This window comes from Accipiter gentilis, chromosome 25 (assembly GCF_929443795.1).
Source record: "Accipiter gentilis chromosome 25, bAccGen1.1, whole genome shotgun sequence".
Taxonomy (NCBI): domain Eukaryota; kingdom Metazoa; phylum Chordata; class Aves; order Accipitriformes; family Accipitridae; genus Astur; species Astur gentilis.
In genome coordinates, this window is record NC_064904.1 from 18,536,121 (window position 1) to 18,608,053 (window position 71,933).

At 45.9% G+C, this 71,933-nt stretch overlaps 1 protein-coding gene across 5 annotated transcripts; it reads right to left on the reverse strand.

Annotated features, from left to right (window-relative positions):
* Positions 1-22,494: 22,494 nt before the first annotated feature.
* TMEM260 (transmembrane protein 260) lies at positions 22,495-57,148 on the reverse strand. 5 transcript variants are annotated; one of them, XM_049828551.1, is made up of 16 exons: positions 57,009-57,148; positions 51,317-51,348; positions 50,407-50,558; positions 37,513-37,690; positions 35,025-35,138; positions 32,525-32,704; positions 30,052-30,092; positions 29,596-29,679; positions 29,115-29,232; positions 28,771-28,934; positions 27,431-27,602; positions 26,290-26,427; positions 25,236-25,389; positions 24,591-24,675; positions 24,096-24,186; positions 22,495-23,018 (listed from the first exon to the last, which is right to left on the reverse strand). In XM_049828551.1, exons 1-16 carry the CDS (start codon positions 57,127-57,129, stop codon positions 22,749-22,751), a joined length of 2,094 nt encoding a protein of 697 aa, XP_049684508.1. In that variant the 5' UTR covers positions 57,130-57,148; the 3' UTR covers positions 22,495-22,748. The 5 variants fall into 5 exon arrangements, 4 of the variants coding, with proteins under 4 accessions (XP_049684508.1, XP_049684506.1, XP_049684510.1 ...); XM_049828549.1 differs by having other exon boundaries at positions 24,622-24,675; positions 25,236-25,412; positions 26,279-26,427; XR_007509584.1 differs by having other exon boundaries at positions 22,985-23,018; positions 24,622-24,675.
* Positions 57,149-71,933: the final 14,785 nt, after the last annotated feature.

Genomic DNA, 71,933 nt, shown 5'->3' on the forward strand with positions numbered 1-71,933 from the left:
AAATGAGGGAGTCCCATATACTGAACAACTGCAAAACACAGTACAAATCTGAGCAGTAAGGGGTTTCTCCTGGGTGCTCAGAGAGCCCACCCAGCTTTAGCTATTCTCTTACCAAGGACTACTCAGAGAGCTTGCTACAGGATCCAAGGCGGAACCCCGAATTTTTCACCGCATTTAGCATTTCACCCTCTTTTCTAGAAGCACGTCCAGAAGCTGACCTAAGACACCCGCACGGGGGTTATTATATAACAATGGAGATTGTGTGTGTAGTTTATGTAAAAACATTTAATCTCACAGCTGCTTCCCTCCCCTACACCCTCGGCAAAATTTTCCTTCCATCTCCCATTTAAATACCTGGTATTTGATCATTTCACAGGGTTGGCAAAACAAGCACAATGGAGGCAATGTTTGCTCAGATCTATTTTTGTGTGTATGTGTGCGTGTGAATTTTTGGCAGAATCAGTGTTTGCAAGAAGCAGATAAAACTTTTCTGTTCAAGAACCACTGACAGCCAGGAATTGCTGCCTGCCAGCAAATCTCTACTTACCCAGGGAGATCATGTCATTGTTAGCCAGGTAGAGGGGCTGGAGACAGAAATCTAGAGAGCTTCCTTGTTAGGCTGTAAATGAAATAGTTGTTTAGCAATTACTCTAAGACAGTAAATCTCTGTGCGTGAACCCTCTTCAAGATAAAATCCAAACTTGGTTTGCCCTGCTTATACAGCACAGATGCATATGCACCCTGGAAGCTACATAACCCAGTAATATTTTATTCACATCACACTCCAAGGAGCTCACTGACTGGAATTCAATAGAAACTGTTCTCTGTGTGAAAGTAATTTCAGAAAGTAATCTAGTTTATGGAAATGAAAGGCATCAAAACACAAAAAACACTGTTTCTGTACAAGTGCTTTGCTTCAAATATTTGACATGGAAATTTATATAATCCCTCTGGGGCACACGGGTTTCACGAGTGTTAACATCTTTTGAAATGAATTTCACAAATGTTTATTTGGAATACCAGGCATACAAATAATTTAGAATATCAAGGCATCTTGTTGAATCAGTCTTAATGATACAGATCTCAGATGGCTGCGAAGGTTAAAAGGTATGAATTTTAATTGGGTATACGGAAGACGTCATTTTCAATCATTGCACTGCATCGCCAAAGCTATCACTTTCCAATTCTAAGCTTCCTGCTACCTCCTCCTTGACTCCCTCTGTTACTTAAAGACCAAAATGAAACATTTTTCACATTTTATTTGTGTGCTGGGCATGTATTAAATACAGAGTTTTGCTGCCTATCTTGGTTTATACAGGACCCCATCACCATTGTATTGCAACACTTCTCAAGCAATAAAGAGGTTGACTTTTTCCAGACAGATAGTGGTATATTGTCATTCCAGTTTTATAAAAAGTTAAATGATTAAAGGCAAACAGTGTCGAGGCCATCTACAGCAGAAATGGTTGCTAAGACTGGTCAAAGTCAGATTTTACAGCTGCCTTCTCTCTTCCCTGCTCCCATGGTGGGCCCTCCTTACAATATGGTATAAATCAGAAGTGAAATTGTTTCACCATTTAAATCTATCTTTTAATTAGTAGATGCATATTTATTTCTGCCTTTGGATAATGCGGTGGATAAGCATGAAAAGAAAAACTAACTGGGTACCTGTTAAGAGATCTTTGTCCATCCTGTGTGGCAAAGAAACAAGGATCCTCTGGGAAAAGATATCGCGTGATTGGGTAATTAAAAATTATCATAAGCCATAGGCAGTAGGAAGGCAAATTAAGCCTGCAAAGGCAGCATGCGTTCTGAGGGCTCCTCAGCTACCAAGTGCTCAATATTGCAACTTTAACACTCATTTTAAGTTTGTTCGTAACCTAGATTTGTAATCAGCCAGATTTTATCCAAGATACTGTTTTTCTGTATATTACTAAAAAAAGAAACCTGGGAGGGAAAGCTGAAGAGCAGTTTGTTCATATGGAATAAAGTGGTTGGGTCCTTTGGTGGCTCACCCACTGGCTAACCTTAGATGTGCTCAGTCAATGCGAGGGAGTTAAGTCAGGCATGTTCTGGGGCAAAAAGTCCCTCTCCCATTCAACAACGTTGAGCCAGAGCAGGCACTTTGCAGACCATGCCTTCAGAGAAATGAAGCAGCCAAATTTCAACAAACCTCTTAAGAACATGCACACTACTGATAATTTGGCCAAACATGGGTGGATTTCAAGAAGGGCGTGAAAAGCACTTTGTTCACAGGCAGCATACGGCCAATTTCCTTTCTACTCCCAAGTGTGATGATAAAAGCTCAGCAAATGGCTCTGAGATTTTTTTCATTTTACAAGCAAATTTTATTCCAAGAAATCATCATTGTTTTCTTTGAAATGTCCATTGTCAGCAGCAGGAGCAAAATGAATGTGACGCAACCATCCAACCCACACAAGTCTGAAGAGCTGGCAGAAAAAAAACGATTGGTCTTCTAGAAGGACATATTAAAGATGCCCTGCTATAGACTGAACTGGCAGGTCTACCTACACCCAGAGTGATTCTGATTACAAACACATTTTTATTTGCTAGGATTGATGGCCTTAACTAATAACAGCCATTCTGGGCCAGGCAACTAATGGTCAGATCAGCGACTTTGGCCACTATTTAGAGCAAGAAGAGAATAAGTAATTGTGCTTCCTGAGAATAAGCCTCCAGCCTCTGGCAATCTGCGCTTTTGGGATTTATGGGCATACTGGCCATAAACAAGTAGGATTGAAGAGACTGACACCCTGTGAGGCACAAATGTGTCTAGAACATCCCTGGGAGATGCCGCACAAAACCTCCGATGAAAGGGGAATCCACGAGCCTTTGGTGCTGGCTCAGAGTTTCAACACCTTCACAAGCTGAAAGTATTTCCCCAAATCATCTTTAAGAAAATCCCATTTTAGAGGATGCAGATTGGTCACAAAATTCCCTTTTTGTTTTTGCCCTCAGTTTCCCAGCTGTCCCCACCCCGCTAGGTAGCTGGGCCCTGATGCTGCACATCTCGTCTCCACGGTGTGTGAGCACACACTCCCCACTGCCAGCCCTGAAACTCCCCCCTCGTTAAGGCAGTCCGGGAGGAACACAAAGCCCTCTGTTTTGCTTGAGTCTCTCCTGTGAATAGGCGGAACAAATGATAAGCAAGGAAAGCAAGAAGAAAAGTTGTCCAAACGGGGCATCCATTTCCCTCATGGGAAAGGCTTTCCAAGCCCTCCCCTTCCTCTCTGCTCTGCTTGGATGGGACTGAGCCTTCTGCTGAACAATGTGGACATCGGCTCCCTCCATCTCTCCACTCGTGTCAACTTTCTTTCCCTCTTCCATTACACATCTGTCCTCCCTTGCAGCCTCGCAACTCACGCAAGCTGTGTCAGGCCATGAGCAATGACAAGGTGGTCGGGCTGGCTTCCAAAACTCCTCCATTAGCAGAGCAGTGGCAGAATCATCCCTTGGAAGAAAAGCACTGGCAGGAGATCCTCAGATTCTTTTCTGAGACATGCTTGTGAGCCGTGATGTCTTCTGTGCTACAAACAACCCTTTCAAAACAGCAGGCCAGGGAAGAAAAGGAGGGCGGTATCTGCCACAAAGCTGCTGGCCATGCTGGCAAACAAGTTCCAATTGCAGGTTGGAGGGAGTAAAAGCCTTCCTTTGCTGGAAATGAGGTGGCAAAATGGATCCCCTGCAATGAAATGACTTTGCCGTGCTCCCTTAGGGAAGTGAATCACCTGGTGCTGCTGCTGGTTTTCAGTGATGGTTAGCTGCGTTGGCTGTCAGTAACACATGGAAGATTGCTACTGAGGACACTCAAAGCTTTGGGGTGTAAAGTCGTCCCTGACACAGAGCGGAGCTGATGCTAGATGCAAAGCGGGGCAGAGGCTGTCTGATCCTGCAGTGGCTGGCAACAGCGCATCCCTTGGCTGAGCTGTGTGCTTGGGGTGCGGAGCATCCTTCTTGTTCCCAAGAACATACTTATTTGTTAATATGCAGGGCAAAAATACCTTTGTATGGGTGCTTGGAGAGGGTTTCACCATTTCAGAGATGCATTCAACCCCAAGTTTTCACTGCATACAGACAGCGGTGCCATTTCGAAGGGCAGTTCCACTTTGTTGAACTCTTCAGTGCACTGCAACTGCATTTACTTGAGCATCTTCTGGTTTTACAGGGATGCTGAGAACTGCTCAAACCGAGCCTATGGGTACAGAGGAGTTCCTCCTGAGTCTTCCTCTTTGACAAACCTGTTAATAACCAAGCAGCATCTGGAAACTGAATGCTTACACAGTGCTCACTGGTCCAGAAGGTCTGCTCAGGTAGTAGTAGTATAATGTGTGATTTAAGTGCCCAGCATTGATTGAGGTATTATTTCTTCTACTCATGGCTGTGAGTGCAACACACTGATTTTACAGATATCTAAAGAACAAGGAAACCAGTTCAGAAAGAATTTTTTCAGGATCGGGGTATATGTGTGTCTGTATATAGTACACTGTAGGATATAATCCTCTGGAAAAACCCAGTCTTTTGGATGCAAAAGATCTGCAAGATCCCACAAGTGATTGGCTTATGAGGAGCTGAGAACCTCACAGGTATAAGAAAAAAGCATGAGTATCTTCCTACAAGCCTGCAGCAGAAAATGAGCATCAGGCAGAGGGGGGATCTTTTGAGTTATCAAATCCAGTGCGGTCATGTCATACGGTCCCTTATTCAAACCAAGTGCCAAGATGCTAGTTTGTAGTACAGAAAGTAGAATAGGTAGCCATTGGACTGACCACTTCAAATACAAAATTTGAAATGCTGAAAGTGCTAAAAACGGTCTTTTGTAATGTATCTGATGTTATGTTAGAGACCACAGTTCAAGGAAGGGGCTTAAAGGAACAGTTGCCAGTTTTGTGTCTGTCAAGTCAAGGATAGGAAAGCAGTGCAGACCACCGAGAGGTCAAGACAGAATATTTGATTATACCAAAACCACAGCCTTTCATCTCACTTCCAGGGCATGCACTTCAACCAGGGCACACACGCTTCATCAGTGTTCGCCAGAATATACCAAAAGCCTGAAAAGCGGTGTAAATTGCCATGGTCCTCAAAATATGACAGCAGCTCCAGGACTTTCTGGGAAGCACCTCCAGCACCAAACAGGAAACTAAAACATCCTAAAACCCATTTGAGGACAAGAAGGGCCCCCTTTAATCACCAAGTCCTTCCCGTCACATCCCCGGCAACCAAGTCATACAATCCCATTTCACAGGCTGAACAAGCATCAGCTTCAAATGAGCTGGAGCATTTGCCCAAAGGCCATTCCCAAATCTCTGTTGTCTGAGAGTCTCAAACTCTCTTCTGATATCCAGCCTGAATATATTCTTCATCAGTTCATGTCTCTCTGTATTTGCAGCAGCACGGTCCATTAAAGCTAAGCAGCCTCACCCCTCTCACAACCAGTCTACGCACAACCAGCAGCCACATCCCCTTCAGCACGCATCAAGCCAGCATAAATCATCCTGACTGTGCCCATCTCCTCTCTTCATTCCTGCCCTAAGTTCAAAACAGTCCCCTGTTTCTGTTCCCATCGTCTGATGTTGCCAGTCTCACACCTAGACAGTGCAGCAAAGGAGCTCATGCAAAGGTCTATCTCAAAAAAGCAAAGAGCGCTGCAAAAAGGAGATTGTGTCTTTCACTGCAGAGATGAAGTTGGGGTGGACAGATGCCAGCAAAACTTCTAGACATTGAGACAGTTATACCAGCCAAATGCAACCTTGAATATGTTCATCCTTTGCAGAATGTTTCTGCTTCACACAGTGCTGGTAATTTCGGGAAACTCTCTTAAGCTGGGCCAGGTGATCGCTGCTCTCATTGCAAATGTTTTGAAAATGAGTTTCACAAGCAGTCGGGATCTGGGTTGCTTGCCTGGTAATTGGGGCACACATTTTTCTTCCGCTTGGTACGAAGGCCCAAATAAGCCAGCTGTGCAGGTCAGCAGGAATTCGTGGTTTGTTTTTTTTTTTTTTCCTTCCCTCCTCTTTTGTTGTAGTATTGGAGGCACTGGTTAAAAATAACTATGTAAACCCACTGCAGGAAGCGAATGTCCCTCACTCAGCAATTCCAGGCAAGCCTCTAGCGTGCTCTATCCAGAAGTGTTCACCAGGGCTGCATGCACTTCGGGGTCAGCCTGCTGGCCTGGGCCACCCGGTAGCACCATTCAGCCCTGGGTGTAGCTAAGGCAGCACACAGGCAGGCAGAGCGGTGCTGTGCACCCCTCAGTGGCTTAGGAGCAAGGCACCCCGGGGACTAGGGGACTAGAGGTGGGAACCTGCCATCAGGACCCATGTCTCTCCCACCCAACTATCCCATTCCTCACCATCCTTTGACTAACAGCAGTCATAGGATAATTAGTCTCTGAAGGTAGATGCTACCCCTGGTGAACACCCTGAGCCCCCCAGATGAGTTCCCAAGGTTGGAGAGGAATTTGGGATAGAGTATAGAAATCAAGATGGGCTTTACAAGACCTAGAAGGCTACCCTAAGCACCTTCCTCCTCTGTGACAGACGTGCCAATGGTCAATGAACCAAAGTACCCAGTAGGAGGGAGCTGGTCCTCAGGACTTCATCCTTGGGACAATTCACACAGGAGAAAAACAAGACCCCTAGAAATGCAGGGCTTCAAATTAAGAAGGTGGCCAAGAATCACCAAATTCCTTCCTAGCCATTGCCTTTATTTCACTGCTACTTGAAGTACCTTTTGGTGGAATTTCAAACCCATTTCAGTATTCATGTCAGTTTGATCACATCCGTTGTGATCAGTACTTATTTGAATTTGAACAAGGATTGTTGTGAATAGTGGTAAGGAAAGATCACATCTACAGGTTGTCATCTTGCACACAGAAAAGTAAGTTTAAAAAAACTACACTCAGCATCAAGTGGATTGCTTGGGAAATAATTTTCGTTCAAAAATGTAATCATCTATATTGGACAGGTTGTTTATTTGTTAGAAAGAAAATAAAAATGGAGTTTGGGAGCTCTCATATCTATAAAAAGACTACTTTGCCTGGCATTTATAAATATTAATATGGAACGCTAGTGAAGAACAATACATAACAATAATGAGAATCACCAAATCCCATCATTTTTGACATTGTCATATCAACAGCTTAAGGATTAGCAGGTGAACTTTAAACATATTGCTTCCAAATAATAATAATAATAACAGTAATGATAATAACATCAGAATGGAAAAAAACCCTCACTGCATTATGTATTCTTGATAGCTTTCTTCTTCTAATAGCGTTTACAGGATCACTGCTTTGAACGTTTGGATGACATGCTTAAAAAATTAACCTGAAGAAGGGGGAGGTCTTCTTATCTCTTTCCATTCTTGCAAAGCTTTGCTTAGCCTTGTCTTTGTTTCCCACTAACCCCTGACATTGACAGAGTCAAAGGCCTATCAACTAATACCCTAATTTCAGGAGGATTTTATATATACATATATCTATGCGCGTCTGCAAATGTTTTGTGCATGTGTGTACGTATATGCATAAAATGAAGCAGTGTTTTAAAAGATAAAGTTGCACCAGGTGTCAGTTTTCACACCTCTTACTAAATACGCATGGTAAAAAACGATGCCACAATTTCATTGAAAATCCAAGCTATTGAGATCTAATCGCTGCTTAAGCTGTGGCTTTATTCAAATCTGGATCACCAATAGGGCTCAGGATGTAAATGAATTGCAAAGAGAAATAAAGCAAAGGAAAAAAAAAATCTATGATAGCCCTTTCCTTCAGCCATTTGATTCCCAAGTCCTTATCAGTCAATTAATGCATACTAAAACTTTAGTGGCAGCCTCAGTTTAACAGACCTAATAGCTACAGCAAGTCCCAAGCATTAGCCAAACAAAACACACTTTCAGCAGCCTTAATATGAGACTGAAAAAAGGTCAAAATAGACAGGCTTTACAGAATAAATCCTGAAGATCCATTCTAATTTCCACTCAAGGATCTTTTAAGCAGTTCTTGGATGCTCTTTATGGTACTTTGATCCAAGCATAGTTTCATTAAAACTTTGTGGCTTGGTATTTTTAAACCTGATAGCTTCACTAAACTAGTTCTCAAAATGTTAGCTAAGCTGCTATGCATAAAACTACTTTACTGTCATGGTGTCTTCTAATATCACCTAAGTACAGGCTGTTGCAATTTTGAAAATGAACCTTTTCTACATTCACTAGATCTCAGCTTGGGAATTTTTGCTTTCGCACTTGAAGGCTGTCTCGCAGTATAAAGGGAAGGTGCTGCCTTACCCCCTTCCTCTCCCCCTCCTTGAAACCTAAAACTAAAATTAGCTGCTGTACCTTATTTGTTCTGGAAGCAAGTTACACAGTACTTTTATCCACTGTGGTTTCCAATTGCAGGATTAACGCTGGATGCTAAAAAAACACCCTAGAAAAATAACAAAACATTAAATGGTGGTTTAAAATCCAGTTTAATGATGGCAGGATAAATTCCCTAAAGACCCAGGAAAACAAATGTTACTTCCCACCTTCATAATGTGGCATGTTAATAAATCTGATTTAACTGCCACAGATAAAAAACGCTGTGTCTCCAGAGATTGTCCTTTGCTCCCCTGAAAATGAGGATGGCTGAAAGGTTAGGCGACAATTTTCTTCCTTTTGCCTGGTGTTCACAAAAGCATTGATTTCTCAAGGAGCTTTTGTGGTGAGTTTGCATTGCAGTAGTTAAGAGAATTACAGAAAGGTGGCTTCAGAAGATGCTGGGCTAAGTTTTCGAGAGAAAATATAAACAAAGGAGTATTTTAAATAATAATAGTAAAACCAAGGAGATGGGATTCGCACAGGCACCCTGTCCAGCCCTGCTCCAATCTGAGCCAAGGGCCAAACTCCCACTAACTGTCACGGGAGCAATTTGGCTGGTGCTGGAAAAAAAAAACCAGCAAAACTTGCGAGGGAGCCCCAAAAACTCCTCTGGCCTGTCGGGTGGGAGACTGCTTGCACATGTGGTGGACTTTTAAAGGCAAGGGGGACATTTAAGGTCAAAACAGGAGCTTACTTGTATAATCATACATGGAAGTGCAGCTTCTGTTATTTGCGTAGTCACTCCCTGTCCCACATGGGTACAAAACATCACGCTGAAACGGGCCTGATGCTGGGTTTAACACAACTTGGTAGGTCTCTAGGGCTGCCCCATCCAGGGTCTGAGCCCAGAATCCCATCCTCCAACCTCACCTCTGGCCCTGACACTACCAACAAAGGAGCCAGAAGTGAGCATCCAAAACCCTCTGGCATCCAAAAACTCATGAGATGTTCATGGGTTTGGGGAAAAAACCTGTCCCATTGACCACTTCTTGGGCAAGGGTTGGTTTTGACTATGTTATGGGAAAGGCTGCCAAATCTTTGCTCTTTAATTCTCTCAGATGCTCACTCAAAACCACCTGTGAATTACCAATTTTGTGAGCATCTGCTGCCCGGTGGGCTGGGATGAGACTGTCCCATTTGTCCCTGGGTCCCCATCACCTGGTAGAAACGGTTTGGTTGTTTTCACTGCTTCACACACCTCCGATGGGTCAGCAGAAAATCCTGTCAACTGAACGTCTGACAAAAGTGTCCCGATATCAGGTATAAAGAATGCCACCTACAGCTTAATGTCTGCAAAAAAACCCTCCGACTTCGGGCAAACAATGAACGTTTTTGTCTTCTTAATGCCCAGTATGCAATCGAGTGGAAATGCTACTTCCATCCTTAATCTACAAATGAAATTAAAGTTGTTGAAAGACACATGATAAACCAGGATCCTTTGTTTCTTACAGAAGAGGGGAAAAAATTGAAACCACTAAATATTTTAGCAGATTTACTAAATTTCCAATTAAATCTGGAATTATGGCAGAGCCTGTATCTCCCTCTCACTCCACCACACACATTTTCTATTTGAATAAAGTAGGTTAGACGCGGCGCTCCCTCCACCCACCCACCAGAGCAGGAATATTAATGAAGCAGATCCGTGTCGGCGTGCTGGGCGAGTGGGGATGCTCGGGCATCCCTGGGCCGGAGCATGTGGGAAGGGCTGGTTTATAGGGGAACAGCCTTGGCTATCCGGAGGGAGCGGGATATGCTAGGCAAGAGCACCCTCTGCCCGCTGGCAGGAGGGTCTGGCTCTATTAACATGCCCCCCATCCCTCCCCCTTCTTTGCTTTGCCGAGGAAAGGTCACGGGAAGCAGCTTACACAAGCCAGATGAGGTGGAGACCAAATCAGGACCAAGATTATATGTCAGGGACTTAAAGGCAGGAGCGGAAGAAGAGCGTGCAGCGCTGGTGCGTGCTTTCTGCCCGTTTCCAGCCCTTCCTCTCATCCTGCAGAGCGCTGGTCATGTCAAAGTAAGGATAAGGGGCATCCCCTCGCTCTAGGGTTTCCAGTTGCATGTGGCCAAGTTGGCTCGGACTTGGCCAAAAAGATTCGAGACACATGGATGTGTTTTCGGCTCTTCCAATCTGGTCCAGTCCCATTTGAAATTGAAGAGAAAAGGGATGTGGTGGTTGGCCCCCTTGCAAGACACAACCTCACTGGCCCCTCGTCTGCTTGTGGGAAAAATGGGGATTTCTCCCCTGCCACAGGTCAAACAACAAGGGACAGTCAGACCAGCAGGGAACTGCTGACCTTGAGCCTAGACCAAAAAAAGGTAATACCAGCTGCAAGGACAGGGTCAGGTTTGTACTGGGTCAGGACTTGGGTCCAACTAGTGTGTTGTCCCACCTCCAACACCAGCCACGCTTTGGAAGTGAGGTGAGGGAAGAAGCACAGAGCAATCTTCCCCAGCCACGTCCCTTAGCTTCCAGTAATTAGTACTTTAGAGATGCCTTGAGCCAGGCTTTTGCATTTAAGACCATCCCCTCTATATTTTGGCTCCATGTCATATCTGATGTCTGTGGAGATGCCAATTCAGACACTACAAACACTGAAGAGGCCGACCAGCCACAGGAGCGTGCAGTACAGGTGGCTGTGTGAGCAACGCACGGGCAAGGATGCCCACCTGCACAAAGGCAAAGACAGACCTCCCAGCGTGGCTCTTGGTGCGGTTTATCCTTGCACACCGTTCATCACCCATGGGTACCACTCACAGGCGCAAAGCTCTGCTTCACCTCTGCATCCTTGGACAGCCCTTTGCATCTGCAGGGATAGCTGATGAATTTCCTCCAGGCTAGTGCTACAGCAACGTGTCTCAACGGAAAGCAACATGCAATTTTGGAAAATATTTCCTGTCACCTGGTGAAACCTGAGCTCCAGAGGAGACCAGAGGAGCATTTATGCACGCACTCCTGAGTTTCTCCTCTGTTTCTCGGCCACCAGGATGAATCAGGACGTGCCACTCACTTCTCCCAGGTATTCTGAGCTGGGCTGTTCTGCTGCCTGCTCAGCGCACACCTTCACCGTAGTCCTAGGCAGCTCTCAGCACAGCAAGCCTTCCTCGGAGAGACCGGGAGGCGGTCACGTGTGACAGGAGGGACTCACAAAAATTGCCTTTGCCTCATTGCTGACCACAGATCACTTACTCTTCTTACGCATTAGCTAAGACTTTCCCTCCCTGGACTCTCGGTACATCACTCCCTCCCGCTCAGTCTCTGCTCTGGCCACTTATCGCAGTACTCAGGGCAGGCACCCTCCTCTTTCTTCTACCCTTGGGCACCACCTTGCACAGGAGAAGGTAGTTTCTTGGTGCCACTAAATAAAATAACAGAGGGGAAGATTCTTTTTTTGCCATGCGTAGCAGCTAAGCCCATGCAAAGTTAGTACAAGGCTTTGCCATGGCACAGAGCAGTTGAGAATAAGGCCAAAGAAATCAGCTTATTTTGTCCACTTAAAAAACCAGCTCAATTGGTCCATTGCAACTTATTCCTGCTGTTTCTATTCATATCTTTTCTTCTAGACAGCTGCCAACTGATGCTGCATGTTTGCTGTGAGTGGAATATACCAGCAGGCTTGAGCTCTAAAATGTTGTTTTAGTCATATTTCAATATTTAGCTTATACACATGTCTATATAAGGCGTGGTTTTTCACAACCTTGTACACCAAGAGAGCTAAACAGTGTTATCTGCTTGTGGTCAGAAAATGCAAATTGCTGCTGCAGAAGGGTTTGCCACCTTGTGTGGGATTTCCTACACTGCAGATGCCCGCGCCTGAGCTGGCAACCTGGGCTCCCTCCAGCGCTGACCAAGAGAAGGAGATCCCCGACCATGGGATCCCCCCGATCTCCCTGGGATCGCTGCCTTGGGATGGGATGAATCATTCTGTGCTGTGCTGGCTGGGATGCAGCCTGGTCCCCTCCCAGGAGAGGCTTCCCTGGGCTGCTGGGGAGAAAGAAGGCTGAGCTGCAAAGGGGATCCTGCAAGGGGGGATTTGGAGAGGTGCCTTCATGCTCCCGCCCTGGAGACCCAGGCAGGAGGCAGGTCAGGATATGTCCCATTTTCCATGAGACATCAGTAAAGCAGAGGAAACAGATGCAACCACATGAAATTCAAGGGAAACCTGCACAGATGTGAAGTTACTATTGCAGGGATGTGCTGACCTTCCAGAGTCACCTTCCAACCCGAGCTGGACATGACTGGAAACCATGGAAGGGTTTCCATCTTGTACCTCAGGGTCAGGGCAGGAGTGGGAGAGCAGCTACATGGGGGGGGGTCCTAGCAGACAGGAGTGGTAAGGTAGTTTGGGGGAGTGTGGGCCAGCAATGGCAACTTGGAGACAAGCCATGTTAGCAAAATCCTCATCCTCTCCGCCATCTCCCAGCATGATGCTCGTGATCCTGGAGAAGACCATGAGGCAAGTAAACTTATTTTTATTCTTCCTATATTTTTGTATTTTTCTGCTCTAGTAATAGAGGACTGGGAAATATATCTACCTGCCCCCATAAGGACCTCAAATCTTGTTTGCAGTGGTAGGTAAAGGTACATAAGACATTTTGAATAGCCACTAGCTAAATCAAAAATAGTCCTGAGACACCAAAACCATTCCTATATTTAGGCTGATTTCAGGACATTTCAGCCACAAGAAATGCATTAGAAATGTACCATAAAAAAAAAAAAAAAAAAAAAAAAAAGGCAAGCAAATTTATAATTATTGTGATTTTGTATTTTCAGAATTTAGGTCTGAAAATTCAGGCGTGGGTTTTTTTTAAACAAAATGCATGACTTCCCATTTTGAACAGACAGTTTCCATTTTAAAATGGATCTATAAGGAAGAAGACTGTGAAACCAAAAGGCTCAAATAATCCTCCACATGAGGCAAACCATTTCACTGCTGGCTGAATGGAGCAACACAAGGAAATGTTTCAACGACAGAAAAAATGACCTAGTCTAATCTAAACTGACTGCCCTCCAAACCCAATAATTTCCAGAATTCCCCCTTGCCATTGCCATGTGAGTGGTAGAAATACCCACCACCATCAACCAGACCTGGATAACTCGGTGGGAGCTGGACAGCCTTAGACACCGGGACATCCACCTTGGCTAATGCTGGAGGAAGAGGTGCAGAGGGAAGGTCTCCGATGAAGGATGTGGACAGGCTGATGAGAACGCTTTGCCGGAGCACGGGCCCTGGTGTCGTGAGCTTGTGGAGAGAAACCAGCCTCTTCTGACCAAGGGAAGTGGACACAAAACCTCCCTGTAATGGGTTCAGTCAGTCTCCATGGCTTTTACTCCCTCTAAGAGGAAAAGGAACTACCTGCCAGCAGGCTTACAGGGAAGGCACTGCTGAAAATTTCCAACATATTGGATGAAACTCCACCACATGGAAGGGCAAGAGCAGCCTTTCCTCCTCCTCTGCCCCTGCACCTCCAGTTTTGGGGGTCTCGCGTCAGTCACAACAGAATAGCAGCACCCATTGCTTTCCTGCCTCATGAGAGCTGTGGGTTTCCACTTCTCACCAGTCTCAATCTTGGTAGAAGGTGTGGGAGGCATTTGGGGTCTGAGGGGACAACCTCGCCAACCCAACAACAATTGCACAATGGCTTGGGATTGCAAGAATTCTTGGCTGCTTTCTTCTTGTAGAGATCTACAAGTAGATCTCAGACCCTACCAGCCTGGATTGGGGGACTCGGTGATCTCTGTCCCTAAAAACAGAGTCAACAGAGGTCCAGGACAACTTGCTCTTGCAGGTCTTGTAGGCACTACTACGGGTTATGTGATTAAACAGCAGCACTGAGTTTGCAAAGCTGTCAATCCCGTACCTTTCATCAGCACTTAATTCACACACACACACACACACAAAAAAAACCCCAAAACCCACAAAAAACAAACAAACAACCGTACTAGCCCTTAAAAGCTTTGGAGCTGCATTTCTCATGGCTGCAATAATACTTACTTGCAATATGGACTCTAGCTGCTTTTTATGTAACTGCTGCTCTTAATCAGCTCAGTATTAGCAGCTGTAACCTGCTCTTGCTTGATTTATTTTATTTTATTTCTAAAACAAACATAGATTTACAATCTCTCTGATTTCCCAGCTTTTATTCCACTCCACTGAGGCGCTTTAAACATCTCATTTATCTCCCATACGTTGGGAAATTACAACCCCCTCCTCTCCAAAACAAACAAGCAAGAAAAAAAACCTCCAGCTAAAATCTACACAGTTGGAAAGTGTTGATTTAAACAATAACCCTGAAACAAGATAGGGAGAGACTAGAACATGAAAACAGACTTTTTTTTTTCCTTGCACAGATTGAGCTCTGAGGTTGTTTGCATCAAATGTTGACTTGTTCCAAGGCAGCATCTATTTATATGTTGTGAAACTGGAAGGAAGCAGCGTGAAATATATTTTTCAGTCACTTGAGAAAGACTGCGCTGTTGCATTTGTTCTAGCACACATTTCCCTCTCCTTCCCTTCCTGCCCACTTCATCTGTACTTGGGCAAAGGGGGCTGGAAGCAGCGAGAATAATTTGAAGTATGGGGCTTTCCGAACAAGGTTTGGGTGGGAAGCACATGTTAACATTTTTTTCTGATCTGTATCATTTATGAAAAGAATTCTTCCCTAATCAGATAGATGATTTAAGGGTTATGCTTGTTCCTGACTGATGTGTTTGCTGAATACAAAGGACTGTACTTAAGAAGAATATCTATCCATTTTGCACCAGCGAAAGCAATCCTGTGCCCCAACATCCTAGTCCATTTTGCTAATTGCATGATTCATTGAATGCAAATAATAGCAGACTTTTACAAATTTTTGTTGTTTTAGACTTCTCTTAGATCTTTTCCCCATCTATCTCCTGCCCAATGCTATCATAGATTCTTTATCCTATAGTATGTGAAACTGATGGGAAACTTTATCTTCCCAATCACTATTTTGTTATATATAAACAAGCAACTCACATTTTTCCATAAATAAAAGGGACAATATTCCCCTCCTTACAGTTATCTTCAACCTTTTTTTTTTTTTTTTTTTTTTCCACTCTGTAACGACATTTTTATTTACCCACAGAAACCCACGTAAAAATACTACTGCTGGAAGATGATGCATCACCTCCCTATTAGCAGCCAAGGTTTGAATTTTTAATTCAAGATATCATCCAAACACTGAATTAGCTCACTGTACTTTAACAAGCAAACCTAGCAATTTGACAAAACAAAGCGGGCAAAACATGAAAGTCTCGTACGTACTGATGGGGTGGGGGGAATACTTCTAAATCTAAACCCTCCATTCCAGAACACATCCCCAAATGTAAATAAGCACACAAGCATGTTGCTACATATTTTTACAGAAATAATTACAAACAGCCTTATCAGTGGCAGCGAATTCGGCAACGCGCACATCATTTATCCGTTGTGCCCTCTGCTGGATAGAGCACACAAGGCAAGCGATATTATTTCCAATTAATTTTTGGCATCATCACTTGGCATCTGCTTTAGGAATGCAAAGCGTGAAATTTGTAGTAGCAGGTTTAATATTTGATCCAGCCAAAAATATTTTTGCTACAAGGACTTACCTTTGGTAGTGTTTTCCTCCCCACTCCCCCCTCCCCTGCTCCGTGTTGTTTCATTGCCACTGAGCCTTGTTTACGGTCCAAACGAAAAAATCTGCCACCGAACGCCATACGTGGTAGGAATAATTTCATGCTGTGCAAAATTTGTTTCATTTCACATCCTGTAAGAATAATTACTTAGCATAATGCCACTTAAGCTGTATTTCTAGCTGCAAACATTAAGGAAATGGTAAAAAGCTAGATCCCGGTTGGGAGAAAAAAAGGGTATTTAGGGGTCCCCAGGGTTTCTTAAAACTAGCCGCTTTTAACACCAGGGACAACAAGAAGAATTAAAATGTTATAAATGATGTCACTGAATTTAAAAACACAATAAACCCCAATATTTTAAATTATATTTGAGGTCACCCATGTGCTGGGGACCTTGATAGGACACAGCCTTCAGAAATAGAGAACAAAACACCTGGCCCATATTGCCCAAGTTGCTCATGTTTGCTGTAATTAAGTTTATATGAAGGTGACAGTTACCCAAATGGTCCTAAATCAAACAGCAAGTGAAGAAGCTGGGTCCTCCTCATGTCATGTCATTGACTCTCATTTTTATGTGATGGAAAATAGGACTCAGTAGGTTTGGAGGAAAGTTGATGTGATGGATGAGCAGGGTATACTGACCAAATATCAGCATAAGTTGTGGAAAAAAATGCCGTAGCATTTTGGGGCAGTGTGATACACAGTGCTGAAGGAGGCTCCGACCTCCCTCCTGGGCCCCCACAAGAGACAAAAATCCTCTTTCATACTTAGAATTATTCATGGTTCACTCTTACCTTCTAGCAAAACCAAACTGCAGTCTTCAATCAAATGCAAGAGTGGCATGGTCTAATTGAATTAGTTCAATTAAGTATAAGGATCAAAATTATGATAGTGGATTTAAAAAAAAATATCCAGTTTTCTTGATGCCAAACCACAGCTTGCAATCAAGTAGCAAATTCTTACTTTTTCCTTCCCAGATGTTGGCAGAAAATAATCACTTACAGGGAACTTCCCTCGAGAAGTGCCTTATTCCCCTCATTTTATAACCAGTGATGACAACACTCACGTACATCGAGCACCCAGGCTGACCTTCATCGTCCTCGAGGCCACTGGGTCTGTTCCTCACTCACCAGCAAAACCCATTTTTGCTGTTGTTTGACCAACAAGGACTTACTAATAAAATTCACTGATAACCAGTATGTTTGCATTGGGTTTGTTCAACCCAACAAAAGGCAAAATCTCAGATTTGTTGGAAGCAGGCTGTGAAGGACTGCTGGATGGATGGGGACTGTCAATCACAGCACACCATCTCCAACCAGCCTTTTGCCGGCACAAATTCCTCCAGCTCCACTCATCTGAATAAAGTTATTCCAATTTATACTCATTCCTTGTTTTTACTCTGTTTCAGAAAAGCCTTTATTGAAATGTCATGTTTGAATATAGCGGAAGTGTCAAGAGGCAGCAAGGGAGAAATAAATTTTAGGAATAAAATGGCAACAATTTGGGCATGCAAGTCCTTCTTCTGGCCTGAAACAGGCAGCAGATCCTCCCTAGGGAGGCTTTATGAGCAGCGGAGTTGTTCAGATGCCATTTTTTTAAGTGGCTTTACTGCTAAATCAAAGGACGGGACAAAAAAGGCCCCCAAAACCGTGCTCCTCTTAGGTGCTTTTTCCCCAAAGTTCAGCAAGCTTCTGCTGTATCTGACCAGCAGCGATGTGTTACAACTCTAAAATACTCAAAAGCACTCAAACGCTCCCGTAGAAGAGACAACACGTGGAGGACGCGGTGCCACCAGCACCCTCCATCCTCGCTGCGTGGCCCTTTGTGGCATCTCACAGCCACCTGGCAGGGTCAACGCCACAAGCGCTTGCTCCGGCTTCGTCGGGCAGATCCAAACGAAACAGCCTTTCGGAGGGTACTGACAACGATGTCTTCATTCCCTACCGGGAGCGGTGCAGGAGCTTTTGCCGCCTGTTTGTTCACGTAGCGCTGTGCCAAGCTGCTGGTCCTGGAAGTCGCTGGGGTACACACATGGGCATCCCAGTGGGAGATGCCATCCTTAATGTGGCCACCTTGTTTCACGAGTCCCCCATATGCAGGGGCTGGGGAACACATCAATGAGATTTTGTGCTCTCAAATCCTCAGCTCGATGTCTTCCAGGCTGAGGTGGCCCATGACCTTGTCACTTATCATGGATGAGATGCTTTTATGACCTGGCAAAAGTTTTATTCTTTATTTAAAATACACAATGGGGGAGATGGGGAGAGAGGGCAATAAGTACATCCAAATTAATGCAGCCTTTACCAAAGTCAACATTAAAAAGCAATTCACATGTGAACATCCAAGTGCCTCCACGCTGAAATATTTCCTCTCTATAAATCCCATCACCAAACCCAGGGATGACTCGAGGTCAGCCAGAATTGTCCCTGGGCATACGGAAACCTCAGCACCGCCCTCCTCGACCCTTAAGCGGTTGCAAACTATCAAGAACGATGGTGCCACCTTACAGATCATCTCCCAGGCTGCTTTCGGGAAGCCTGGCCTGGGAGCAGGTTTTGGTAACGCACGCCTACACATGTAAGACACGTGGATTTCAACTGCATTTCAGGACGGATCGCCCTGTGCCACGTCTGGCTCCCTGACTCTCTTTTAAAAAGCAAATATAACTTGCCAACATCCTCACGAAGGACAAGCCCAACAATTTAGCAGTTGCCTCTTTTTTTTTTTTTTTTTCCCCTAATTTTTTTTAAATACCGCATTGAATCCCAACAGGATTTGGGGGTTTTGTTTTAATGGCGAGGCAAGAATTTGCTGATCCTCCCCGTGGCGAAGTTACTTTCAAGTCAGTGAAAGTTCTTGGCCCGCGATGAAAAGTCTTTGCCAATTAGCGCTCAACAACTTCAATTCATCCCTCCTGGTTCAAGATGAGTAGGAACCTAATAAGGCTGCGATAAAAGGGCAAAAGGCACCGAGTACCCAAAGGGGATTAATGGGCTCTTCCATTTATTTGTCTTCCTAACAGCTGAACTGTTACAAGTATTGACGGTCTTCAAACGGCCCGGGCGCCGGGGTCTCCAATGGCCATCTCCAGCTCCCCGGCCCCGAGGGGCAAGGGCTTCCCCCTGGGCGATGCCAAAACCAACAAAGCCCCAGGGATCAGGTAATGAAACTTCGGCTTCCCCCCGCCCGAGCCCCCCTTCTTTGAGATTTATTTACTGGCAGCTGACAAGGGGCAAATTCAGCTGGAATTGTGTAGTCAAGGCCCTGTCAAGCCTTCAGAGGCACCCTTATGTCGAATCACCTTCCTGACTGGCATGTCGCTGAAAAGCCCTCGGCGCTGGTCCTTAACAGCTCCCGACAGCACAAAGGACACTCCAGACAGATGCCTACATGGCATCCTGCAGCATTTTAAAAGAGAATTAGTGGTTTTAATTATGGTCGTCGTATGAAAGGAAACCATGCAAGCTCGGCAGGAGACCTTTGATCAAACCCTTTTGCTAGCACAATGCCGCGGAACTGTGACTATTCCTAGCAAGGGGCCTTTTCTCGCTGAATGACTCACCAGTGATCTTTGAATGCAGACAAGTTCCTCGCCCTCCCTCTTCATTAGCGAGCATTTCTATACAGGCCCTATATAGTGCGCGGAGTCTCGGAGCTATACAATGGGGGGGAAAAAAGAATCCCTACAGATTCTGGCCTCTACTTAGGAAGTGCTGAAGGACTCTGAGTGACTTTATTCATTAAAACAGGTTGCTATTAATTAACTGTCATAATAAAATAAAGAACTATTATTTGCATTTCTTAGTGCGCTCCCTTTAGTAATATGTATAAAAGATGCTTGTAACAAAAATGAATTTATAAGGGAGAAAAAACCCTCAGAAGTCTTTTTTTTCCTCCCCTCCCTTTATTTTTTTTTTTTTTTAAGGTCTAGGCAGCAGGAGCCTGACTAATTATTAGGACCAGTTTTGCAAGAGAACAAATAGAGGTAAAACACAAATATGAAAGTAATTAGGAAAATGCAAAATCCTGTTTACTTGGCAACCGATTCATGCAACTGAGACTAACGAAGAGCAAATCAGCTTTGCTTGTTTGATAAACTTAAGGGTGCCACCTAAGAGGAGCTGATAAAAATTAAACTGCCAGCATCCCTCAGCGCTGCCTTTTAGCGAACAGGCTCAGAAACAGCCACGCAACTGCTTCGTCTACAAGCACCAGCAAATCTCATTTGAACAGATTCAGGGGGAGGAATTTTGTAACTTCCATCGCTGTTAATATTTTCCCCTTTGCGATCGGCCGTCAGGGATGTCTTTGAGCTGAACACCCAGCATGGACACCCATATCACACCTGCCCGCGATTCATACGGACACGGCAGACGTGAACGGCACTGTTGCAACCAGTTCTGCTTTGCTCCCTAAAAAAGCATCACGTTTCCCCTGCTCTTCACACCTAGGAAGGCTTTGCCAGCGGGAAAGTTCTCCTTGTAGTTTGCATTGCTGCTTATTACGATATATGACGATACGTTACTCGACGTGGGCTGCAGGCTGGGATACCTTTGTCCAGCCCCTCTTTTCTCCTGAGCAGATAGTGGAATCCACAAAAGCTTCCAATTATTTCAAGACTATGCAGCTAAGGAAGGGCATCTAATCAAGATAAAGAAAACCCTCGGCTCAGTATATTTGCTTGAATGGATTTTCAATAATGCAGGTAACAAAAGCATTCAAAAATTGGATTCCTAATGCTTTTCTGCTAGGCTGAAGGACTGATTTTGAGAAAGGAGAAGAAAGCCGACCCTGAGAAAGCTGCATGGAGGAATGTATGATATTCCCCCACTCTGTACAAACACTTCTGCGGGGATTGAGAAAAAGGAAGAGATTTAAGTGAGGCACGGTCGACCTGAAATGTAGTCAATTACAACACAAAGAGTTAAAATGACACCCCTGAACTGCTCCTCTTCCTCCCTTCCCCTCCGCTTTGTGGCTTTGCAACCCCAGAAGCCATAGTTTTCTTTCTTTTTGTTGTTCATTTCTCATCTGCTGTTTGTACAGCAATCATTTATAGAACTAACAGGGGGAATTGCTACGGAAAGCATACTATGAAAATAAATCAGAATGAGAGGGAGGAAAATAAAGGATGTTATTTTGCAACTGGAGTTAGAGATTCCTAGACAGCAGCTTGATTTTTATACAGGGAGCATTCAATGAAAGTCAGTCTGGGAAAACCAGCACTTGGAGAGAACAACAAAAGTAGTCTCCTTTTAAAAGGATCTATTAGGATTAGTAGCCATGCAAGCCTAAATCTGCACCTACACGCACCTCAAACTATAGACCAACAGAGCACCCACATGTAACACCCCTCGTTCCTGCACACATCCTGATCTGCTCCTCCAAACCTCTGGGAAGCTTCCAGAGTTGCCACTTGATAACGTGATCTTTACAGAAGTATGTCTGTCTTCTCCGAAAATTCTACTAGTCCAAATGAAAACCTGGCCCGGCAGCAATTTGTCTCCTACAGAACGCTGGGCTGAGATCTCACAGAACCACAGACCAAAGTATGAAAATTTAGATGAACACAACTTTCCAGTAACAATACCAGAGGTTTGGGTCTGGTTTAAGCATTTGAAGTACATGTTAATTGACAACATTTTGAAAAACATGCTATTTTACGTCTTTTCTTTGAAAACAAGTAGCTGAGCTCTTGTTAACCAAGTTGCTTGGCTCTTGGGGTAGATTGAAAAGCAGGATGGATTCACACTCTATTCTTTTGGTCAAAGCCCCCAACATCTCTAAAATTGCAGTTCTGGCATCCCCAGTACCTGCGAGGACGTGGCAGAGCAGGTGAGCATTATGGGCTCGCACGGAAAGAGGCCGCAGCGCAGATGCCACGAGCCACAGGGACAGCAGTGTCCAGGGGAGCTGCTCTCGTGTCCCCCCCCCCCGGCGCAGGGTCTCGGCACCACGGTCCCTCTACCCCAGGTGAAGGCGATGCAGGAGATGCCACGCTGCTGCCTACAGAGTCACGGTGCTCTGCAAGGGAAAATACACCAAGTTGCTTCCTCGCTCTTGGAAAAGTAGAGCAATGAAGTCTATCCCAACGTAAAATCCCAGTGTAACAAAAATAACCATCCTGGCAAAGCCAGAAAGAGCTGGGTTGGTCTCTACCTACCATCCCACGCCGGGAGGACATCGTGTCTGCAGCACCCCTGGGCACAGAGCACATCCAAAACAGCAAACGATCAGCCTCCTGCGAAGGGCACTGTCCCGCATGCTTGTCCTGATGGAAACCTACCCAACCGTGCTGCTCCATGACCACAAAAACACAGAGACACAGCACAGCTAAAGAAAAATGGCTGTAGAAAACAGTAACAGAAGAAACATTTAAGGCTAAATACATTTTTTGCATCTATAAAGGAAGCCGCGTTCATTAAAAAAACCAACCAAACTTCACGGTACAACAGATTCAGAGGTTTCTTTTAAAAGAAAACTCTCATTTTGGAAACCCAGTATTTTATTTAGTGATGAGATTTTTTTCCCCATAGACAAAACAATACAATCAGTTCATTTGGCAACAGCAATCATAGATCAGTACGTTCCTGCGGAGGCAATCACACTTGATTTTCTCTCCACTGCCATTTTTGTCGCCTTTTAAAACCATTCTCACGTTGTCAAGGAGTAATTCAGGTTTTAAGTCCTGACTTCCAAATTTCAGCACTTCACCGGGCGGGTGGAGGACTGGGTGCTACCCAGCTCCCTGCCTCAGATCTTTCATTTTCCTCAGCCCCTGCAGCTCTTTCTTCAGGTGCCTCACAGCCTGCAGAATATCCTGCCGCTGGGGATCGTCCTCCACTTTCTCAGTGTACAGAAGGAAATGTTTCACAGTTTCGGAGAGCAACGTTTCGGGATCCACATCCACCCGATGGAGACGCAACATCCTCTCGCAGGCGATGGCGTAGTTTTTGTGCCAGTTCACCGGGTGATTTGGATGAGAGTTGACAATTTCTTTGTACGACTGTTAAAGGGACAAAAAAAAGGGGAGGAGGGGGGGAGCACACAAATTAATTGAACGAAGGGGACCAACAGCTCTTAACAGTGCTTCAAAATTGCCCATAAAGGAACAGATGCTATTTAGATGTCCAAGTCCAGAGTCGGGGCATTTCTGTAACTCACTCTGTGTTTGCCATGTGATGCACAATAGCGTGAATCAGAAATCCAAGGGGGGCTGAAATGTTTCCCTTCCTACAACAGCTGTTTGTTTAGAAACGTTACAGATGATCGTGATAACCCCGCTGCACGTTATGTGCTTCCCCAAGAGAGCTGTTACACCAGGCTGGGGAAAAAAAGAGATTTAACTGCCGTGCCTGGGAATACATTTACTCAATATTTCAGGAGATCAGGACACCTTCCACAGAACTTAAGCAGTCTGTTGACTTGAGTAGGAATATTCAGAAGTTCAACAGCAGGCACGCGCCCGAGAACTTTGCGGAACAGCAAAAATCACAGCAAAACGGGCAAGAGTTGAAAGGCAACTATTTGTTGACTCTTTGCCGGGGTATGAGACACTCCTCCTCTTTGCTGACACACATTGATCATTTTGTGCATCTGTTGGCATCTCAGGCAGTCCAGTATTTCAAGAGGTACCTACACCAGCTTATGGGTGTTATTCTTTGGTGTGAAATGCAGCAGAATTAATTTGCAGCGAGAAGACTGTTGGATTTTACACTTGCTGGCTCAGATGCATGACTGTGTAATGACAGAGGGGACAAGTGCATAGAGGGGACTTCAGGACAAGCAATCTCTTGGCATGGCTTTGTTGCCCAGCAAACAGACAACATAACTATAGCAAAAGCAGGGTGTTGACTGGTTAGCGTTTGGCATCCTCCATGACTGAGGGGGCAAGTAGGAATGGATAAAATCCCTGAACAAATCTGCTATGTTCCTGGTTTGGATAAACGAAGCAGAATGCAGACTACAAGACTGCTGACCTACATGGGAACACCCTTATTTCTACGGAACTGAAAAATTAAAAAAAAAATTAAAAAAGGACGGAAACTGCAGGGATCATTCATAACCAAAATATATGACTTACTGTGTATGCAAAGGTGTAAAGTTGTGATTTCACTTCTGCAGTCACACTGGCAGTTTCTGCAAGGTCAAATATAAAGAAAGCTGTTTTCATCCTAGAAAAACAAGAAAAACTTCCATATAATAACTGCTGAACATAACCAGCTCACATCACATGGTTATACACATCTTCAGTATGTCCATACAGCTCTTCAATTTTACGGGACAGTACACCAGCATCCCCATTCAAGTCATCAGCGATACAAATTTCTCTCCATGATGTATTTTCTCACCCTATGTCCCAACTTCTCTCTGCTCCTTCGAGATACTTCGAGCAGAACATTTCAGTGAACAAAACAACCACTTTCCTGAAGGATTTGCCAGAGGCCATGCATGCTTCATCTCATTCTGCCAACCTTTTCCTTCCAAAGCTTGGCACATTTAGATCCAATAAGGCCATGCACCATCAAGCTGCCCATTTTGGTGTGTATTTCCACGCCAGTGAGTTGGCATCACCCACCGGCTGTTGGAAGGGAGCAAAGGAGCATCACCTGGCTTGCCACATCTCCTCATTGGCGACAGCTTCCCAGGAAGAGGGCTTGAAACTAAATGGGAATGAGATATAAAATTCAGCCATCAGATGCATGTCACTGTGTTTCACCCACCGTGCAATCAACCCTTCTAACCCAGGCAGCTACAGACCTCCCAGGCAGAAGAAAACCCGTCATGAAGCCTATATGGCTCTGACAGCAGGGAATTCAGCTGATACTCAGTCATTCATAAAACTTTATTCCTCTCCCTCCATAGAAGGAGCCTCTGGTAGTGTTTCACAGCACCCTAGCTATCCTCAAAGGAAGAGATGCTTTTTACCATCCATCACAGTTTAGTCTGTGACATTTAAAGCTTTGGATGTCCCAAGTCCTTAATGTTTTTTGGCTCCTGATCAAGTTTTAAGATCAGAATTGGACCTGATACTTGACTAGAAACGTCCTCTCTATTTTTAACACCAATAAAAATACCACATGCGGATTTATTATATGTTCCAGAACACGAAACATGATGACGACGGCTCATGTTTAATTTCTCTAACACTGCAATGAACGTGGGTATGCTGCTGGCAGAAGAATGATGAGCGGGAAGGAGCAGAGTCGCCTCTGCCTCGTACCTGCCGTAGTCTTCAGTCCAGTTATAGAGATTTCTTGTAAGATGAATCCACTTTCCTGGGTCAAACATAACGTCGGAAGGAACCAACTTGTCACACGTACCCCACGGCCAGAGCGAATAGCTCCTTTTCCAGGTTGAGTCACCTTCATGAAGACCTATGCAGACAAACACTTCCTTACTGCCAAAAAAAACAGAGAGAGCAACTGTGAAGCTATGCCAGAGACCGTGGCCCACCCCACATGCTTGAGCAAACCACGTACTTTCTGTGGCACGGATGCCCATCCAGACCGTTTCTCATCAGCAAGGACATGTCTTTGGGTCAGTCTGTGTCTCTGTTTCGGCAAAACAGCTCTCCTGCTGCAAGCAAATACTCCGTCTGGCATTGCACATCTTGTGCAGCCAGCACAGGAGACACATCCTCTCCCCTACGTTGGACCTCACCAACATGCCAGAAGCCATAGGAGAAGCCCATTTTCTTCCCGACGGCACCTGGCAATGCTCTTCTGCCTACCCACACTCGCGCGGCTCACCCTGGCTAGTCTAAATGCAGATGCTATTCTTATTCATGTGAGTATCTAATCCTTTCTCCACTCTTACTAAGCTATTTTTATATGATGATTATTCCTGGAATACATTCATTCTATGCTAATCAGTTGGCCACAATGTTCATGAAGGAGAAGCAGCAGCAATTTGCTCTCCAACCGTCGTCATTTTGAGTACACGGGAATGTTCCTTTTTTTGTGATGAATTGTTATCAACAACAGCAACAAAAATAATCAGTAAATACTCTCTGCCGATCACCTTCTTATTTTTCCTTCCTAAAAACCAAACCAACCTCAAAACAACAAGCAACATTATATCCGGATGGAGTTACTTCTGCATAGATATTTCCTTTAATTGCAGAAATAATCTCACCACCGGGGAGGAACTCAGTGGAGAAAATTGGTCTTTTGGATGCAGTACCAAGCTGTTCCATAAACAATTTCAAGAAAAAAAACAGTCGGAAATTTTAGGAAAGCTGTTACATATGAAAGAAGTGCTTACTGTTTATTTACTTTGAGGAAACGATGGAGATTAAAAACAAGTGTCCCATCAGGTAATACTCCTTCCACAGGATTCCACCGGTTCCCAGGAAAATAAACGCCAGGTAAATGCTTTGCCAGTTTGGGTAAGTACCATTCATAAGTCATCATCTATCATGAAAAATATTATCATAATTAAAACAAGAAGCAAAGTTTTCTTCCATTTTACATCCAGAAGAAATGGTTTCTGCAGGAGTAATGACTCTATTTGCCCAGTAAAGTCATCTCCCATTTCAGCAATGGTCTGGGACCACATCACCAGACCAGGTCACCAGTGATTTCTGATCAGAGGCACATGGTCCTCACCGCTGAGTGGGCAAAACTCTAAGGAAACACAAAATAGCTACTGCTGGTAAGAGACGCAACAGGGCTTGGGTTTGGTTAAATTTGAAGCGTTGGGTTTGGGGTTTCCCAACAAGTCACAAACTCTTGTTGCAAAGCCAAATGCAAGGACTGACGTGGCAGTGGAAGTGTAGGTGTCCCCTTCTGTGAGGGGGGGTTTCTTCTCCTATTTCTCAGGAAAAAAGGAAAGAGTGCAAACACCACCCAGGGACACACAGCACCTTTGTTTTAATGTGAAAAACAGAGGCAAAAGTCTGCAAAACTACCTTTGGGGGACAAAGATAACAGAGAGGAAGCAGGGAATGAGCCTCAGCATGGTAAAGCCCTTGGGAGAAACCCCAAAACCCCATCACCCTCAGGGCAACTGCTGACCTGCTGCCCTCCAGGCTGTTCCCAGAGGCATTCTGCTGCCCCAACATCTGTATTTCAGGGCAACCGCAGAAAAGAGCAGGGACAAAGCTTCCTCAGCAAGGCAAACATCAGCCCTGTGCCACATCTGGACATCTGCCGTGATGAAGGACTTGGGCTTCCCCTTCTCTCTACCCGCTATTGTCTCCCTGTTGGCTTTTTGGGCCTGAATGGGACTTGCACATCACGTTCCGTCCCAGAGCTACCCACAACCCTTTAAAAAAAATAAATTTTATTTATTTCTGCATCATGAGTTTTATTTTAACAAAGAGAACCCCTCAAGGAGAGAAAGGAACAACTGAACTTTTGCTTCTTATTTTTAAATCTGCCTGTTGCCTCTTTTAATATTACTTTCTGAACCTACCTCCTGGTCCACTAAGGTGATATCCGGCCTCATCCCTTCACAATAATGTACATAACGAAGAGCATTCCCAGGCAAGTCTCCTCTTAGCAAGATCACTGCACTGGTGGGCATAGAGGACAGCAGATTCCTTGCAAACTTATCAACAACGTAGTTGTTGCTTTGATCACAAGCACTTAAGAGAACAGATAAAAAACAGTATTTTAAAAACAGGTATTTGAATCACTTTGCATATCTTCAGAACAATTTTATGCAACAGGCATCCACAGGAGAAGTCCACCCTGGTCAGATCTTGCTGAAAATCATCATCTCCATTTGCAGAGAAACCGAGATATAGAAATGAATCATTTAGACTACAGTCCCCCAGAAACCAGCACCAGAGACATAAGCCACTACAGTTTTGCCAAAATACACACTCATTGCACGCCTTCACCCTCATTCTAATTTTTTCTTGGGCTAAACCTAAAGACTTACTAGTCGGTGCTGGAAATGCCAGCATAACAATGGTTCTGTAAAGTATTTGAAATCCTCCCCATCCTTTTAATTAAGCATTAAAAAGCCAAGTTTTTCTAGCATCAGGCAGAAGTAGATTTACATTACCTGAGATTAGGTCCTTTTCCTTACACAGCTGTGTGCGCACACACTCCAGATATGGATTCAAGGAGAGGACACTCCATGACATGGCTCAGGACATGAGTTATGGCTGGCTCACCTATGGACCAGCCTTTGGGAAAAGATGTGTGCGAAGGAAGGATTCCCGAGTATGAAGGCTACGCTTCGTTAGTCAAACTCTACCGGATCATCCCTGCTGCTACTACACTGATTCTTACCCAAACCACTGCAGAGTCTTCAGCGTGGTTATGGGATAAGGAAGCCCTATACTACAGATCTAACTCTTCAAAAAGGAAAAAAAAAAAAAAAAAAAAAAAAAAAGAAAAACCCCAGGGCACAAGGAAACCTGAAGCAAAGCAAGGGAAGGAGAAGGTGACTGTTCAGGTCAAATGAATTCTGCAAACCTCCTTAGGAAATAAAGCACAGATTTACGAGTTTCTTTCATTTATAAGTTTACATATCTACAGAGTTTTCTTCCTGCAAACTACACGACACCGCCATTTTACAGCCTGGAGTTGGTGCTTGATGATTTTGAGGGAGATCAAAGAAGGGAGCCCTGCAGGCTGTGACCATGTAAGCTTAGCTGGGATGCGACAACACCCTTTCCCACGTCAAGACAAGGGCAGAAACCCCAGCAGCAGGGTGAGGAAATTTACAGCAGCACCCCAACCGCACGGCACCCCGCAGCCCCACGAGGCTACACCAAGACAAGTGCCCGGGGGATTCGTTACCTGTAATTTGCCCAAACTTGAGAAGAGACAAGAGCGAGAGCGGAAAGCCACTCCAGCCACGGCAGCGCCCGGCTGCCCTCCAGCACGCTGCTTCCCACCGAAGCCAGCCCCAGCCCTGCCAGCACAGCCACCACGGCACTGCTCTGCAGCCAGAATCGCTCCACCTAGGAAACAAAACCCCAGAGACGCTATTTCTGTTTCCCCGGCTAGAAGGAAACAGAATAAGTGGCCGTATTTTTGCGCCTTGCGCAGCTTTCAAGACAGCCACCTGCTCCTGAGTAGGTGGGTTTAAGGCTTCTTCCGAAAATTAACACGGCAGAGCAAATTTTTGGAGTGCAACTTACCACGCCCAGAAACAGAGGTTTTGTAATATCCAAATTTGCTCTCCAAGCGAAGAAAAGGGAATAAAGACAGAGCATTCCAGTGAAAAGCCAGATCACGGGTGATTTCTGCTGCTTTGTCCTATTAAAAAAATAACATAGTGGCAGGATGAAAAAGGAGACAAAAGTTATATGTGCTTGAAACCCACCATCTCTCTGCATACCTAAATGCATTTAATACAAGGAGCTGATGAGCCTTTCTTTACCTTTGTAATTTATGAGACTTCTGTTTTCAAAGCACAAAACCATCAGGATTTCAAGACTTTTTAAGCTTGCCATCTACAAAGCCACTGGCTTACCAGGAGCAGGGATATTTCGCTCTTAATTAATACATGACCACAGCCAACTGCTGAAATTTTTGCACCAGCAAGCAGAAGGCAAAGAAAGCTGCCCATGCAGCCAGTAAGAAAATGCACATCGGAGCAAATATTCTCCTCCAACTTACGGCAGTGCTGTGCTCACACAGGCCACGAGTGCCAGGGCGAGGACGGGAAGGGAGAGCTCCGACTTCATCTGCGCCAGCTGAAAACTGCGGAGAAATTAGTGCATGGATGCGTCATCCCCAAATCGCCCCTTGCACTCAATTAAAGTGTCAAGAGAAGCAGGGAATAAGCACAACATAACATATTCCCATTCTGCTGTGATTAAGTCTACCAGAAATGGGAACAAGCTCGGTTTACGTGTCAGGATTTTGAATGAAAAATCGCTGGGGAGGGGGATCCAGCATTTTTCCTCCAGTGGGGAAGACAGACGGACAAGCGTGCTGTCCCTGCCCCAGACACGCATGGCCCCAGCTCTGGACCAAGCCAAGGAAAGGCAGGACAGGAGCCACTTTGGCCAAAATGCCAGCAGCAGCAGCAGGTTTCTCTCCACTAAAAGGCACTGTCAAGATTTTACTCACACCAGCATCTCTCTCATACTGGATCCTGTCTCGGACTTGGCCTAGATTAAAAAGAGAGAAAACCCATGAGAAACCCACGCGCTGCTTGCCATATCACTGGGGCAAGGAAAAGTCTTTTCGTTTTCTGTTTGCAGAGCTCTGAGCATGCAGGGTTACTCAAAACCCCTTCAGGTGGTACCCCAAGGTGACAAGGGAACAAGAATTGCTTAAACAACAAAAAGACAACAAACTCTGCTCAAACCTTCACTGCAAGATCTCCTCCCACGTTCTTGTGCCACTGTGCAGGATTTACCACCTGGAACAGCATTTTTTCAAGGTGCTACCAACCCATTACTCTCCAACTCAAGCACATCATATGGTTTAGCTATGATCTCCACTATATCACAGAATCACAGAATCATTTAGGTTGGAAAAGACCTTTAAGATCATCGAGTCCAACCGTAAACCTCACACTGCCAAGTCCACCACTAAACCATGTCCCTAAGCATCATGTCTACACATCTTTGAAATACCTCCAGGGATGGTGACTCTACCGCTTCCCTGGGCAGCCTGTTCCAACACTTGACAACCCCTTCAGTGAAAAAATGTTTCCTAATATCCAATCTTAACCTCCCCTGGCGCAACTTGAGGCCGTGTCCTCCTGTCCTGTGTCTGCACGGTGCAATTATTTTCTGGGACATCTCCCCGCAGCCTGAGACAAGCACGTGGGTCTCAATTCCTGCTTGGCTACCAGACTCGCCCCTGTCTCCTCTGCCCTGATGGAGGCAGAGTTGTGTGAGATTTATATAAGATAGATGAGAATTTTTATTGCAGAGACTTGCAATCCATGGCACAAGTCTGGGAAAGAAGAGATGCTCGGCGGAGGTAAGGAATTACCTTCATAGGTGCTTGTTGGAAAAGTGGTGGCTACCAGATAGAAGATATGGTAAACAGATCCAGGAGGTCTGGAAGGAGTATTTAATCTCAGTAAAAATGGAATAGTTAATTGCATTCAAGAATTAAGTAAAAAATAGAAGTGTTAGAGGATGGAGAGCCAGCCCACAGCTCCTGAAGCACCACTGCTACCTCTGTTTCTTGCAGAGCCCCAGCTCGCTGGCAGCTGACGGCTTCTGGCCTCAGACACATCCCTCGCAGGAGATGACATTTCTGACCCTTGGCTTACAGGTGGAACCCCCGCCCGGGTTTTTTCTTTGTTTGGTTTTTTTTTGACCCTGCCTGCCCTTAAAACGGAGCCGTGGGACGCAAGGGCTGTCTGTCCATCCAGGCAGGGCTCTGGCATTATCCCAACTGGCGTTGGGACCAAATGCTTGGATTTTGCCGCATTTATTGCTCCTGTTTCAGACAAGTTCATCGTAAATGTGATTTGTGGTGTAGGATTACACGCAGTCCATCCCTAAGCCTCCTGAACATCAACTTGAATTCATCACATTTGATGGAGAAAGGAGTTAAGGGATTTGCATGCCTTGGTATTGCTCTGCCCAATGGAGTCTTGTTCTCAGGAGACAGCTGGGAATAGGACAACGGGGGAAATCTCCCAAGTCCTTCAGAGGGTGGATCTTATCTCTGTAGGAGTTTTGGAAAGATTAAGTGGCAGCAGCAGGAATTATCAAGCCTTTTGCCTCACATCTTACAGCCACCCAGCTCTCCGAGAAGGCTGTAATGGAATGGCAACCGTGCTCGCTGTGTCAGGTTGGCTGGATAAGGGGGCTTAATTTCTGAGGACATGGGGCTTCAAGACCCCACAGAGTGACACAATATGTAAACCATACCTTTTTCTCTTTTTTCCCCCCAGTGGTGCGACTTCCCAGCTCTCTGCACTGAAATCTCTGAAGCAGAAGGACAGAGGGGTGCTGGGCGTTTGCTTTCCTTGGGTGGCCAGTGCCAAACATCTAAGTCAGGGCTGGAGGAGGCAGATGCAAACCTTGCACTCTGCAAGCAACCATGCAATACCTCCCTCCCTTGGAAAGAGCACAGACCTGTCAATAACTCATCGGGGGGTTCTGAGACCCCTCAAACCTACCACTCATTTACATTCAATATTAGTATTAAGTCAATTAAAAGGAATGTTTTTTGAAGGTACAGCAACGAAAACTGCTTGCTCTTTAAATAGCTGAGTTTAAAACAAAAAAAGTAAGACAATTATTTGTCTTAAAACAAGAAAAATACAAAACTTGATGTTGCCATCTCCCTCTAGCACAGTTTGCTCTTTGGGCTCTTACAAGACACCTGTACAGCTCCCAGTAAATAATACGGCTCACCCCGTAAAGGCAAAGAGAATTATTTCTTTGCTTTCCCAGCTATGTGATCCATTCCCAGCAAACCTGACAGATCAGAAGGTCAAAATCAGAAACAAGTTTTTAAAAAAGAAAACATTTTCAATTTCTTCCCCTGCAGCCATTAATCATCACAAATAGAAAGGTTCTGCTATTGCATAAGTTAAAGGAAAGTCATTTAGAAAATGACCTTTATTTACCAGATTGAATGTCCCATATTCTTCCCTGAGAAAGTGGGTCAAAAATCCTTGAAAAGTCGTCTGGTCTCCCCATGTCCAACGGGCTCGATTGAGGTAGGACGAAGCCGGCAGATAGAGATAAGGCAGCAAACCAGCCAAGAAGCATAAACCCAACTTCAGCAAATGGCCTAGGGACAATTCCTGCACCAAAATATGTCATATTGCATAACAATGTTTATTTTAGTTTAATCACGCTGGAACTTCAAGAACAGATAAAGAAAAAACATCAAATATATTTACACAGAGCTGATCTCTCAATTTATAGTAAGTCCCTACAAAATGCTATGTTAAACCTTACGATTTTGTGGATTACTAGGAAACTGCATCAAACTGATCTCCTTTGCATGGCAGGGTGAAATTTAAGTGAAGCAAATAATATTAGCTAGGACTCATGAGTATCATACTCATTGCATCTTTCACATTTAAATCATGGCATGACATGCATAGATGGCTGAAGCACTGCAAGGCTGAGATAACCCACTTTGCAGCGATTAAGAGTTGGCTGGTATTCCATCTGGCAAAAAAAAAAAAAATGCTGCTCTAGTACAACTACACACATCATCACCATCATCAGGAGTCAGTTTTGCCATTTACTTTATCGCGATTACGCTGGCTAAATTGGATAGGCCAACTTTTGGGGTGGGATTTTCAAGACTGCCTAAGGGGTCAGGAAGACAAGACTTTCAAAGGGACTTCTGTGCCTAACTCCTTTAAGTGCTTTGGAAAATCCCACCCTAGAATATTGCACGCTTGCTTTATCGTTAGCCACTGCCCTGTCAATCAAAGCACTTCTTCAGCAGTTGGGGTTATGGGGAAGAGGCACCATTCAGAATGATGATCTACAGAGCAGAAAAAGTAGCTTAATAACGGTGGTGGCCAGAGTTCCTTCAGAAGAAAGCTGGCTCTTTTTTACTTAAGAGGTCACTGTTTTCCATCAAATACCCTTCTTCTCAGGTGGTTTTCTGCAGCAGGCACCACTGGGCTGGCTAAAGTATTTCCCAGGAATATTATATTAGCACAGGACTGTCCTTGCTGGAAATCACAGAGGCCTCTCTGGACCTCCCTAGTTGGAAAAAAAAAAAAAAAAAAGCTCTGTTTAAAGAACACAAATATATTGCAGAAGTGAGTTTTCATTGTGTTAAAAGAAATATATAGTCAGAAAGGGGTTTGCTGGAGATACTGAACAGAATTTGGATCAAGCTCGCCTGAGTTGCATCTTATCTCTTGCAGCTCACGTGCTTCAGTCCAGGCTGTTATACCCTGTGCCATTACTCACAACCACACCTGATTTATCAGGTTGAGGGTGGAAAAATACAGGCAGGACCGGCCTGGCAGAAACCTGCCCAACTGTGACCTTCAGTGGGGCAAAAGAGAGAGGAGGAGGAGATGGAGGCTTCTCAGGGCAAAGTGATCAGAGCATCTGCACCATTGAGATGTGGAGCTTGTTTTCAGGGCAAAGCAGAATTTCTACAACATGTCTACATCCAGCCTGATGCACTGACTCACAGATTACCTACGGAATACAAGAGCATCCAGACAGATGCATATCACCTTCATAAGCCAAGCATGCAAAAAGGTGTTTTCACCTTCTTACACAGCTAGCAAGCTCAATAAAAGAGGGGTAGAAGGAGGAACATCTTGAGAATGGGATCTCTGGTAGGAGATGAAAGGGACATATTTGACCAGATCAGGAGCTTGCTGTTTCACCGCAGGTCAGCATTCCTTTGGTCTTTCCCAGCTGGCACGAGCAAGGTGCTCTTCACCCGAGAGCTGATCTCTTGTAGGACTCACGAGTGCTGGCTGCATCAGAGCTGGAGGCACGTCCCAAGAAGATGCTGAAGAAGACTTCCCTAAAGATAAGCATCTGCAGCCTTATTGCTGTGCTGCTTATTCTGGCTGAGCCTTCAACCATCAACAGCAGTTGCAAGGTGCTCTGCAATGAGCGGACACAGCTTTCGTTTGCTGCCACCAGGGAATCGACATACAGAAACTCATCTCCAAATGAGCTGATGCCACGAGAAAGCCAGTGCCGTCAGCCAGGAGAAGCAGTGCCCAGACTGTACGTGGCTGTGACTTCTCACCAACAGGTATTGATCTGCCTTCCTGTTTGGTAGGTCATTGAACATGCTCTTATTTCGTCCACGTTGAGCGGTTTTTAGCTCCAAGTATCGGTCTCGTAGCTGCTCACAGGATATCTGCAAGCAGGTGGGGCAGAGCGCTCCTGTGCCAGGAGACACGGGCAGGTCACCAATTGCTGGTGTGAGCACGGGCCCTAAATTGTGATCGGTGGCTCTGGCGTCAGACTGATGGACTCTAACTTCGGTGGGTTATGACTGACTAGTTTAGACAGACCACTGACTGTCCCTGTTTGTACATCAACATAAAAGTGGCACGAGTGCTTGCAAAGAAGAAAAACTCACTGCCTTACAAAAACAGAGGCACGGGTCAGCAAAATACGTACCGTCTTTCTGAAAAGCCGGGAGAGAACCCAAGGCACAATACAAGCGATATAAAGCACTATCGTGTGCTGATTGCACAAACTGAGCCCACAGCAAAAGGCACCAAGTTTAGAGATCTGAAACGGGAAAAAAACCCAAACGCATTCACAATTACTCTTTATGGTTTGCAAAAACATCCAGAGACCAAAAGAGCTCCAGTGCAGCCCACAGCATGCTTGCAGGAGACAGGCAAATACATTGGTGAGCACCGATCAATTATAACACAGGTAACGCAGGCTATTTTTGATTATTTACAGGGAGATTTCATTTGTTTAACAGAAAACATTATTTAAGAAGCATCCAACGCAACAACGGCTATGTCTCCACATATACAGAGATCATCTGTAGCACCATCATGTCGTAACGATGCACCGGGGTCCAATTCCTGAACCCCTGCTACACAGGGGAGACTGCCCAGCAGCTAACCCCAAAGGATGCAAAGTTTTCAGAAGCCATACCCTAAAATAATGCCATTATGTACAGAGACTTCATTTTATATAACAGGAATTATTTTTTTCCTCTTCTTCAGGCACAGAGGGCTAAAGTCAGGGCAGCACAAACTTCCTAAGCAAGGGAATTAGTCTAAAAGCTCATTTTCAAGCATCTTTGAAAGAGTTTTCTGATAAAATGGGTAATGTATCCAGACTATACAGCACGGTGCAAGGGTATTTCTGGTACTCACTGAGGATTATTCACAGGTTCGTTATTGGTACCATGGCCATCCCTGGCTGATGCTAAGGAAAGCCTCTCTCTGCCCCATGCTGCCATATGCTCTGCTCTGTCCCAACACCATCAAACCAGTGCCGAGTCCTCTTCGTTCAGTGGGGGAGGACGAGGCTACAAGAGCAACTCCAGGTAGAAACCTTGGGTCAGTGCCATGTACACCACTGGCCACTGCTCCTCCTCTGAATTTGCCTCCTCTTCCACCATCACTGGCCACTTGATCCATGTTACAACCTGAAGCCATGCCCCAGGGCAGCCCCTCGGTGGGCAACAAGCCACCAGAGTCCCGCAGACATTGCTGGACAGGAGCCGACAACCCATCCTCACCTCCCCAGCCATCCCCAAGGAGGACGGCACTTCCATCTACCATCAGATCATCGCCCCTCCTTATTTCAGTCACTGGTGAGGATGGCCTGTGAGATGCAAACACTTGCCTTGGCGTGGTGATGGGATCACCTGGTAATTTTTAATTGACTGCCCAGTATTCAACGGTGGATGCTGCCTTGCCATGAAAACACCTGCCCTAACTTCTGAAAAACATTTACAGGCTTCAGAGCTGCCCTGTGGGAGTCAGAACAACCTCAGTAATTTTTCAAGTATATTGATGAACTCCAAGCACACCCCTGAAGATGTTTGCACGACCATCTGATATATGAAAAGCGCTGTGAGCTTGCTGTTGGCAGCCTGGCTTCTTCAAGGTGTGGGATGCCAGACACCCAAAAAACATTGAAACAAGCTCCTTAACTGCTTCTGAAAATCTCATCTGAAAATCCCATTGGAAATTGGGCACGTGAAATGTGGAAGCAGGTTGGAAAATGCCCAACTCCATCTTTGTGGAGTTCGGGTTGTAGGGATCTTGGGACAGTACTCACTAGAAAAGAAAAAAAAAAAAAAAATCCAATGGCGAAACAAGGTCTCTATAACCACTGATAAAACATGTTATTTGAGAACTCACGAAGCTGAGTAAACTACCACTGCGGACTCCTGAAATTCTAGCCTAGCCCAACAACAATCCTTTTATTCACACAATTTACAGGAATCACAGCAGGCAAGTCTGTGAGAGGAGAAGAGATCAGATGTTCAGGCAAATAGAAGTAGAAAGAACAAGACTGCTGAGTAAAAATATCATTTGGCTGCCTAGTCTGTTTATAAGGTAGAGAATATAGCATGAAATGTAAAGTCTCTGTATTTAACAATGCCATTATTTTAGGAGCACATTTAATTTCAAAAGAAGAACTGATTGAAAATTTGGTTATTTCAGTTTTTCAGTAAAATCCTGGGTTTCTAACTAGATGGAGTTTTCTGTAAAATATATCTATTTACCCCAAGGAAAAATACCAGTTCTGAAAACAAGAACTTGAACAGCCTAGTTTGAGTCTTTGATGCAGGAAACCAAACTTTACACTAAAACATTTAGATGAAAATGATTTTGCTTCTCCTGTTTCTACCCTGTGTGTATTAAAACAAACCAACCCCAAACCCATCCAACAGGTCCCAAGTCAACCCTTAAGCAAAGTGGATGCGTTTTTCAGTGTTTGGCACTTTTGAACATCCAGGTAGGTCAGGGATGGACACCAGCCAGCACGGTTGCTGAACCAAGTCCCAAAATTTGGCCTTCTTTATTTAAACAAAACTAAACCAGCACTAAATGAATAGGAAATTAAACAGCTGCGTGATAACTAATTGAAAAAAAATAAAGAACTATTCACTTTCCTTGAGATGTTTTACCTTTGATCTCTCTTTTGCAGTGGATGCCTCCTCAAAATGCACGGTGAGAGCCATCAGCAGCCCCACAAACAGATTGTTTAAGCTAAAAACCTCCGCCGCGATGGACCACTGCCATGTTAGACGAGAAAATGAAAACACCCCCGCAGCAAGGATTCCTCCAGCATATGAGCCAGAAAGCCTGCAAACACAGATAACATGAAATCTTCTTTTCCAACAAAAAAGCCTACTTTATTGTCCTTCTTTTTTTAATTTTTTTTTTTTAACATACTGTAGCAGCAGAAATGATGACTGCCACCCAGCACCCTGCCAAAACATTATATGGTTAATATCTTCCCAATAATTTCTTCGCAAAGAATTGCAATTAGGAAGAACAGGCGTTAGCCAGCCCTGTCTATTTGCAAGCCACCCAACACCAAAGAGTCGGCTTCTTCTCGCAAGCGCCGTGAAAACTTCCAGTATTGAATTTGGTTCAGAAACCCCGATGAGCGATGGCCCAGCGGGTCGTGGTACGCCGAGCCAGGGAGTCATGCCTCTAATGGGATACTCTCCGCTGGAGGAGACGCCAGCAAGGGTGCAGCCTTAAATTCATCAGGGTGCTGAATAAAGAGTGGATTAGAGCTATTCACGATGGACAGCATTAGCAGAGCTTTCCCGAGGGGGGATGTTTAGTGTCTCGGGGGTAGGCGAGGATTGCGGCACCCATGGTCCCAGCAGGGAGAGGTGCCCGCCGGGATCGGGAGCGGGGAAAACGGGTGTCAGCTCCGGCGAGCAGGAGGGAGCGGGTGAAGCACCCGCCGTTGGGATGGCCGCGAGCCTGAAAGCCAGGCACCTCTGCGACTCCCGGACGGGATTATGGCACACGCTCCCCACAGAATCACTTGCCCAACTTGGCTGGATGCTGCAGCCGGCGCGGGGAGCCCACGAGGTGGGATTTAGCCCGGCAAACCTATTATGCCTGCTCTGCAATAGTGGCTCTTCCCACCCAGTCGCATCGGGGGCAGCTCTGGCTCTGCCCGCATGGAAGGTCTCCCCTTCAAGAAGTCACCCTGAAAAGATGCCACGTAGGGCACCACAACCAGCTCAATTACGCCTTATCCAAAGACAGAAATAGCTGTGGCTATGATCAAAGCTCCTCTCCAGAAATTCACCGTCCCACTGTGAGACTAAGCCAGGCTCTACCACAAATCGGGTATTTTTCTAGTCCCACCTCAGGTACTCACACTTCCATTTAGTCCTAATGTTTCCAGGAGGCTTAAAGCAAAATGATGATAAGCTAACCAATTTTTTCATCAAGCTACCCGTGTAATTTGCCCCTATATACTGGCCATATCCTCTAGCACAGCCAAAGTCCCCAGGTGGCTTGTTCTGCCCATCAGAGATCGGAGAGTGGTCATCCATGCAGGACTTGCTTATGGGGTTCCTCACGTAACTCTAAGATAAATGGAGACCAAGTAAACAAAACCTACAGCCCCTACGAAGAGAGGTGAGGGAGCTGCTGGCAGAGCACTCCCTAGCAAGGGCTCCTCTCATTAGTTACGCTTTCTTTCCACCTTCCCAAAACGACCTCCGTACAGCCAACCTCCTTCTATAGATGTCAAAGAAGGGCTTGTGCAGTCAGAACAGGAATTTTTAACCCATTAAAAGTGGGAAGCAGGGTTCACAGGGAGGAAAGGACTGGGATGAGGGCTTGGGAAGAGCAGGTCTGTGTTCCTCCTCCTGCCACCAACATCAGACGTCGTGCTGGGTGGTCTGGGACAAGCCACTCTGCTCTTGTTGCCCCAGGTATCTGCAAAATAGGACTAAGGATTTTTGTCTCCTTTGTAAAACATTTTGAGATCTGCAGCTGCGGGAGGTAGCTGGAGGGCAAGAAGTAAGGCAGTTCAGTTAACAGAAGGGAAAAAGAAACCAACTCTCAGGTGTCCGAGGTCAGACCGAGACAAGCTCAGCGTGACACAGAGCTTCAGCATCAAGATTGTAGGAAGGGGTCTTGAAAAATCAATGGAAGGGGAAAGAAAAGTCTGAAAATTCTCAACTGACAGCAGATGGGACCATTTCAGACCAAATCTGTGTCTGCAAAGTACCCCATAAGCTTCTGAAGAAAGGTGACATGGAACCTCTTCTGCAGGAAATCAGGCAAACTGCTAGTATCTACTGTTGTGCTCACTAACGCATGCCACCATGGTGGACTCTTCCAACGTCTAAACTTCACTGTGGTTCAACACAGGTTCGGGCATTTGGCATGAAATTCTCCAAGGCAAGACCTGTCACTCACTGCATTAATATAACACTTCAAAATCACACAGTTGCACATAGAAAAGACATTCACAGGCACGAAGGCTGCTCCGTCAGTTCTGCTACCAAGCCAGCCCAGCAGCCCTGAGTCCATCTCCTCCAAGGGTTGTGCTCTCCTCCTCCCTGTTACTAGAAAGATGTGGCACCCAAATAGAAAAAGGAAAGATGAGATGGAGTGTGCAGGAATCTAGCCAGGAGTGGTTTCTGCTCCTAAAGAAAAATACCAGGAAAGGGCAGCAGGGCCATGTGTATTCAAAAGCCCAGAGATCCCCCGACACACAAATCTCACTACGCAACATCCCTAAGTTTTGACTAAACCCTTTAAACAGCACAAACTTTTAGTTACAAAGAAACAACTTCGTAAATCCCGTTGAAATCCTTGCAGGGAAATAAGGTAAAAAAAGGTAAAACAACCTTCCCGAAAACCTTTGGATGAAAAGCAGCATTTTAGGCAAATGTCCCAATCATTTACCAATTCTCCTTGTCTTTCCCAGAAAAGACTCAAGCGTATCATTAGAGTTCAAATGAGATGAAAGAAATCCCATCCTCTTGATAAAAAGTCTCAAACCTGCGATTCAAGTTTTATGAAATAAGGCTTAAGCAAAAGCTACTCAACCCAAAGCTTAAAGACTTATCCCAGCTATGTGGGACAGAGGACACCTCTGCTCACCGAGCAGTGCAGGGTCAGGATCTAGCACTAAGCAGAGTCCACAGATCTGTTTGTCAACAGAGCCGGAGTTGCCTTTCATTCCCTGTGAAACTCATGGGAAAGCCAGGCTGCTAAGCTGACTTTGTGAAAGCATGTTGCATGCACGGAGCACCAAGCTCCTACAAGTATACTAGACGCTAAAAAAATCAAATGGAAATGTCTTGCATTCTTGAAGAACATCAAGACAGTAGCTTTAGGAAAGGCAAGCTGGAGACCAAGAGATTTTGCCGATTCTGTTGCCAGCAATGGAAGTGATAGATTTACAAGTTTGCTGATTCAGAAGGAAACACCCTTGGAAGTGAAAGCAATCAGAGCAGGTATTTCCAGATGAGGATGAAGACCACTTGGCAGAAAAAACCCAAACACATCCAGCAGGTCCACCCCATGCAACAGTTCATGGTGCAAAGTAGCACCAGCAGGACAAGCAGAAATGAATCCATGCAACTATATCAGCGTGATGCTGGGGCCAAATTAAATCAACCCTACCTTGTGGCTGGGCTAATGTTATACTGCTCATTTTGATCGACACGAGGATCTCCACGCACCACTGCACTCTGCCACCTGGCAGCCTCTTGGACTTCTCCCAGCACAGAGTGACACTGTGCTGTGTTTCTCTTGCCTTGGCACCAAGATGGGCCCCCAAACCCACACAGTGTCCAAGGAGGTGACAAAGCAACTCAGGCACGGACAACGCAGGTCAGCCACCTACAACGCTTTGGACCAAAGAAGAATTTCAAGGTAGGAAAGACACTGGTGGGTGTTTAGTCAGGTAAGGCAGAAAGAGACGAAAGAACAGAAAAGGCACAAAGATAACGGTAAAATAGAGACGGGAAGAATTGAAAGAGCAAAGGGATGGGGCAGAACTCTGGACCCGAGGTCAAGAAGCTTGAAGCCAAGAAAGAGGATGAAAAGATTTGCAAAGGAGGACAGTGCAATCTACAACATGTTGCATAAGGAAGCAGGACGTTAGGAAGCCAGAAGATAACGGCTGCTTTAATTACAGGCATAGATACCATTTTTGTGGTTAAGACAGAGTATGTTGTGGAAGAAGGTTAACACAAGAGGAAAAGGAGACTTCCCAAAGGCTCCATAACCCAACTACCAGTGTCGAGACAGAGAGGGAACAAGACCAAGAAGCCATTTGTGTGGAAGGCAAGAAGGGGTTTTCTTGTGGTACATAGACACATGCCTCACCAAAATCAAACACCAGGTCTGACACAGACACTGCAAATAATTCCTGCAGTGAAGCCTTGCCGGACAAGAAGCAAACACACAGACACCAGTCTCTTCCACCCAGCCTGGAGACCCACACTCTTCCATCTACAGTGGCTGGAGGCTTGCAGGTGCACTGTGGTCAGGAAACAGTTGGGTTTTTTCCTGAAAACACCTTTTGTTTGCTTAACACTGTCTGTCCTTTTGACAGCACATCAGGGCTCCGGAACAGCCAGCAGCAGAGATTTATCCTCACGTGACTTTTACTCATGCTTCTGCCTTTGAACGCATTTTTCAAATACATACAGTTTGAGGTGCTCCATAAAACAAGGCAAAGACCCATGACGGCTGGATCCTCAACTGGCCTCATGTAAAAGCAACATCTAGGAGGGCTTTATCCCACTGCTTCTGGGGAGCAGGGAGGGTAGCTTCCCGCTCTCCCAAAGCCAGGACGTTTCCCCCAGTCTTTGGAACCGGTATGAGAAAGAACAGATGACTGGAGCAAGAGGATCAATGGGTTGCCAAAAACGAAGCCATGGCAATAGTAATAACCAGCCGGTGTTCATCTGTCAACACGGTGTCAGCATAAAGCTACCTTGCAGTGACTCCCTCAAGAAGATGGGCTTTGAAAAGAATAAAAGGTGGGCAAAGCCCTGCTATAAGGCTCTGTCCAGTGGAGAGGGGATTGTGGGCTTGGGCTAGGTAAGGACGGTCTCTTCGGGAAGAGGGCTGGGTCACCTAGAAGAGAGCATTCAGAGTAGTAATACCCTGCCATCGGAACAGCCTCGGCGCACAGAAATCAGCTCATGAAAGAAGAAAACATTTGCAGCCAACGCAAGAGTGGGAGAGTCTTCGTAACTTCTTCCCGGGGTATTACAGCTGCCAACGCCGGGCCCACTTTGGGAAGGACCGAAGCACCGAGCTTGAATAAAAGCTGCCTTCTGCGCTTGTTTATCTTACGTGGAGGAAAAGCCAAGGGAACAGCTTGTATCTCTGATTTTGCAAAATAACTAGTTTGGGGCAAGACCTGCTGAAAGCACATGGAGCACGTTATCAAGATAAAACAAGGGGGAAGAAGGTCCCTTCCTATCAGTCGACCGACTATAATCTTCTGAACATGGGCAGAAATTCCCATCATCTGAAAATGCACTCGGAAGGGACAGAAACAGTCAGCAAATGAGAGGTCACGCAGTCCTTTGTGAGAAATATTTTCCCATGGCATCCCTAAACATAAAAGGAAAAGACTGGAAAAAAAATATTATTATTTTTGTTTTCCTTTTCAGGCACCCAAGTGAAAGAATGTGTGGCTGGGCCTCAGCTTCAAGGACATGGGCAGCAGAAACTTGCTTTAATCAGGAATATTTTAGCCACAGGGTTTTTATTAAGAGTTTGCAGGAACAATTGGGAAAATTGAAATTAGTTATTTTAATCTGGTTTTGCAATTACACTTTTTAGCTTCTCATTAGGTGGCAGTCACTAAAACATGTCAGTTTGCAATTTAAAATTTAGCCTCTCCTCTACGTTTGGTAAAACTTTTTGTTAGCCAAAAGCACAGGTTACATCTATACACATTTAACAAAGAACTCGATCAGTGTCTTTACTTTTTATTTAGAAAATAATGGCAGACATTTTATATTTAATAATTTGCAAAAACTTATTAAATGATTGGTATGGGAACTGGAATTTAATTAAAATATTTTCTTTAAATGAAACCTTCAGTGCACTGGATTCATAAAGAAGAAAAATAAGATAATCAGAATGTTTTATAATTGAAGCTGATGTATTAAACACTGGAAACACCTATCTGTACCTAATGAAATAAGGCAATTATTTCTGCCTTCTGTTCCCTCCAAAACTTTACAGGTAGCAGATCTCAGCCTCACATTATTTTTTTTTTTTTTAGTCAACGGAATAAGAAAAAACTCTCCCGCTTTTTAAAATCTCCACTAATAGACTAATGAATGGATTTTTTTTAATTTCAGTCTCTCCCTGCACCTGCAGATGATGACCCTGATGTTGGCGGTTCCTTGTACTTTTGCGCATCACCAGCGACTTCTGCCTCTGCAATGCTGTGACTTCGCTTTGCAGTAGCAAAGATATATCCCTTCAATGTATTTTTATTTCACGGTATAAGCGACTAGTGCATTGTAGATTTAATGTTCTGAATTTAATTTAAGAGGTTTCACTTGTCTGATTTATAAAAAAAACAAATTTTTTTGATGTAGGCTAAAAAGCATGGGACTTAGAAGACTCGACAACCAAGCTTTCCACAGATAAATTTTAAGTGGGCACGTGCATTGGTGCTGAAATAGAAAAACTATTTAAAAATAAAACACAAATAAAAATCCAAACACGAGCTTAGGACCTAAGTAATAACAATTATCCCCCAAAACCCCAATCCCTCTGGGTTTGCCTGCCTCTCAGTCACAACCACTCGATGGACAAAAGGCAGTTTCTCTTGCTCTCAGCGCTGAAGAGCCAGCACAGGTACTACAGGGAATAGCAAACCAGATTTTATTCTTCCTCAAGGACCTGGAGCTGAATAGCCACTTAAGCCCTGCCCGCAGCCTCCGCTCCCGGCGCCGGAGGAGGAGGTAGGAGAGCACGGCTTGGCTCGCCTCTCCTGCTCGAGTCTTCATGGCCACAAGGAGAGAACAGAAACCAAGCAAACGGGCAGGACCGCCATCAAAAAAAACCCCAAAACGGGTACTTTGGTTATAACCGACCGCCTTCTCCTTCGCGTCAACGGGACTTCAGGAGGAACGGGACTCGCCGACCTCAAAGCTCGCACGTTCCTGGACGCCCACCACCGTGCCGGAGCGGAGCGCTGCCTGCAGCAGCCCCCTCCCACGAAATTCTGGTAATTAAATTCAACACCTCCACGTCAAGGTATTCCAGAGCAGTTCAACGAGTGGAACAACTCACGACAGATCGATACAACGCATATAGGGCTGCGCTGCTTTAATAAATATCACCCCGCACTCACACCTTGCTAAAGAGCGAGTTGTAAAACTGTGCTTCCAGCCATTAAAAATGAGAACTTCTCTCCCAGTGTCTTTGCAAGCAGAAGAGGTATATCAGTTAGACCCATTATTTGATTCACAATCCCTAGAAAATAGGTACGCCTTTATCCTGGGCGCCCGTAATAACCGCTGCCTACTTCCAAAACCCCAACCCTCGGTAGGAACCGACTTTAGCTATTTAAATGTTTTATAAGTTTTTTTTTTTTTTTTTTTTGTAATTGCAGAAACTTTTCCTAATCTGACATTTGTTAAAACCCCTTATTAGAAATTATGCAGCCGCAGAAAAAAAAAAAAAAAAAAGTAAAAAAAAAAAAAAAAATAGAATAAAATATAAAATAAAATAAAAATGAGCTGGCTTCACAATTACCAAGTCAGCCCATGCAGCCCTTCGCTATTGTACGGAGTGGCATAAACCCCCCGGCGGCCTATCAGCTCCCTGGCAGGCAGGGGGCTGCGCTATTCAAAGCGAGAGATACAAGCTGCAGGGCAAAAACCTGGCAGCTCCCATCTGACCCCCCAATCCCCGGCTGGTGACAGCTCCAAGCTCCATGGCAAATTAGCCCTTCTCACATTACAATTGCAGGAGACAGATTCCATTAGCGGTATCTGAAATTGAGTGGAGAGCTGCTCCGTTATCAGACTTGACTCATAAGCGCCGCTATTAATCAGAGCTATGATAGCATTTATATATTTCAAGCTATCTGCCGCCGCTGTGATATTCTGCTACAAAGGGTTGATGGGACTTAGGGAAGGGAACAATGGAGCTTTCTGGGAAAAGCAGAGTAAATCAAGAAAGTCTGTGACTTCCGCACATTCTGAAGGGATTGCGGTTTACATAAATTTTCTCCCAATTGGAGATTGAGCTCTTCCTCATCTTACACATGGGATTTAGTTGTCACTCAATGGTAACAGCTGTGAAAAGGTGAAGCGGCCCACCGCTCAGAATATTGCCTCCGCTTTTAAAGCAATTAACCCATGAACAGGAGGATACCTGGTGATATCAAAGGGATTAAGCCAGGCAGTGCATTATTAACATTTCCTTGAACTAATTCTAACTCTGACTAGCTGTCAGAAAAGACTCTTCAGTCTTTAAAAAAAAAAAAAAAAAAAAAAAAAAAAAAGAAAGAGTTTTTTGCCCTGCTTTTTCCCCCCCGCCCCTTCAAAACGAAGCAAAGTTATTGCAGCCTAATGTGCCTACTTTAGAGCAAAATGCAAATGAACAGATTTGGTAACGTCTTCAAACAGACTGAACTCAGTGCTGGTTTATTATGGGGACAAGGGGAAAAATATAATATATATGTACGATCAATTAGCCAGAGGTCACGGTAGATATTCTTCTGAAAGCAAATTAATACTTGAGTACCTTCCTTTCTTCTCTCCCTCCTAAAACTTCGTAACTACTTGTTACTAAGCATAGCTGCTTTTGAAACAGCCAAGATCCTCACGCTGTGCTACAACGGCGGTAATCTACGATAATCTGTAATCTCGAAAAATCCAAATATGCCCTCTAAGGAGATTCCACCTTCCTCAAAGCCCAATATTTTAATTTCCCATGATGGCCGAGGGGGCACCGGCACACCAGGCAGGAGTGCTCCCCTCTTAACCCTCCATCTTCCCCAAACCATGCCCCCAAAAAAGGAGTCAAACTATTTGGGGATGACTCCTGCTCCAGCAAAGCCACACACCCGAGGGACACGGAGTATTTCCCCACTGGTCGCAGGCAGCAGACAACGTTTCCCAGCACCAGTTAGTTTTAGGGGAGCATCAGCCATGAAGTCCCTCTGGGGAAGACCACGAAGGTGACCCATCGTGCACCCATCGGTGCTCCAACGCGCCTGGTCCTTCTCAGGGACCTTCTCAAGAGAGCTCCAGGACACACATCACGGGAGCAAGAAACCTCAGGGCCACCAGGATGGTCAAGTGCCATGTCCAAAACACCTTGATGATATCAAAATCATCAAATCATTTTGATGATTTCATTATGAAACATGCCTAATGCTTCTTTTTTTTGGCAGTGGGAGAAGAGTTGGCTCCAGTTTTCATATGCATCCATAGTGTGTTGCCTGGAAGGTTTAAGAGGCAGGGAATATATATATTTATATTAATATATATACACATATATAAAAGTCCCAAACTTAACATGATACCCAGAACAGAAAACCAAGGAGACATGAACTGCTTAATTTAATGCAACATTTTCCCCCTTTTCAAAAACCCATATGCAACTCCACCAGAATAGAGCTGGCAAAAACTTACCAGAAGTACTCGGGCAATGACACGTTCTACCCTGCTACTGCCCCCGCAGTAAATTAACTTTGTATATTTAGATACAGCAAAACAGCCAAGCTATGAAAGGTATACACCGAAAATAAAAATGCACTTAAGGAAGGGGAAAGCATCGTATTTCTCTTTGCAATAGAGAATGCAAAGAATGCATCATCTGTGCAGAAAATGACACTTTGGCAATCATATTGTAAGAAGATAATTGGTTTACTTTGTAAACTTGCTATGCTTTGCCTCCCACAGTAAAACAAATAAATAGTTGTTTAAAGAAACAATCCTATAGCCGCACTTGCTGCGTCCTAAAAACATAAAGCAGCTCCCCCCGTCTTTCAAAGCAAAGATGAATTATTTGCTTCAGTTACAAGCAGTCCGAGAAAACTCTTTGTAAATGCCATTTTACGATAATTACAAGCAATTTATTAAGACTGTGCAGAGAGGGGGAAAAAAACCATATCTGAGAACTAATTCAAGAGAGTAAATCACTCGTTCGGCGATAGTCTGGATTACTGACAGAGCTTTTTGCATCAATGCAGTTTGACATAACTTAGTTTTAAGAAGCACAGTCCGGGCTTAAACACACCCCCCCCCCCCCCAAAATGAATAATATATTATATTTTATTATATTATAATATATAAACACACAAGATGTTGGGGTTGCTTCCCATCAACCCCATGGTGTCTGTGTGGAGCATCCCGCCAGCCATCACCTGGCAGAGGAGAAATCTGTTTAAGGAATAAATTCGATCCTAATCCTGCACACGCCAAACATCCCAAACACCACCCAGCCACGGAGGGAACGGCGACTCTTTCCTTAAGCAGTAAAAGAAATTGTCCCGACCTGCCGAGGAATAAACTCGGGAAATGCCTCTTCAACAAAATAAGTCAGTGGGAAAAAAAGGGAGAGATTTACTGTACGGGGATGCTGGGAGGCACGGAAAAACCCCGCGAGGGTAAACGGCGAGCCTGCCCGGCTGGTGGGGAGAAAAGAAAGGTTTTAGAGGTTAAGTTCAGGTCAGACGACAAATGAAATTGTAACAACCCAACTGACATTGTATAATGTCTTCTTCCACTCGATCAATAGGGCAGCATCAGCCCCATTACCATAGAGATGGCTTCCTCCCCGCTGAAGGGTGGCTATTGTTTGAGGAGAGAGATTTGCCACTTGAACCGTGTTGCTCCCGAAGGATGTGTACTTCATCAATTATTTGTATTCCTAACATCTACATATTTTCATATTAACATCCACATTTCATGCGGCAAGAGGAGCAGGTGCTTATTTTTCCTCTGGTACCTCGCGGGGGTCACCCCATCAGCTAAATTTTAATTAAAACACAAAAATGCGGGGGGATTTGATAGACCGGTTTAGATCCTTTGTGAGTACGGACAAGCCCGGTTAAAACCAAAACACGTCGCCTTCAGAGAGTTACGGCTTTCATGCAGTCGGTGCCAGTAAACATCTTCTGAAAGATTTTTTTTTTTAAAAAAACTAGATGGTAAGGGAAAGAAAAAACTTTTTTTTTGCTAAATGAATGTCATAAAAAATAAATGAATTTTAAGGCGCTTGAAAGGAAAAATATAACATTGTCATTCGTAAATGAACCTGACCCGCAATACCTTACAATTAATTTCAAAAAAATCAATCGCTGCTAGGCTGAATAATTGATCCTGTCAGTGCCTTGTATCTATGAAGTAATTTTCTGTAAGTCCTAATAGTTTCTATCATTTCTCAGTTCCAGGTTTTCCGTTCTTCTGCACAAGTTTTAAATTTGACAGAAGCAACATCTTCCAAATCCAATTAAACAACAACAACAAAAAAATCAAACCTCTAGAAGTGTAAAAATAATTCCCAAATTTAGCCTGTCATTTCCCTCCCGTATTCTTAGTTCTCTAAAGCAACAATCGCATCATTTCATATGCAGAAAACGGGCACGTAAGGAACTGTCACGTTGGAGTTAGAACTAAGAAGCGGGGCAGATCTTCACAGTAACTGTAATAACGGGAATAACCACAATTAAAAAAAAAAAAAAAATCAGAACCCAATACTCAAAACCTTTAGCAACTCCTTGCAGGAGTTTTTAATATAATCAAAACGAGTCGTGCTCTGACGCTGCGCCTGGCGCTGTGCACGGGAGGGCAGCGCCACTTCCAGCTCCCCAAATACGCTGTAAAATACAGGATATTAAATTAAATAACGCCGACTTAATTACATGTATTACCCAACAGTAAAAGCAATCGCTCTAAATGCCTATAGAAACATCAAGGAATTACTTAAGCAATTCCAGTAGGTGTGCTTGGGAGCTGCTGCACTGCTACGTGAAAGGCAATGGGCAAAAAGCGAAGATGCACCCGGACAGACGGACGCCACGGACCGAAGTTTAAGTGAGCTCAGGGCTCTCGGGCTACGCAGGATCTGCCCCCCCTCATTTATTCCTGCTTTTATTTCTAGGTTGCTCTCGCTCTCTGGGAAGGTTTCCCCGAGGGGCGACGCGGCTCTGGAAGCGGATGGGAGAAAAGGGCTTTTGTCAAACTAATCTCGGCAAGGAAGCGCCCCGATATCGTTTCAGATTCCGCTGTTTGCAGCCTCAAAACGTGCCCTATTTTCCCTGCAAAAGAACATCAGAAATTGTTTGTACGGGTTGCGATAATCCTCTCAAATATGGGTCAGGCTGAGGTTAAGAGCAGCCAGAACTCGCACATCAAAGACGAGCGGGGTTAACAAAACCCCCCAAACCACGTGCGCATCCCGATTGTTCCCTTTCTTCTCCCAAGGTTAGAGGTCCGGAGAAAAACGGATGGGATCCAGCCGGTCCCCGGCAGCACCTCCGCCGGGGGAAGGCGGCCGGCACCGATGCTCGCCCCGGTCCTCGGGTACCACCGGCAGGCAACTGCCCATCCGCCTCCGCCGGGAGCCGCGATTAAACCGGGTTCACGGTTTTCCCCGATAGGTGAAGCTCATCCTGTTAATTTAAACAGACCATCTGCATCTTTCGAGAACGACAAACTTCATTAGTTCTGGTTAGTTAAACCGAGCGGTGATTTGTGATAATGAGCCTGAACAACCTGTCACGTCTGTGTAAGGGAAAGGTGCACTTTCTATTATAACTGTTATTATCATTTAACAGAAAGAAAAAAGGAAAAAAAAAAAAAAAAAAAAAAAAAGAAAAGAGGGACCTTTTGTGCAGGAAAGAAGGTCAAATTCAGATTAAACCGCTGTTAGGTTAATCAGAGGAACTAATTACAGCTGGAGAGGGAAGGGGGGAAACGCTAGTCCGAAGGCCAGAGGGGACAGCGGGAACCTTCGGAAACGTCCCGAGCCGACGGGGAAGCGCCCTGCCAGCATCACGCCAACGAGAAAACACCCCCAAATGACTTTACCTGAAAACCGTGTAAAAAAGCAAAGAGGCGGCAGCCGCTCCCAACAAGCCGCAGAGGAGATTGACTCGGTAGGCGGGGGAGCCGACGGGCAGCAGCCCCGTGGCCAGTTTGGCCAGCAGCGTGAACAGGGGGTAGCCGGGAGGGTGGGCGACCTACGGACAAGATCGATACGGGGTTGAAAAGAAGGGAAATTCTACAAAATCAAAAGGAGAGCGGCACGGCGGGGTCCGGCAGCAGGAGCCCGGGGTGGGGGGGGGGTTTCTCTGAGCAGCGCCTCTCCCCGACCCAGCCTTTCGTACCAATTTTTAACTCCGCAAATATTTTTCCTTAGTGGATTTGGCTCCACGCCTCGCCCATAATAATGAGGCGGCGAGAAAAGGAGGTGCCACGTTTCATTAGCGTGCCTTAAAGGGCTCCTTGTTTGGGTTCACAGTATATTAGGGTCATTCAAAAGGCTGTTGTTTTGGTTTTTTTTTTTTTTTTTTTAAAAAAAAAAGCGGCTTCTCAACTATTTTATTGGTTAGCAAGTTGAAAGACCACACTGCTATCGGATTACCACCGCGCTGACAGTCCTAAGGTCTTGCCTAAAGGGATCATGCACCATAATAAAGTTTATTAAATAATAAAACTTATTAAAATTGTTAACCCGATTTATTTTATTCTCCCCAGCTTATACAAAATTTGGGTTGATAATAAGCCAGCTACTGTATATACAGTAAAGCCTTTGCTTTATAATTTAGTTTAATTGGATTTAAAACTTGAAGTAAATTGTCGCGTGCTGTACTTATAAGTTAGTAAAAACTGTGGTTTGAAAATAAATTAATCTACTTTACTCCATGCTTAATTAAACTTCCTTAATTCCTAAAACTGTTAATGAGAGCATTGATTAAACAATAAAACTAATACTTACTCCAAGCTCATATGCGGCTGTGATCAGCTCCCCTGTGAAAAAATAATGTAAAACCAATAATTACTATTAGGAAATGACACTCCTCCAAAGTTTTCAAAATCCAAATGCTTGCATTGGGGTTTTGCATTAATTTGACTGGATAAAACTGTAAATCTGTAGAGATTTAACAGCATGAAATTTTCTAAGAATATTTTCTCCCTCTGATGTCATTGCACAAAATATCTTTTGTATGTTTTCGCGAGACTTTTATGAACAGATAAGTGAAAGTATAGGTAGGCTCGGGTAAAGAATGGCCCGAGATATTCAAAATGCAGACGTTTGTGCATATTTTTAATTTAAAACCAACTGACTCAATAACTTGCAAGGACTACAGTTTGCAACGCTTAAGCTGCATTGTCTCTTAAACAACCCAGTTGTTTCTCATTAAAAAAACCTACAGCTTTATAGTTTTAAAGAGGGAAAAATATAATCGGTGATCGTGCAAATCTGCATCCACGTTATTTGGGAACGCTGCTCGCCCTCGATGCTAAAGCAATTCTTGCAGCATCTGCTTCGCAAGTAACACTTTTACCTGTCAGCGGATGCCGCATCCAGCAGCCGCTCCCATTAGAAACACCATTCAGATTTTGCATTTCATGTGTATTTTGTGCCACGACAAACAACTGCCACAAAAAGATCCATGTTAGCATAATAGCTAATAATACTTGACATTTTTAGAGCACTTGACACTGAAGCAGTTTGCAACGCTCCTGAGCAGCGGGTATTAAATATAGTCAATAGGCACAACACATTCAGGGACGAAGGGCACAACCAAGGGGCGACAAAATTAAAAGTTACGGCTGGTTTTCCTTCTCTCCCTCAAATTTTGTGATCCTGTTTTGCAGAGCCTGGTCTTACTGGTCCTGCTAATTTTGCAAGTGCCAAGGTCACGGTAGCTTTGTCCCATCGTTAGATGGTAAAGACGCAAAACGAAGGGCGCTGTTGGCTTTAAATGCTAAATTAACAATATTTTAAATTTCGGCACGTTATTACGTCCTTACCATCCAAGGCAAAGGAGGAGGATTGTACAAATGGCACCTTTAAATCTTGACATGACTGTAAACAATATATTTTAAAAGGAAGATGCAAGTCAACCCACTACTGCTGTTGGCAACTGCCCTAAAATTACAGCTCTCGCCCCGTGCGATGCCCCGGGGACAACCCCGCGGCTTTCTCCACAAAAGCCTCTCAGAGGTGGATTTTACTGCGCTTGCAAACACCAGCTATTCTTATTGCTACTCTATTTTAGGAAAGTTTCAACCTATTGCAAGACAGCCCTGAAAAAGCAGATGCAACAGGAAAACCATCCATCCCAAGCTGAGCCCTTGAGCGTTCAGCAGCTCCGACATTTCCAGGGCACGGTGAGGCTGGGAAGCAATCGATCTCCCCGCATGCACCAAAAGATGATGCTAATAAAGGAAACCCTAAATTCGGCGCTCTGCGCAGCGGCTAAGGGTGGATGTCCATCACATCGTTGGGATGCTGCTCCCGAGCCGGGCACGGCTTCACCTTCATTAAAGTCCTTCTGGGATACAGCAATAGGTGCACCTAAAATGGCTAAAGATTAAGTTCACGCGCGTTGCTATGATGTTGGTTCAAATCACGGACAAGAATAACCCCAAAGCAATACAGACACAAACCAACCAGAAAGCTGGGGAAAAAAAATAAAATAAATACCATTAGATGCCATTGCCAAGCTTTGAAAGCCAACAGCACAGCTTTGCCCCGTAAGAATTAAGGGGAAAAAAAAGTAAGAAAACCTGCAAAAATAAACTCCCAGGCTGCAGGCCTGTTGAATTCCACTGGGAAAACCAAAAGGAGCGCATAACACCCAGCACTTCAGATAAGGGTAATTCTCCATCTCCCACCCACATACCCAGGCATCACTTACAGCCTTTATGGGCTATATAAGTGAAGATAAGGGCTATATAAGTGCAGAGCACTATTATTAAATGACAAAACACACAGAGGTGGACTACAGCATCCGCAAACTCGATTTCAACATATTTCTCATGAGAGAAAACGACCTGCAGCATCTTCAGATGCCGGCTCAAGTTGAAGAGTTTATTCCTGCATAATCTTAGTGTAAATATGTTTCTGACCGTCCAACTTGATTGCCCAATAAAGGTGTTCAGGCAATGGGCCCAATGCTGCCTGAAAAGTGATTTATCCCCAGCAAGGTTGGGAGCTGATGTCTCAAACATCAGAGGGAAGGTTTGGTTTTGTTTTTTTTTTTTTTCTTCTTTTAACTTGAGTTTATTTGATCCCTTTTTAAGCTGTTTTAACATCTGTGGATGTTTCCGAACTAGAATTCATTCTCTCATTTCTTTATTATAACGCTAAGTAACACAAGAAAGCTGCCAATGAAAATACCTATCGCCTTTTACATTTTTGGATTACTGCAAACTTCAGGAACAATTAAAAATATACAGATAGCTTAAAAAAAAAATAAAATAATAGGCTCCCTGCCTGAAAGCAGATACAGCAAATCCTTAAGCGGCTCTTTACTCACACAAGTAGCTTCAGTGCTTTTGATGGCACAAGTTTGAGCTCCGTGCTCAGGCACTGGCAAGTTAATCGCCTCGAGCAGGGATGTGCAGAGACCTTCCAGGGGACTCTGGCCAGGCAGCAGGGCTGAAGCATCCCACGGGCTGCTCAGGCCATGAGAAACCAGGAGAATAACCAAAAAAAGTCTTAACGCAACGCGATGGGGCGGCTGCTGGCTGGGACAGGCACGAGAGGGTGACGGGGACGAGCCCGTCTTTGTTCAGCTCCAGTAAACACATGCAACTCAGGCAGCAGATTTAGAAGAAAATGCAAAAAGAAAACAGCAAGGGGAGATGGGGAGCGAGGTCACGGGCTAGCGGGGGGGACACCGTGCCGAGAGATTTCCTCTAATAGAATTCCCTCTAATGTGGGTTGCTGGAAGCCTGTTAAAGCATCCAGCCCCCCAGTCCAGCCACTCCCCGGCATCTCCCTGCTGCGCCCTGTTTGCAGCACGCACCTAGGGAGCGTCCTCCATACCTCTGACAAAAGTTAGTAGCAGAGGAGTGACGTACGCTCACGTATACACGTGCATTTCTATACACGCAGCTGCTGAGCTAGGAAGAACCAGGATGCCTTCAGAAATCAGGGGAAGAGCAATCCCTCTCCTGCCTCCAAAATGAGATAAAATAACCACGATAACCCTGGGAAAGTGGGGCAAACCCACGCCTGTGCTGCTTGGCCTCTCACTGTATCTACCGGGATAGTTCGCATCAAGAAAGGAACAATTCCCAGCGTCACCTTATTGGGAGAATCTACATCCCACTTTGTAAAGGGTGCAAACGGTTATTTGCATCCCGGAGGCAAAACCCAAGCTCAAGTACAATTAAAAACCAGGTTCCCAAGGCTTCGTGCAGCACAAACAGCTTGGAGCACAGGCACCCTGCACATTCGCAGACATCCATCTCCCATCAGGGAGTGCTTTAAAAGACAAAATGGTAATAACTGTAAATATATCAATCATCACGTCTTAACTGATACAACCAGAAGGAGCAAAGTCAGCCCTTTTACAAACTGGGGAGCAGAAGCACAAGCCATCAGGGTGCACACCGGCCAGCCTAGCAAGGGTGCGCTTGCACGCCTCGTCTGGAGCGCGGGATGTGAGCTCTGTGGAGAAGGGATTTAAAAAGAAATTCTTTTAATACAGCTCTGACAACTGGGTCCCTCTGATCCAATCACGGGAACGGAGAAAATGGACAACACAAGGTTGCATCTCCAAGACCCAGCTGACGAGGATGAGCTTGGTGTAATGAAAACACAGCTCTGTCCTGTTATCTTGAAATCAAATAACCCCCACTTGAATCACCGCTCAACTTTACATTTGTCTGTGAATTGCTACGCTGAATATGTGCTGCCTTACACACCCAGCTAGACAAAACCATCCTGCTTTTACCAAGTAGAACTGTCTTTCACGTAACTCCAAACAAAAACAAACGGCAAATTTTAAAGAGTTGTAGTTAAAACATGTATCTCTCTCTCTCTCCACACATACTGAAGCTGTAAAAGTATATGCATCCATTAAAAGCCCATTTATTTATAAGGAATTTTATGCACAGCTTGGATCCAAAACCAGCAATGGCCAAGAGGCACCAAGTTAAACAGACACACTCAATGCTCTTCTGGGATATGAAAGAAAGAAAGCATGCTGGGTACCTACGCCATCAAAAAAAAATAAAAAAAAATCAAAGTATTGCCTAGAAAATCCAAGCCCTATCCCCGAATCACAGCTGTACACATGCTGCAAAAGCAAGGTATTTTTTAAGCAAGGCCAGACTAAACCAGCAAAACTGCAGAAGGACCAAACAGGAGAATTTTGTCCCGCCTGGTGGGATCGGCAGCGTAGAACACAAAACATCAGACAGTTTGTCACTGTTGGCAAGTTGCACTTCCCGACAGGCAGATCCAGAGATTTCACTGTTGCATCGGCTGCGGCTGCACAGGCCAGAGAAAGCGACGGCCTGAGCAGCGATACCACATCTGGCAGGATGGCACATCTGCCTTCTGACGCCACATCTGCCTTCTGACGCCACATCTGCCTTCTGACGCAGTCGCCAGGGCCCCTGACCAAATCCTTTGCTGAAAGCCTCAAATACAGGCAAACTATTCGCTGCAAAGCAAACACGCGGGGGGCGAGGATTAGGTCAACGTGGGGTGGCCAGAGGGCTCCAGCCCCACAGGGTGACCGTGCAGCACTGGGGGTGAGCCCCCCCGAGATGTGACTGCAACACACCAGGGTCGCTGGGGGGAGCACCCCATGGGGGGATGGCAGTGCCCCAGCCCTGACGGGTGTGCACCCCAATATAGGGTGTCTGTGATGTACCAGCCTGGGGGTCAAGTGCTCCTATGGGGAGGTTCAAATGCACCAACCCCAATGGGGTGAGCACCCCATAGAGTGACTGCAGGGCACCAGGGCCTATGAGAGGGGTGTGTGTGTGTGTGCAACCTTATGGGGTGAGCAACCCGATGGGGTGACAGCAGACTTATGGGGTGACAACAAACCTATAGGGTGACAGTCATGCACCAGCCCCTATGGAGTGAGCAACCCTATGGGGTGACAGCAACACACCACCCCCTATGGAGTGACAGCAACACACCAGGCCCTATGGAATGAGCAATCCTACGGGTCGACAGCAACCCTATGGGGTGAGCAATCCTATAGGGTGACAGCAACCCTATAGGGTGACAGCAACGCACCAGCCCCTATGGGGTGAGCAACCCTACGGGGTGACAGCAACCCTATGGGGTGACAGCAACATACCAGCCCCTATGGAGTGAGCAACCCTACGGGGTGACAGCAACACACCAGCCCCTATAGGATGAGCAACCTTATGGGGTGACAGCAGCCCTATGGGGTGACAGTGATACACCAGCCCCTATAGGATGAGCATCCCTATATGGTGACTACGATGCACCAGCCCCTAAGGCCTCACCTCCCCCCATCCTGCCCCCCCCCCCCCCCCGAGGGGTGACCGCGATGCACCAGCCCCTATGGGGCGAGGGTCCCGACGGTGCCACCTCCCCGGTGGGGTGACCCCACGCCCCGGCCCCACGGGGTGCCCCGCCGCCCCTCCCCCGCTCGCGGGCGGGCTGGCGGCGCTGGGTACGTTACCCGCATCCCCGCCGGGCAGAGTGGGCGGCAGCGTGGCCGTATACAGAGCCGCCACGGCAGCGCCCAGCGCCCCGGCGGTCGCGGTCCCGCTCCCGGTCCCGGTCCCGGCCCCCGCGCCCATGTGCGCCGTCGCGCCCACGTCTTCCGGGTTCGGCCGCGCGGGGCGGCAGGACCGTACCAATCCACCATCTCGCAGGGGGGAGCGCCCCCACATCTCCCGCCTCCCCCCTTCCCCTCCCCCCCCAGGCCGCCTCCCGGGACCGCCCGTCATCCACACGCTCAGATAGAGAACAAGTAGGGCCGCGGGATCGGTGGGGCGAATCAGCGCCACCCCACGCCCTCTTCCTCCTCCCTCTCCCCCCTCCCGAGTGTAGTTGGTACAGCCGGAGAGGGCGGGGCGGAGGAGCGCGCCCCTCAGTGAGGGCGGCCGTGCGGCAGGGCGGGACCACCACGCTGGGGGGCGGGGGGGGGCGGGGCGAAACCACCGCGGTGCGGCGGGGGGGGCGGGAGGCACCGGGCCTCGGCCTTTCCCGCCCGCCCGGCGCCGTCCCCTCAGCGGGACCGGCCCCCGCAGCCCCCCGGGGACACCCGGCGGTGTGGGCGGCCGGGCGGGACCCCGGGCCGGGCACCCTGAGGAGGGGGACACGGCCGGGGTTGCCACGAAGGGGGACGAGGGTGCCTTGGTGCCCGTGAGCCTTGGGGTGGGCCGGGCCCGAGGCCTCCTGAAACACCAACTTTTGAATAAACGTCTTTTAACTGCCTCACAGCTCCGCGTACGAGTGTGGCGGTGCACGGGTAATAAAGATTTACGCCCTGAACGGGGTTTACACGTGGTGCCGGTGGAGGAAAGGATTGAAGGTGTCAGCGTATAGAATATTAAAAGCAGCGATTCCCGCGGCGGGAGTAGTTAATGAAGGCAAATAGCATCCTGAGACCTATCGATGGAAGACTAAAACACATCCATAGAAATCATTATGGGATTGTACAAAAGAGCGGCGAGGCCGTACCTGGAGAATTGAGACAGATTAAAGAGAGGCTTTTGAATACAAATGAAAAAGGTATAGAAGAGGGTAACCAGGATAATAAACAGCCTTATGGATTAGATCTAAGTGGAGGCGTTAGAAAATTAGGTTTGCGTTTATTAAAAAAAAAGGGCAGGATCAAGGGCTGACACGACTGAAAGACCGCGCATCGTATTCCGGCGACTGGAGAAGCTGGTGCCGAAGGACCCTTTTGAAACAGCCGGCACAAAAACGCCAAAAGGGCACAAGCCGAAACCGAGAAAGGTATCCAAGGGAATTTAGGGAAGGCCTTTTTACACGCTCCAGCCGGTACGTACAGAGACGGCAAAAGGAGCTGAAGTTGCGACCCACTCAGAAGTTAATCGGGTTGCTTGAAGGAACTGGTATTTTGAGGGTATAAACACCGGCTGAATAACAGCTGGGCCCATGTGGCTGCCTTCCATCCAGAAGGCAACCGCTTGGCTCTGCGGTGACCAAGTGTGCTTCAATATACCCAACTTGTTGGCAGGTTTCTACGGTTATTGGCTGAGGTTCATCAGGGAGAAGAAAAAGATATGTTGCAATCCTCCGCCAGCCATTGTCACTATGGTAATGAGAGGGGTCATTGTTCCCGCACCCGTTGGGGCTGCTAAAATGTAATTTTAGCAGCAAAGTGCACAGTCTGTGTGTGAAAGCAGGCTGGTGGCGAGGCTCTTTATCCGAAGCATGGCTTTTTTCTTTGCGGTATTTTTCTTTCTTTGTATTTAACTTGGAAAAGGCATCCAAAGACAAATGTTAACCGTGACTGATTACAATTATATTGATGGGGGAGGTAGCAATTTAAAGGCGAATATCGAAATGTGGAAGAATGGCTGGTAATAATATGGTAAGGACAAACTATTCTTTAATTGTCCTGCAAGTTGTTTTATATCTTTGTCATGCAGAAACTGGAACTTTTAGGGTGCCAGTGACAAAGTACTTTGCTGTAATATGGTAGGGCAGGCTCACAACAGCCTTTATCTTGCTGAATAACTACCACCGTTTCAAAGGCCAGGATTACAGACACACTTTATGTCGGCACAAACGCTTTGGAGAGCACATTTACATTTTACTTCTGTAAGCAGGAATCTATTAATTCATGAGATTTGACTCGCCCTTCTTCACCAGGCATGACCCAGGGGTCCAACCAAGACAAGAAAGACATGCGGACCCTCTTTTTTTGGGTTTGTCAGAGCCAGACAGATATTTTTTGACTGTTTTCATTCGTGCTCTGGAAGTTGAGTTGTCCAAACCCAAGTTAGATTCACCTCGCCGCAGAGCAACGCACGGCAACCCTCCAAGCTTTCTCAAAGCCTTGAAGACAGGCTCAACAGCAATAAAAAAAAGTATTGCTTAGAAAAAAAACCACACTAGGGCAAGTGGAAAGCATCTGAAAGATGGCCTTGTGCTACACAGATTATTTTTAAAAAAATCCCTGGAACTTGTAGCACGAGAGCATACTCTAGTGGCAACTGAGCAAAGAAAGTGCTCATGGTTTGTGCAGTGTCTTGATGGTGAGACGCCTCCCACCTTTCAAGGGGAGGCTTATTCTCTCCTATCTCCTCCGGCTCCATGCTCTGCACTCAGCCTGACAGGAAATACCCAAGGCAGGCAGAGAAAATAAACAGGAACTTCTACAGTAATTTTAAAAACGCAGCTTGAGAACATATCTCCACCAAATGGATGTGTACTTAGAGAGTTGTCTTTTTACCAGACCTTATTGCAGATTTTCTCCTGAGAGACACAGTTTAGAGGAGGCAGGAGATAGGAAAAGGGAGAATAATACTTAAAGCAAATTCTGTTCACCCATGGCAGTGTCATTACAAACTTGAATGAGCACAGTTATTGCAAATAAATAAAAACAATAGACCAGAACCAGTTTTACATAAGAAAATACTGAAATACCATTCAATTAGCCCTAAGCTTTAGTTAAACCTTTTCTTTTGCCCATCAGGTGATAAGGTTAATACAGAAAGCACTCAACTGCTGTACTTGTGTAACAACAGTCAGCATCCATTTAATGAACTTACGTGTATACACATTTAGCAAAGCCTTCAATATTGTCAGTGCTGGGCTGGCGCAGAATTTTAATGGCAAAGTAGCCAGCCCGGTCTTCATCGTAAACAATATCCCCGTGTAAGGAAAGCAGGTCCTCATGGGGACCATTAACAATACAAATAAGCACCGCTACTATATTTAAACAAGAAGTTTGGCAGTATTTCCACTGACGATATATGCCTGCCTGCAGAGCACAAGAAGGAAGATTATGCTACTTTTATGTGTTCGTAAGTGGCTTGAATAAGCTGCCTTTTATGACTTCTTGGGGGCTTTTTTTGCAGGAGGGAAGACCAGGGTCATATCCCACGTTTACAGCAACATGACTGCAGTAGCTAGACATGGTGCAGAGGGAACTTCCAAGCGGAATAAAGTGGAATGAAAGTGCACTTGGTCCAGCGAGCATTCCCTCCGGCCCTAGTCATGAGGCTCTCCTTGCCCCATCCTGCAAGTGCACATGTTCAGTATTGCTGAAGAGATCTGCCTCCGGCTGCATGCAACTGCGCTGTGGGCTTGGCCCAGGATGGGCCACCAAGGACAAATTTGGATGTGGCTCGTCACCCAAAGCACGTGGGGACCTGTGTGCCTGGATACGCCGCAGACATGACTCCTTGTATTCACCTTCTCCATCTAAGGAACCAAACTTCATGCGATTGCATTGTACGTCCGTTGTGATACCCCCAATGCCTTGCGAACCCGTCAAAATTCAAAAGAAAGGCAAAGGGCTCTGAGATGTTATTATAGTAACGGCTATTTCATGCAAAGCTGGGCAGGGGTGGGAAACCCAAATCAGTGTGTGTGGTGCAAGGAAGGAGGAATGTGGCTGTAACCGGGGCTGCTGGCCAGGCTATCCGCACAGCCTGGCCGCTAGCATCATGCTGGCTGTCATCTGGCGTGGGAAAAGGGACCCAGGGATGGTTGTGTTCGGAGGGCTGGGAGAATCTGGGGGCTCAATTCCACAGGAAAACAGATGAGGTTCCACCACTCATAGGACAGCTTGTTCATTATTTCAAAAATCAGTTTAATTTTCTTCCCCAAATAAGAAAATAGACTGAACTAATTTCCCTGTGCAGATCTTGTTTCCCATGATTTTGCAACTTTGTGAGAGAGGCTTTATTTTCTTGCAGAAGACCTCCAGTCCCTGCTTCTGCCAGTCTTAGTGGCCTTCCAGCTGGTTTTCTGACACACTGAGCAGTCACAGATCCCATTTGTCTCAGCTGGTTTTCCCAGAACTCTGACAATCAGCTCTATGTTTTCACACCTGATTTCCTTGAACTAATATTATTTATTTACCCGCATGCCTTACTGGCAGACTCAGGTCTGGTGTCTGATCTGCACGGTGGCTCCACAAACACGTTAGAGACCATCTCTCACGAGTGCAGCTGATGCACCACATGAGGGCCCTGTTCCCTTCATCCCCAGACCGCCAAATTACTCTGTGATTAGTATTTGCAAGAAGGGAACACCTTTTATCACCGCAAAACACATTTAAATGCTTTTCATCCTTCTTTTAATTACAGTTGAAGGACACCAATTGCCATCTTGTGCCTCAGTGGCCAAACTCACAGCCTGGCCCAAAAAATGCCCAAACACAGCATGTAGCTGAAGATCTGCAACAGCAGACGGTACTTCAGGGATCTCCAGTGGTTCAAACTCTCCTTTCTTCACCCGTGTTCATGGTTCCAGTAAAACTCATCAGATAGTAAGAATTTTTCATGTTACATCCAGTCCTTTCTGTTTCATTCCTATTTATTAAGCTGTGATCAGATTGTATTGGCTGAGGGTCACACTCAGGGAATTTGAGCAACGGATGAGTGTCACGCGGGACAAGAATTGCATCTTCCGTAATGACTCTCCTTACTTGGGTTTACCAGTGCCTTCTTACCTGGGCCTGCCATATCTTCGTTGTGTTCTTGCATTGAGCAAATCCCTGATGCTGCTATCACTGGTTAAGCTGCCACAGGTTGTCTTTTCATCTAGTTGGAAACTGATGGAGCTCCAGAGCGAGTTCAAAAATCTGTGTTCTCCCATAAGGTTGTTGTATTAGTCTCATGGTAAGATTGTAGTAGGAACCTTTTCTCCTCCAAGCCGTTCTGCGGAGATGAGGTTACTGGCCAGGACTCTGATGTGTTGATATCCGGCCAGAATGAACTTTTGAAGATGCTGAACAACAGCAGGTAGTGTAGAATAGCAGGAAAGAAGGTGATGTAAGATGCACTTCAGCCAAGGACTCCTTTCTTTTCATCAATAGACTGCTCCACAAAGAAGAGGTTCATGTCCCATCGCCGGGCATGGGCCTCCTAGGAGGAAGGCAGTGAGGAACCTTATATATAGGCAGAGCTAGGACTGTGCTTATATCCGGTCTCTGGAGGCATATAGACCTGCCTGCTCCTACAATTGCAAGTTAGATCTGCTGCAGCTTTGAACTCTGGGGAGACAATGCTGCTAAACCTTCAAGAGAAGGGACTTGCAAGGGACTCCCATTTTCCCCAATATACAAGCAGCCCGGCTGATGTGAGGTCTGTTAGAGGTGTGTCAGCACACAGGACATGCCATTTCTGGGATAGTTTGTGTTACCTGCAGAGCTCTCATGTAACAAATCCAAATTTTCCAGGAGAGAGAGGTGGAGGGTTAGCCCATGGGCGGGATTTTGAGTTTGTTAGGCTGAGTGGACTGGTTTGCTTTTCCTAGGCCGACCAGGGGCAGATCTCTGGCTCAGCCTTCTTAGTCCTTGCTCCAGTGGGCGACAGTCCTTTATTACACAGGAGCAAAACACAACAGTTTTTCTGTTAAAGTTCTCAGTAATGGCTGAACCATTTAAGCGTAAGTCTCCCATAAAATTCAGGCTGGGACAGTGAAATTCTCCATAGCTTCAAAAAAAAAGCCTTTGCCAAACCTTACCCACATTTCCTTCATCATGCTGGTAGCTGAGAGGAGTATGTCCGAGCTCAGCAGCTACGTTGACTGTGGGTGGCAGCAGCATCCCCAGGGCTCAGATGGACCTCTGCCCTCTCAGTGTGCTCTTCCAAGCAAAGCTCCTGAACGTGCTCCATCCACTTGTTCCTGTTCTCCTTAGAGGTCAGGAAGCACAAAACCAGAATGAAGATATTTTGGCTCCATCTCCATTTCCTGTAGAAGGCCAGGCTAGGAAACAGATTAAATGGATTATATTAAATCCAGATTAAATCCTGGCATATACCCAGACCTGACTTGCCCATTCACATCGCCAGTTGCTTAGTGCTCGTGTGGCCAGAGCATTGCATGAGCAGTCCATGTTCAAGCTAGCTGTCTTGTGGAAGATGTTGTAGGAAGGACCCCAGATTCAATTTATCTGCTGGACTAAAGCCGTGGAATGTCACCACAAGGAGCCAGGGCCCAACAGCAAAAGACCAGATGAGGGAAGCACACTCTGCCCAAGATGTCGACATCACAAGTAAGGACATAACTGAGCACGTGTTAAAACACGGCCTAAACCCAGGTGTCTCCAGGCATGCCCCAAAGCTTGCTTCAAGCTTGCATCTGAACATCAGCTGGTAACCTTATAGGATGGACATTAGGTGACCTGGGGTCTGGGCCCAGGTTCAAATACAACCTAGATCACAGGTGCTGTCAGAGCTTTTCCTGCTGAGGCTGAGGCAGAAGGATGCACCAATTTCGGTATGTCAGGCTCTCAAGAGTTAGAAAACATCAGCACAAAACTTCAGTGTACCCCTCTAGGGCATGAGTGTTACAACAACCTTTACCCAAATGCCTGTGGCTGGATTTTGTCTTTTTTTTTTTCCCATAGGTTCTTTTTTTTTTCCTCACTTGATGCCTAGGATGGATGGTGATTTAGAAATAAATTGGGGAACGTTTTCATAATCAAAAAGAGATGATGAAGATGCTGGAGGCTCTAAGGTGACTGAGACGAGGGGCTGCAGACTGCAGAAATGAAAGGCAGAGTGAAATGACCGAAGGCAGAGTCCCAATAAACTGTCATGTGAATGAGGCCTTCCAGGGAGGGAAGTGGGACAGTTGGACTGGTCCTATTAGGACAGAAAACTTCCAATCTGGCACTGCCTAATCTTGGACTGGAGGTAGAGTGATCTTGCTCTGAGCATCTTTTTAACACCAAATAGCTGTTGACAATCACATGAAAATAATACTTAACATAAAGCAAGAGACAAAGGTCTTTGCAGAATATGATGATGTTTCCTAAAACTGTTATTCCAAGGGTGGATGAAAAGAAACTATGTATGAAGGGCAGGTTTTGAGACCTTCAAAACCTTCATGTTACGTTAGCTGAAGGGGAGCAGTTTCTACAGCCACCTCCTCCCCTCTCCTTCATCCAAGAGCCCAGGAGAGGACGACTACAGTGTTACGTGGTCAGTAGTCACTACAAAGTCTGCTTGTATGTTAATGCGCTTGATGTTGCCACCGCTTATCATTTAGAAGCCTCAGACTTCTCCCCGTCTGCTTTCTGTGGCCTGGTATTTTCAGGCTCCTCGTAAGTCAGAAGGAGAAAAATGCATCTCATTTTTCAAAGGCCAGAACTGCTGGTGCAGAAAATAGCTAAGTGCTAGGGACTGAGCTCTGCTTCTGCCTTCATGGGGATAAATCCAGCATCCGTCACTGCCTTCAGCTGATTTACTCCCCATTTGGTGTCACCGAAAGCAGAGTTTGCCTCTTGCTGTTTTTCTATGGCATTAAGGCCTTTAAAGAAAATCCTACAAAAAGATTTAGGCGCAAACAAAATCTCCTGCTTTTCACAAATCTGTCTGAACTTACACTGCGAAAGGAAACACAGAGGAACTGAAGCCTCTTGCAGGGGACGGAGGACTCTCTAGCAGGGTCAGCTGTGCATATATTTACACATGATATTAGCAGGAAAAACGACAAAATGGGTGCATTGTGACCAAGGTGGTCCAAATGTTCTGTGCTATCATTACTGTTGGGGTCAAAGGCATTGCCAGTTGGTGACTTGATAAGCATGATGAGCTAACGAGCGACAGCTTAATCAGCACAGATAATTTGTCTGCAATATATGAGATAATTATACCCTTTTTTCTGATTTTTAGGAACCTTGTGGATTTTTTCACTCATAAATATGAGATAATGCTGTACAACTTGACCTTCCCAAACAAAGCTTTTGCAGAAAGCAGTGTAATATCCACTGGTTGTTCATGAATATAGCTATCGGCTTATCTAGGCTGGGGTTTTGTCCCCTGCAGCTGACCTACTGGAAAGAACACCAGGAAAACTGCAAGAAAAACCTTTAAAATTCATTTAATTTTTGTACACATGGATAAAACCCATTAGGTTCTGGGTTCAGGGAGTCGCATCTGTTATTTTCTGGGAGACACCAAGGGCAGGATGGAGGCATCCGCGGGGTCTCATCTTTCATCTTCCCAGAAAGGACCCAGCTCTGCAGCACTTCTGGGGAAGGAAGCTGTCTGCTAAATGCCGTAAGCCTTCCATAACCCTCCCCTTCACCTGGCACTTCCTTCCCCTGCCCTGGCCAAAATCACACCTCTGAGAGGCTGCCAGTAGGGCCCCCTGAAACAGCAGTTCTGCCTAGAGGCTGGAGACAAAGAGACGCCGTTCAGACAGCCCCTCGGTGTTAAAAAAGGCCATAGCAGAGCAGGAGGAAGGCAGGACAGTCTGCAGACTCCAAGGTGGCCGCCTTGAACCGCCACGTTAGTCCTGCACTCCAGACAAGATGTGTCAGAAGTCCAGATTGGAGGGTGGGGGATATCCTGTCTCCCACCTCCTTTGGCTCACTTGAATTTCTCCTGTCATAGGCCGGCTGGAATTAAAATAAAGAGTCAGGACTGCACGCTGCCAAATTCCCTCGGTTGTGGTCAAATAGCAACGGCTGCCCATCTCCGCCCCTCGCTCATTTGTTTGTGCCTGTAATAACTGGATTTCCCAGCTGGTCTCCCAGCCCAGGACCTGCTTAACTCCAGTGAGCAAACACAAGTAGGGGAATTTGGTCCAAGCAGGCAGGTGCAGTGGCTGGATAGCTTGTGGATTTCCCTTCTGCCGCAAAACAACAGTTACTGCACATATGTTGCAAAGATAAGCATTGTTTGCCATTGGTAGAGGAAAAGCCAGAGGCTCGCTGCAATTTGGGAGTCTTGCTGTCGAAGAGATGCGAGAGCAAAAGGTGCATGTGAAAATAAGGGAGGATGCTCTCTCAGCAGCTGAGAAATAAAAGTCGAAGCATTTTGGCTTGGGCTTCTTGCAAACAGGGAGCGCATCTGCCCCGGAGATAGCGTGTGTGGAGTTACATCTGTGTCCAGCACTGAGGGGGAACACTTCTGGAGTGTTAGTCTCCAGTTAGGCTTCCCAAGGAGACTTGTTAGAACATAGGAGAGGTCTAAAAATTGCTGTAAGCACCAGTAGGGGTGCAAAAAACCCCTTCGCAGTTCCATTTAGCAATCTACAGCTTAGCCGAGAGGAGGGTAGGCGGTAACTTGACCGTGGTCGGTAAGTACCCCATGAGGAGAATATTTCTGACACTGGAAGGGTGATTAATTGAGCGGACAAAGATGAAGTGAGCCTGAGGTGCTAAAAGCTGCAATTAGATAAACTACACCTAGAAGTAAGGTGAGTGGTCCTGAGTGAAGGGAATTAAATGCTGGAGAAATTTGCCTGGGGTGGCAGATCCTATTTTACTCCTCTGCATTGTGATGGCCACACACACCACTTTCTCTTCGTGATGTTCCCTCTTTCTTTTCCAGGTCCCTTTTGTCTTTTCCAGGGGACATTAGGGCATGAGATGACTTAAATGTCCCTCAAACCATGCGTGGAGACAGCGACAATAACAAAGAGCCCAACAGAAGGTCCAGACCGGAGGGGTTCAGTGTTTACCTACCAGGATACCCCAATTCCCAGACCAGCCGGGAAGACTTGGCTTTCCACTAAAGCATTTGCTTTAGGGATGGAGACTCCAGATTGCCCCCCCCCCCCCCCCCCCCCCCCGTCCCATGAAATGTTTCTGAAGGACTAAGACAGGGAGAGTGGTCTAGCCCTGTGTATAACAGGTGATCCATACCCATGACCAGTACCACCAGCAACACTAGCCTTATTCCACCCTATAAAGCAGCATCCACTCCTGAAGTCGATGGAGGTCCACAAGGCCAAGGCTGGGAGGAGAGTAAGACCTCCTGTTTCTAACAGCCTCTAATCCCTGCCCTCCATAATCAGTTTTAAAATGGCCAACAAATCTTCCCTCTGCCTCTAATTGAAAAAGTGATGTCAGCAGTAATCTGCTGCCCCAATTTATCTCCATACATTTGGGCAGTTTGGGCTAATGCATTGTTTCGTAAACATATGTTTTAATGCAGCCGTGTGCGCGCACACACAAAGAGAAAGCTCTGAACACGCTGCACTAGTTACGGAGACTAATGCCTTAAATATTACTTTTAATACTAATGTCAGATTATTAAAAACATAATCCATTCTCCTGATTGGACCTAATGTAAGCAGGAGGATAAGAGGGCTTCTATCCATGCATTAACACATTTCATGGAGTGTAAAGCCACTTTCTTCCTCTTAAAACATAAGGTCAGGAACTAATAGAATCTGTACTTCAAGTGGGTTTTTAAAACATATTACATAGAAAGTTTAGTGAAAGTTAATCTGTTGATAAGTGTCGGCTGGAGCTGTGTGGGTAAACAAGAAATAAATGTAATTCACATGCAATTTTTTCCTGTTAAAAACCTATCTCTGCACTTTAAAACATTTATGTTTAAATAGAACAGAGACCAGCACTAAGAAGCACTCAGCGCAAAGCAGCTTTATCTAAATGTGTCGTAAGGGACTAAAATAAAAAGTAAGCTACCCAAATCTCCCAAAGATAAAGGGAGAAGGGCTCTGACCCTGCGTGAATTCTCCCCCCATCCCGTCCACATGCCGTTCCTGGGCTTCATTCCCGTTCCCCCTTCTTGCGTACCTCTCTGGGGCGGCATTCCCCATCTCCCTCCAGGCTCCCCACACACATCTGCTTTGTGCCTGGGCAGCACTGGAGCTCGGGGATGGTTTGGCAGTGGTGGTGGTGGGACGGCGTTCTTGGCACCCTGGTGCTGACCAACGGGTCTGTCACGTCTCCATCAGGCTCAGCCTCTGCCAGCCTCCTCCTTGCCAACCGCAGGACCTCCTCAGCCACACATTCCCACTGTGGCGGGCTGGGTTGTTTCCAAAACCAGTCGCCTTTACCCATTTCCTCTGCCCAACCTCTGGAGAGCAATTTGGAAAGCCCAAGCCAGGCGCTGAAGCAAAGACAATATCCACAAAAGGCTGGTTTTTGCACAGGACCCACAAATTTGGCAAAACCATCATTTTTAAGCAGCTTCAGCTCTCCGACGCTGATGGAGGCCAGGCGGCTGACCTTGCTGCAACTCATTTAATTGCTTATCTGGGGGGTTGGGGGGGGCTGGCAGGCGATTCAGAAAACAGGCTCTGGAGCACAGAGCCAGGGTGATGGTCCTCCCAGGGGGAAGGCACGCAGCCAGCTGCCCAGCTCTGCCTCCTCCTTGCTCCAACAGCCTATCTTCTGGGCTGCTCCACCAGCACCCTGTTTAAAACAGGAACCATTTGGTTCCCCTAAAATGGAACTAAGAGTCACTGCGAGGGGTGCTGGCTGCCAAGGGAGGGAGAGGAGAGGGCAGCGGGAGAAGCAGGAGGTGGAAGCTTGTGCTGGCAGGCACCGGGACTTGGCCCCTGTGCTCCCAGCCACATGCCAGAGATTTAAGCTTCATAAACAGGCTCCAGCCACCAGAAGGAGATTGATGACATATGGATTTCATACATTCACCAAATGAAAGAAAAGCTCTCTATGGCTGCATGAGATTAGCAGAATTTATGTGCTATTCCTTATAGCAAGGGTCCTGGAGGAGGGCTGCAGCGCTGAAACGCCGGCAGGGGCGTGTGTTCAAATCTTTGCACCATCACTACAAGTCACTCACGGCCAAGCTTACCTTGATGGCGTTGGAGAGCGCTGACACCCTCCGAGAGCCAGACAGGAGGCGTAGGGAGGCCACTGCATGGCTGGGGCCATCCACAGGAAAGCAATGGGGAGTGGGGACCCGGAGGGAATTGAGGTCCAAGTGGGTGCAGACCCTCCCTATAATGGAGACAAGCAATTCCCCTCCTTCTCCGTCCTTCCAGTGGCATATGTCTTTCAGGCAGGTGCCCAAAGGTAGCTGGTATGTGGCATAAGTCCCTGAGTGCAGCACAGGGATACTGGCAGCGTGGGGGCTATGTGGTGCTACGCGCGTGGCCGTGTGGCCTCTTCTCGGTTGCCAAAATGAAGGTGGTGCCTTGTGAGGAAAGGCAAAGTGGTTGCTCGTGTGGCTGCAAGCTGTGCTGGGACTCAGGGGATTCGGGATGTCTCCTTGGCTTTCTCTTTTTTAGGATCCTGCAGTCCCATCCCTACACGAGCATTGTGCAAAAGCACAGGGAGGTGGCTCTCCATGTGCATGGTTGGGGCCAGAAGCTGTATGGTTGCAGCAAAGGGGATGAAGGTCCACCCAGTCTGGCACAGCCTGCTTCATTCAGGGCTTAAATATGGAGCGTAAAGCCTAGAGAAGAAATAGCGGTGCAGAGTACTGGAGGAAGGGACAGATAGATAAGAGTAAGTGTCAAAAGTTTGGCTTTAGTTCAGTTCCAGGGAAATGTGGAACAAAGTGATTTGGCATTTCCCACCCTGTCATACAATTTAGGCAGCACTTGCCAGTAAGGAAAAAAGTTGCTGATGCTGTTTTCAACCCAGCAGCCTTGGGCTGCTACAAGTCCTTTGACCAACTAGTCTAGTACCACCAAAACCAAACAGCAGGACCTTTCACTCAAGAAGTTCAGTTTCCAGAAAAAAAACTTTTACCTTCAGGTATCCTCAGGACATGGCTGTTAACCCTGTCAAATATCATGCAGAGGTTCATGAGCAAAGTCACTAAAGAAGGAAGAAAAAACAGTAAAAGAAAAAGCTAGGATGCTGGGTAGTGAGCCCCAGCCGTCGCATGACCATGTTATTTTGGTAAAACAGTAAGACAACGCTTTGAAACAAATGAAAATGGTTTTGTGAGTCTGACAGTGGTACATAGCAGGAGGGAGCTGCTCTCTAAACCCCTTATGTGGCTTGTGTCCTTAGCAGAAGCTGAGCGTGCCTCAGGGGATCAAAAATCCCTACAAATGGGAATTCCTTGGCCATCTATAAGGCTATGATTTTGTCATGGCAGCCACAGGAACCATGAATTTGAATTAACTCCATGAAATCTTACAAATGGATGGAGAAATACCTCTAATTCGGCAGATTCCTTCTTTCATTTCCAAAAGATGGTGTCGTGCCATGAGCTGATGGCAATTCAAATCAGAGGAGATATCACTCAGCAGGGAATTAGTTCTTGTAGCTGTGCCTGTGTCCAGGACATGCAGCTGAGTGGGGATGTGGAAGGAGTGGGGGAACACTACCAAGGTCAGAACAAGATGTGGAAAACAGAAATCAGAGCTCACGATTTCGGGGCAGTGGCTGGTCTGGCATTGCTCACGATTTCGGGGCAGTGGCTGGTCTGGCATTGCCAGCTGGGCAGGGTCACTGGTCACACCAGAGTGTGCTTTTCTGTATTTGAAACTTTACCACTTTTGGCCAAATTCAGAGACTTCATGGGTGCAATTTCCAATGAAATACTTGAAACCCTCTTGAACCTTGGTGCCACTGAAGCGATGGCATTCCCTCTGTGGCCGCTGCCCTCCGAAGTGTCGGTCAGTACCCATCAGGAGTGCTCTGGTGAGACGGTGATGGGTATGAACTCACAGATGGCAGCTCCAGCTCAGGGTCACACCTCCACCGGCTTCTCTGCAGAGTAAATGAGCACCTCCACGTGCTGTTAGTGAAAGATGGAGCTGTCTGTGCATGTGTAGGTGGCTCAGGCAGGCGTTCATGACAGATATTTTGCCGTTTAAAAGCACCTTAAGCCAAGTGCCTCATTTGGTATCATTCCAGAGACTTTTCCGCCCTCCTCTTATCTACTCCATGACATAAGTTGAAATGCACTGCTCTGAACCTGTAGTCGCATCATCTGCTGGAAACTCCCTTCGTCTTTAAAGTGTCTCTTGAGCAGCATCACCAGTGTGGCAAGCAACTGTGGGTTTCATTTTCGGCTTGCGTCTCTTTTGGGATTCCTGGCACCAGAGACAATGTCACAACCTCTGAGTCCCTCTGATCCTTCAGCAAGGTCTCCCCTATTCCCACATAGCCCAAATGGAGTGAAGATTTCCCTTAGGAGAGCAGGACAAGGGCAGACAACAGCTTTATGTCTCATTTATTTCAGCAAAGGCTTCACAGCAAAGGCATGAAGCAGGGGCATGGTGGGACCTGTCATCCTCACAATAGAGCATCCCATCCCTAGGCAGGCAGAGTGGGGCTAGGCTGGTGGTGAGATGCCCCAAGGGAACATATTGCCCATCCATAGGGAAATTAAGGGGTTAAATAATGATGGATAAAACCATGCCTGGCTCCTGGGCAGCCAAGGGCGCAGGAATGGGTGTGTGGAAGGGAAAACGCAGCACTTGGCCCTTCTGGGAAGACCAGCAACAGCTTGGCCATATTTGAGCGCTTTAATCCACACCATTTTAATTTACAGGACATAGAGAGGAACTGATTAAAATATGATTTCATTGCAGTGTAGGTAAGTGCCTTGAAATATCGCCCTCTTACTCAAGGACCAGCTCTTGAATTCCTCGCGCAGTTTGTGTTTAGCCTTTCTTTGCTTGCCACTGGTTCGGTTTGGCTTCCTGGCTGTTGCATCGATGAGTGCGTATAATCCTGTAAAGACTTGGCTAAAGCATTAAT

Excerpts from the sequence above, each read along its gene's own strand:
- TMEM260 (XM_049828549.1), bottom strand. The coding sequence starts at position 57,129 with ATGGGCGCGGGGGCCGGGACCGGGACCGGGAGCGGGACCGCGACCGCC. Across the intron at positions 29,680-30,051 it reads AGTATGAGAGAGATGCTGGT|TTTTCAGCTGGCGCAGATGA; the intron begins GTGAGTAAAATC and ends ATTTCTCCGCAG. Across the intron at positions 23,019-24,095 it reads TTTACACCTTTGCATACACA|TCGTACAAAGAAATTGTCAA; the intron begins GTAAGTCATATA and ends TCCCTTTAACAG.